This window comes from Oncorhynchus gorbuscha, linkage group LG15 (genome assembly GCF_021184085.1).
Source record: "Oncorhynchus gorbuscha isolate QuinsamMale2020 ecotype Even-year linkage group LG15, OgorEven_v1.0, whole genome shotgun sequence".
Taxonomy (NCBI): Eukaryota; Metazoa; Chordata; class Actinopteri; order Salmoniformes; family Salmonidae; genus Oncorhynchus; species Oncorhynchus gorbuscha.
Window position 1 is genome coordinate 67977423 of NC_060187.1, and position 72089 is coordinate 68049511.

The following is a 72089-nucleotide window of genomic DNA, read 5'->3' on the forward strand; positions in this document are numbered from 1 at the left end:
AGGCTAAATTTATTTTATTGATGTATTATATTAAGTTAAAATAAAAGTGTTCATTCAGTATTGTTGTAATTGTCATTATTACAAATAAATAAATACAAATATCAAATCTGCCGATTAATCGGTATTGGCTTTTTCTGGTCCTCCAATAATCAGTATCGTCGTTATAATCATAATCGGTCAACCTCTAGTCCAAGCACCCCCGCCTGGTCAATCTGGATGCACACTCAATCTCCAGAATTCAGCCCGTGCCCTTGGTTATCTCTGCTTTCACCTGAGGATTTACACACTGCAATCCATGGGTCATTTCCTGACAACATACTCTTATGGCAAGATCACTAATTTGTGACATTTGAATAACAGCCTCCCCTCTGTACTCCCATCGGTCTCCCAGTTACCAGTTACTAAGCCATGTGGCACGAGTCCTCAAACTGATATCCCAACAATGCTACTAAAATAACCCGTGCTACTACTAACATGGCCCATGCCTATTGCCTCCTTCAATTACGGTCCCTACAGCGACTGATGTGGGAATAACTCCTGCATGTAATCTGTCTGTTCTGTTACGAGAATTATGTTCTCATGTTCATTAACCAATTCAATTCAACTACTCAGTCTGCAATATCAGGATTTGTAGGATACTGATAGAAATTAAAACAGAGGCCCAGCTAAAATAGTCAAATGTTTATTCACGGGAACGTTCTAAAGTCAAGAATACAAAACAATTAATTTTATACTGGCTTCTCACGCAAACATTCACCCCACCATACGCACACATTAGCACACAATGTCCCGCTACGCACACACATTCACACTAACCAGCCGACAATGATAAGGGGATTCCGTGAGACTTACTCCCCCTCCTCCATCATGATAGGGAGACTGGGAAGTACTCTCAGTGGCCCCAGCCAAGTTCGGCTCTGAATCATGCTCAGACAGTCTGTCTGTTATTCAAATGAGGTTTATAGACATATTGTACAGACTATGGTCATACATAATTCTAATCAATTTCATACTCATACGATTATACGGCTTCAGGGTTCAGAGTGGATTATTCTAGTCATTCATATAAATTCCATCAACATGTTCGCTTGCTGTTAGAAATTGGGAAAGATATTAATTAGTTGGAAGAATATCCAACCCAACAAAAGAATCACAGTTTCTTGAAAGTTTACCATAGTGTCTGAAATGCCACCACTATCTCTTCTATTCTCACCATAACCTTAATGTATGAGCTCCCACAGATCTCCCCTGCAGTCACGTTCCCTCCCACTTAACAACTCCATGCAAACATTGTCTCAAACACCTCACCTCCTGCTACAGACACATTTGCACATACACTACCATCTAACCCATAACACACTTGTCACTACTCCTAATGTACTTCTTCAGTTATAAACATACTAAAACATCCTCAAATCAATTAGTGAATATATATCAGTCCCTTCTTTGGAACAATGATCACTCATGTTCCACAAAACCTAAAAACATATTGACTTGAAAAGGAAAGAGAAATAAAGTACATGTTTAATAATTTCACACCACCCATTAATGTATTTAACATTCAAATTCTGATTACACGGTAAAACAAAAGAGAACAACAAAGCTTGGATCAACCATGAAAGTTATCATCCAGTGATTTCACTAACAAACAACCTCCCTGTCGGAGGACACTTACAGATAAGGTTTCTGGAGCCTCCCTCGGCCAAATACATTTTAGCATCGCCCCCACCTCTCACCGTTTTGTAGCAACTCTCTCTCGCTGTATCCAAATCATAACTAAAATATTTGATCAATTATCCAACCCAAATTTAAAATTACAGTCCTTAGTGCTTACTTTGAGTATAGGACTCGAATTCCAGCTTCTAAACAGAGCACTCGTCACCCCTGTTAGAATGTACTATTAGAAATGAAACCTTTTATTGCCGGTAATAACTCTTCTCATTATAGCCCCCCTTTGTCCCTGTTATCCTGTCAAGAATGGCCTGGTAATGAAAGATCAGTATCTCAACGGATCCTTAGTCTAAATTGTTCACAGTGTGTAGACCACCCCCGTACATCTTCCAGGATTTATCATTCTAGCCTGTCTTTTTCAGATATCCTTTACAGTTCATCTTCCCAACGGCACATGTAACTCTTGCCAACATCCAAATAGATACATCCGTTTCTCCCACGTACACAAGTTTCTCACCTGAGCTGTTCTCAGCACTCTGGTTTATGGCTCGGACTCAGATAGAAGTGTTAAAAAGTCACTGTCGCATTGCACGCCATCGTTGCTCTTTCTTCAGCCGGTTAGGGAGGGTTGACACATACTGTTTGTGGTCAAATTATTCCTACCATGCATTAAGACACGATCTGACGTCACCTTCCATGATAACCTCAAAAAAGCACAGATCAGAACAACAGTTTAGTTCAACTCAATTATGTTTCAGGAAATCCAGACAAGCATTGACAATATGAAGAATTATTACATTAACCTTTTCTTAATAACATTATCTCTACGACAAATGTCAAAGAGCATAAACTACTGTTATTGCTAAAATCATTTTCAACATTAGTCCATACTCCCTTATTCTACTGGCGACCTCTTTGAAGAGTTACCAGATCATGAAGTTAGCACCATAACCCCTCGCATAATCCCACACTCAAGTATCCCAATCTGGTGACATTTGTAACGAAACTTAAACACAAAATGAAATCAGCAATTCCTGACATTTAATCCTCGTAAAAATTCCCTGTCTTAGGTCAGATAGGATCACCACTTTATTTTAAGAATATGAAATGTCAGAAAATAGTAGAGAGAATGATTTAAATTCAGATATTTCTTTCATCACATTCCCAGTGGGTCAGAAGTTTACACACATTCAATAGGTATTTGGTAGCATTGTCTTTAAATTGTTTAACTTGGGACAAACGTTTCAGGTAGCCTTACACAAGCTTCCCACAATAAGTTGGGTGAATTTAGGCCCATTCCTCCTGACAGAGCTGGTGTAACTGGTCAGGTGTGTAGGCCTCCTTGCTCGCACACGCTTTTTCAGTTCTGCCCACAAATTGTCTATAGGATTGAGGTCAGGGCTTTGTGATGGCCACTCCAATACCTTGACTTTGTTGTCCTTGCCTCATTTTGCCACAAATTTGAAAGTATGCTTGGGGTCATCGTCCATTTGGAAGACCCATTTGCGACCAAGCTTTAACTTCCTGACTGATGTCTTGAGATGTTGCTTCAATATATCCCCACGATTGTCCTGCCTCATGATGACCTCTATTTTGTGAAGTGCACCAGTCCCTCCTGCACCAAAGCACAACATGATGCTGCTACTCTCGTGCTTCACGGTTGGGATAGTGTTCTTCGGCTTGCCTACCTTCCCCTTTGTCCTCCAAACATAACAATGGTCATTATGGCCAAATAGTTATATTTTTGTTTCATCAGACCAGAGGACATTTCTCCAAAAATTACAATCTTTGTCCCATTGTGCAGTTGCAAACCAGTCTGCCTTTGTTATGGCGGTTTTTGACCAGTGGCTTCTTCCTTGCTGAGCGCCCTTTCAGGTTATGTCAAGATATGACTCTTTTTACTGTGGATATAGATACTTTTGTACCCGTTTCCTCCAGTATCTTCACAAGGTCCTTTGCTGTTGTTCTGGGATGGATTTGCACTTTTCGCACCAAAGTACGTTCACATCTAGGAGACAGAACGCAACTTCTTCCTGAGCGGTATGACGGCTGCGTGATCCCATGGTGTTTATACTTGCGTACTATTGTTTGTACAGGTGAACGTGGTACATTTAGGCGTTTGAAAATTGCTCCCAAGGATGAACCAGACTTGTGGAGGTCTACAATTTTTTTTCTGAGGTCTTGGCTGATTTCTTTTGATTTTCCCATGATGTCAAGCAAAGACGCACTTAGTTTGAAGTTAGGCCTGGAAATAAATCCACAGGTGCACCTCCAGTTGACTCAAATTATGTCAATTAGCCTATCAAAAGCTTTTAAAGCCATGACATCATTTTCTGGAATTTTCCAAGCTGTTTAAAGGCAGTCAACTTAGTGTATGTAAACTTCTGAACTCATCTCTCATGGCTCCCCCTCCCCATAGGGCATAAACCAACCCCTCTCCGTATTGATACTGCTACTACACGTAAATCAAACAATGTTCAAATATCTTATTTTTCCATTTTGTTTTTCAACTCATTAGCTTCTAGAACTCTCGTCTTACAAAAACTCACTGAAACTGGGCCTTTTGTCCCTTTTACAGACTTCACAGGGGAATACCACCACTAGAGACTTATCCTAATACGGAACCTACCCTCCGCTGAATTGAAATGTTTCAGCAAAGGCAGCATTACTAGCTCCAGAGCATTGACGCGATAGAACAAACCTCCTTAACGATATGCCTCGATGTAGGTGCAATTGTACGAAATACCAAAGCATTCACTCAAGTTTAAGTTAGACAGTCTTTTTTTATGTTAGTTGTCAAAAAGGGGATTTCGATTCTTCTTGATATCCTGTCTCCACCCACTGCAAAGTCAAATCCCATATCCAAACCTCGCGAGATGTTATCTGCGTTTTCTCCACACTCCCTGATGATGTGACCATAACGATAACATAAGAGGATATAAAATGAGGTCCCAGAATTTGTACAATGATTTGATTGTATAACTTATGGCGACAAAAGTATGTAAAATGAATCCTTCTCTCTTTTATTATGTTTATCTTGCATAGACCACTAGTTACAATTCACATATATATATACATGCAAACTAGTTTGTTTTTCAGGACAAGCTATATACACATATCACAAATTGCATGTAAAATGTTTATAAGAAAACATTTGCACATACTGCATTTCTCCTCACAACTCCATATTACCTTTGGCATTTCATTAATCCTAGCTTGCACCCTTCTGATAGGGGGTTAGGGGACATTACTTTTGCATTAATCATGCTCAATCTCTAAATAAATGGAATCTACGGATTTCACATGACTGGGAATACAGATATGCATCTGTTGGTCACAGACACCTTAAAATAAATAAAAGAGCACGCTTTTCCAGCGTGCCAGTGGCCATCAATGGTGAGCATTTGCCCAATGAAGTTGGTTACAATGGCGAACTGCAGTCAGGTCAAGACCCTGGTGAGGTTGATGAGCACGCAGATGAGCTTCCCTGAGATGGTTTCTGACAGTTTATGTAGAAATGATTTGCTTCTGCAAACCCACATTTTCATCAGCTGTCCGGGTGGCTGGTCTTAGACGATCCCACAGGTGAAGAAGCCGGATGTGGAGGTCCTGGGCTGGATTGGTTACACATGGTCTGCGTTTGTGAGGCCGGTTGGACGTACTGACGAGGGGAGAGTGAAACAAATGCTCAAGTAGGACTGCTTTCCTACAGCCATATACAATAATACATTGATCTCTGCCAGAAAAAGATAAATGGAAATAAAATGCGGAAACAAAACAAATCTGTAGTGGTGACATGATCAAATACAACGACATCCACAGTTTTCACACATTCATCTCATATGTCAACATTGATTGCATTGGTCTCTCAAGCAAGACCCTTCCCCCGGGGACAAAGCTCCACACATGCCCCACCCCGGCATTGAAGATGTTAATAAATTATCTCCCCACAGGTGGAACAGTAGGCTACTCTGGCAAATTTCAATTTGAATTTCAATTTCAAGTCTGTCCATCAAATTGTGCAGCGTTGTACGATCATTGAGAGGCAAATGAACAGTTGTATGTTGCTAATAATCATATTGTTTTACTGCAATGCAATGTGTAGACAAGACTGCATGTTAGGCTACATAGGTTTTCACAGAGGGAGTGTGTGTAGTGCTGCTGGAGCACACATCAGCCAAGCTTAAACATATGATCCCTCAAGGAAGGCCCCAGCGTGATCTGAACTCACAACCCCTGGTTTACAAGACCAGTGTTCTAACCACTGAGCTATGGAGCCATGACTGAATGTATAAAACCCAGTAACTCGTCACAAAAATGTAAAAATAAATATAGATAATGTTAAAAATGTAATTTCTGTTCTGTTGACACGAGACATAAGCTTCTACAACAACATAATTCTGGGGAGCAGAATTGAACACAAATCGGGATTGTACTGACCTGGATTAAAACATGTGAACATTTAGTCAAGGCCCCAGCGAGAATTGAACTCGCGACCCCTGGTTTACAAGACCAGTGCTCTAACCACTGAGCTATGGAGCCTTACCTACTCACGCCTTGAGACAACAGACCATTTACATATTACAACGGATCTTGCCATTTCACAGACAGAAGGCCACACCTCATGCCACTAACTCCACCACACAGTTGTTAGTGCAGTCTGGCCTAACCAGCTAAATAGGTTGTTAGCATATGAAGCAAAATCAACTACTCCAGGCTTTTGGGTGTCTGCTGGTTTTCAGTCTTTCTGTTACATCATGATCTACATGAGATTTAGACCAGAAAAACATAATACACATTTTTACATGCCAATTGGACCTGTGCGCACACACACACACACACACACACACACACACACACACACACACACACACACACACACACACACACACACACACACACACACACACACACACACACACACACACACACACACACACACACACACACACACACACACACACACACACACACACACACACACACACACACAGTGGCACTGCCAGGACTTGCCACTAGAGAGCAGCAACAGACCATAAAATGCTTTGCCATTGCCAGAGAACAGCCTACAAATGATCACTGCATTTTATTGTCTGTTGCTGCGCTCTAGTGGCGTGTCCTTGCAGTGCCACAGAGAGTGTTTATCAGTCACATGCGCAGGGTTGCAGATGTAAATGCAGGGTACAGTGAATATCTTAAACTCCTACAGTGCAGGTCAAAGGGAAGTGAATGAAACAATAGCAACATAATACAAATTACATGTTTACAACTAACATGATAAATGTCCATTGGGTGGGGCAGGTTAAATGTCAGATGAGGTGGTGGGGGGGGGGGGGGGAGCATCAATGTATAAACTTGATCTCCACTATAAAAAGCATCTAGACATTATCTCCCATTTCTTTTAGACTAGCATTTAGTTCTCAACAGCAGAGATTTGTATAAACTGGTCTGTCTCTCCGGCCTTTTCAATATTGAATTGCGATCTCCACCGTCTCATTTAAAGTGAATGTGTCGGAACGAGACAGACAGCAAATTGAGCTGGTTGTCATACAGTAGCATCATACAAAACCTTTTTTCAGTTGGCTGGTTAAATCGATACTTTGTTGCCAAAACTAAAATGGATAAGTGGAACATTTTTAAGTTAAGAATACAAACTGGGCTTTGCGTTGCTTCGAGGGCTGGCTAGTAGAGAAGAAAAAGGTCGTTCACTTCAAAACTGTCACTAAGGAAGAGTTTACCATTGTTCTCTGACAGTTTTATGGAAATGTACGAAATGGGAAGGGGAAGGAGTACAGCATAAGTGGCTATCTGGCACTCCGGAGTGGGCTCAACGGCTATCTAAATGACTCAACCACCAGTCGCAGCTAGTGCCTTATGAAGGACACTGCATTTACCACCTCGAATCATGTATTTCTGGCCAACATCAAACAACTAAGGCAAGGCAAATATATCACAAACAGCCACCCTCCCATCACTGATAAGGACATAGCCCAGCTCCAAAACTGCCAGGCTCTGAATCCCGGTACACCAAGGGGTCTGGTCCAGAAAGTGTGGCTCGACCTCCAGTTACATCTGGGTCAAAGACGAAAAGAGGGGAACAGACAACTAAAGCCCAACTCATTCCTCGTAAAAACAGACGAGAACAGTCTAAGGTATGTTGTTCATAGCCTGTTTGTTTTATTTCTAAGTTGCACTCGTAATAGGCTACTGGAATGCAATATTATAACACCGCATTCTCTCTCTCAGATACGCAACTCTAGCATATAAACAAGGCCATAAAGAATCGTCTGGACCCAAGGGAGAGGAACAGAGAGTCCGTGAGGGGATTCATGTTCGAGCAGCCAGGGAACCAACTATGCCCGGTGGCATGACTGGATAAATATCTACTGAAATGCCTGGAGAACAGCCTTGCACCCAAGGAGGGGTGTGTATCGGGGACTCGATCTGGTACACGTCAGTGCCGAAGGGCGTGAACTATCTGGCAGCACTTCTACCCAAGATCTGCAGGGCAGCGGGAACAACTACATACACAAATCACAGCATCAGGACCACGACAGTCCAGAAACTGGCCAATGCTGGTTTAGATGCGACGGAGAGTATGTCAGTTAGTGGGCATCGGTACAGAACAGAAAGACTGGGTCGCGTCCATACATACAGAACAAAAACAATGACTGGGTCTCTAGCAACCCTAGATTTGTGTAGGGACTATATATTGTGGAATGATTAAATAGTACGAATAAATTAATCAAAATATAGTTTACTGAACATATGTCGATCATTATTTGAATATGTTGTTAACCCGTTGTATAAAAGTGATAATGTCCTCGAAGCCAGTCTTCGGCAGATATATTGGAACAGTTTTGAAGTCAACAACTTTTTTCTTCTCTGCAAGCCAGCCCTCGAAGCAACGCACAGCCCAGTTTGTATTCTTAACTGTGTGTTTTTTTTCTTCCCGTTTCGGCTTTTCTCTAGGTCATTCAATTCAGTATCCCCCAAATATGCATGCCTGTGTATTATTGACTCTGGCGCACCCCGACTGGAGGGGAGACTCTGGTGCACCCCGACTGGAGGGGAGACTCTGGCGCACCCCGACTGGAGGGGAGACTCTGGCGCACCCCGACTGGAGGGGAGACTCTGGCGCACCCCGACTGGAGGGGAGACTCTGGCGCACCCCGACTGGAGGGGAGACTCTGGCGCACCCCGACTGGAGGGGAGACTCTGGCGCACCCCGACTGGAGGGGAGACTCTGGCGCACCCCGACTGGAGGGGAGACTCTGGCGCACCCCGACTGGAGGGGAGACTCTGGCGCACCCCGACTGGAGGGGAGACTCTGGCGCACCCCGACTGGAGGGGAGACTCTGGCGCACCCCGACTGGAGGGGAGACTCTGGCGCACCCCGACTGGAGGGGAGACTCTGGCGCACCCCGACTGGAGGGGAGACTCTGGCGCACCCCGACTGGAGGGGAGACTCTGGCGCACCCCGACTGGAGGGGAGACTCTGGCGCACCCCGACTGGAGGGGAGACTCTGGCGCACCCCGACTGGAGGGGAGACTCTGGCGCACCCCGACTGGAGGGGAGACTCTGGCGCACCCCGACTGGAGGGGAGACTCTGGCGCACCCCGACTGGAGGGGAGACTCTGGCGCACCCCGACTGGAGGGGAGACTCTGGCGCACCCCGACTGGAGGGGAGACTCTGGCGCACCCCGACTGGAGGGGAGACTCTGGCGCACCCCGACTGGAGGGGAGACTCTGGCGCACCCCGACTGGAGGGGAGACTCTGGCGCACCCCGACTGGAGGGGAGACTCTGGCGCACCCCGACTGGAGGGGAGACTCTGGCGCACCCCGACTGGAGGGGAGACTCTGGCGCACCCCGACTGGAGGGGAGACTCTGGCGCACCCCGACTGGAGGGGAGACTCTGGCGCACCCCGACTGGCGCACCCCGACTGCAGGGGAGACTCTGGCGCACCCCGACTGGAGGGGAGACTCTGGCGCACCCCGACTGGAGGGGAGACTCTGGTGGACCCGGACTGCGGCCCGTCGTGTGAGGTTCCGGTCTGCGGCCCGTCGTACGCTCTGGACTGGGAACTGCTGCCGGACGCTCTGGACTGGGAACTGCTGCCGGACGCTCTGGACTGGGCACTGCTGCCGGACGCTCTGGACTGGGCACTGCTGCCGGACGCTCTGGACTGGGCACTGCTGCCGGACGCTCTGGACTGGGCACTGCTGCCGGACGCTCTGGACTGGGCACTGCTGCCGGACGCTCTGGACTGGGCACTGCTGCCGGACGCTCTGGACTGGGAACTGTTGCCGGACGCTCTGGACTGGTGAGGCGCACTGTAGGCCTGGTGCGTGGTGCCGGTATTGGTGGTACTGGGCCGAGGACACGCACCTCAGGACGAGTGCGGGGAGGAGAAACAGGGCGTACTGAACTGCTGAGGCGCACTGGTGGCCAGGTGCGTGGTGCCGGCACTGGGCCGAGGACACACACCTCAGGGTGAGTGCGGGGAGGAGGAACAGGGCGTACTGGACTGCCGAGGCGCACTATAGGCCTGGTGCTGGTACTGGTGGTACCGGGTTGTGGACACGCACCTCAGGGCGAGTGTGAGGAGGAGGAACAGGATGTACTGGGCTGTGGAGGCGTACTGGAGGTCTGGTGTGTGGTGTTGGCACTGGTGGTACTGGATAGACCAGACCGTGAAGACGCACTGGAGGTCTGGGGTGCAGGCACAGGACGCACTGGGCTGTGCAGACATACGGGAGACACAGTGCGCAACGCCGGCGCAGGATATCCTGGCCCGAGGAGACCCACCGGAGAGCAGGGCTGTTACCATATGCCCTGGCTGGATCCTCACCCTAGCCCGGCAGATGCGGGGAGCTGAGATGTAGCGCACCGGGCTAAACACACATACTGGAGACACTGTGCATTCTACCGCATAACAGTACTACACCCTCTCTCCACAGTAAGCATGGGGAGTTGGCACAAGTTTCCTACCTGGCCTTGCCACACTCCCCGTGTGCCCCCTCCACCCAATACATTTTTGGGGCTGCCTCTCGGGCTTCCAGCCTCACTGCCTCTTCATACCGCCGCCTCTCCGCTTTGACTGCCCACAGCTCTGCCTTGTGGCGGCGATATTCCCCCGGCTGCGTCCAGGGTCCTTCTCCATCCAGTATCTCCTTCCAAGTCCAATAGTCCTGATTGCGCTGCTCCTCCTGCTGCTGCCAGTTACCACACTGCTTGGTCCTTATATTTAATGGGAATACTTAAACATCAAACAAAAACAACAAACCGACAAAAGGAACGAAGACGCAACAGTCCCGTAACGTAAACACTGGAACAGGAACAATCACCCACAAAATACCCAAAGAATATGGCTGCCTAAATATGGTTCCCAATCAGAGACAACGATAGACAGCTGCCTCTAATTGAGAACCAATCTAGGCAACCATAGACTTACAAAAACCCCTAGATAGGTCACACCCCCATAAACATACAAAAACCCTAGACATGTCAAACACATACATGACCCACGTCACACCTTGACCTAACTAAAATAACAAAGAAAACAAAGAATACTAAAGTCAGGGTGTGACAACAAAACTCTGCTGTTGAGAACTAAATACTAGTCTAAAAGAAATGGGAGATAATGTCTAGATGCTTTTTATAGTGGAGATCAAGTTTATACATTGATGCTCCCCCCCCCCCCACCACCTCATCTGACATTTAACCTGCCCCCACCCAATGGACATTTATCATGTTAGTTGTAAACATGTAATTTGTATTATGTTGCTATTGTTTCATTCACTTCCCTTTGACCTGCACTGTAGGAGTTTAAGATATTCACTGTACCCTGCATTTACATCTGCAACCCTGCGCATGTGACTGATAAACACTCTCTGTTGCACTGCAAGGACACGCCACTAGAGCGCAGCAACAGACAATAAAATGCAGTGATCATTTGTAGGCTGTTCTCTGGCAATGGCAAAGCATTTTATGGTCTGTTGCTGCTCTCTAGTGTCAAGTCCTGGCAGTGCCACAGTGTGTGTGTGTGTGTGTGTGTGTGTGTGTGTGTGTGTGTGTGTGTGTGTGTGTGTGTGTGTGTGTGTGTGTGTGTGTGTGTGTGTGTGTGTGTGTGTGTGTGTGTGTGTGTGTGTGTGTGTGTGTGTGTGTGTGTGTGTGTGTGTGTGTGTGTGTGTGTGTGTGTGTGTGTGTTTTATTGCACAGGTCCAATTGGCATTTAAAAATGTGTATTATGTTTTTCTGGTCTAAATCTCATGTAGATCATGATGTAACAGAAAGACTGAAAACCAGCAGACACTCAAGCCTGGAGTAGTTGATTTTTCTTCATATGCCTACTACCTGTTTAGCTGGTTGGGCGAGACTGCACTAACAGCTGTGTGGTGGAGTGAGTGGCATGAGGTGCGGCCTTCTGCCTGTGAATTGGCAAGATCCGTGGTAATATGTAAATGGCCTGTTGTCTCAAAGTGTGAGCAGGTAATTCTCCATAGCTCAGTGGTTAGAGCACTGGTCTTGTAAACCAGGGGTCGTGAGTTCAATTCTCGCTGGGGCCTTCACTAAAGGGTCACATGTTTTAATCCAGGTCAGTACAATCCAGGTCAGTACAATTGTGTTCAATTCTGCTCCCCATAATTTTGTTGTTGTAGTAGCTTATGTCTCGTGTCAACAGAACAGAAATGACTGCCTCCATGACAACCTGTGTAGCCTAACATGCAGTCTTGTCTACACATTGCATTGGAGTAAAACAATGTGATTATTAGCAACATACAACTGTTCATTTTCCTCTCAATGATCATTCAACGCCGCACAATTTGATGGACAGACAGAACATCATTTACATTTGCCAGAGTAGCCTACTGTTCCACCTGTGGGCATATAACAAACAGATATTTTATTAACATCTTCAATGCCTGGATCGGGAGCCGGGGTGGGGCATGTGTGGAGCTTTGTCCCCGGGGGAAGGGTCTTGCTTGAGAGACCAATGCAATCAATGTTGACATATGAGATGAATGTGTGAAAACTGTGGATGTCGTTGTATTTGATCATGTCACCACTACAGATTTGTTTTGTTTCCGCATTTTATTTCCATTTATCTTTTTCTGGCAGAGATCAATGTATTATTGTATATGGCTGTAGGAAAACAGTCCTACTTGAGCATTTGTTTCACTCTCCCCTCGTCAGTACGTCCAACCGGCCTCACAAACGCAGACCATGTGTAACCAATCCAGCCCAGGACCTCCACATCCGGCTTCTTCACCTGTGGGATCGTCTAAGACCAGCCACCCGGACAGCTGATGAAAATGTGGGTTTGCAGAAGCAAATAATTTCTACATAAACTGTCAGAAACCATCTCAGGGAAGCTCATCTGCGTGCTCATCATCCTCACCAGGGTCTTGACCTGACTGCAGTTCGCCATTGTAACCAACTTCATTGGGCAAATGCTCACCGTTGATGGCCACTGGCACACTGGAAAAGCGTGCTCTTTTATTTATTTTAAGGTGTCTGTGACCAACAGATGCATATCTGTATTCCCAGTCATGTGAAATCCGTAGATTCCATTTATTTAGAGATTGAGCATGATTAATGCTAAAGTAATGTCCCCTAACCCCCTATCAGAAGGGTGCAAGCTAGGATTAATGAAATGCCAAAGGTAATATGGAGTTGTGAGGAGAAATGCAGTATTTGAAATGCAGTATGTGCAAATGTTTTCTTATATAAACATTTTACATGCAATTTGCGATATGTTTATATAGCTTGTCCTGAAAAACAAAGTAGTTCGCATGTGAGTGAATTGTAACTAGTGGTCTATGCAAGATAAACATAATACAAGAGAGAAGGATTCACTTTTGTCGCCATAAATTATAATCGTTGTACAAATTCGGGGACCTCATTTTATATCATCTTATGTTATCGTTATGGTCACATCATCAGGGAGTGTGGAGAAAACGCCGATAACATCTCGCGAGGTTTGGATATGGGATTTGACTTTGCAGTGGGTGGAGACAAGATAGCAAGTTGAATCGAAATCGCCTTTTTGACAGCTAACAAAAAAAATACTGTGTAACTTTAAACTTGAATGAATGCGTTGGTATTTCGTATAGTTGCATCTACATTGAGGCATATCGTTAAGGAGGTTCATTCTATCACGTCAATCCTCTGGAAGGTTTCTGCGGAGAGTATGCTCTGGTGCTTGTAATGCTGCCTTAGCTGAAACGTTTCAGCTGCAGTGAAGAAAAGAAAATACCTTTCCGTTTTATCGAAACTCCCCGGTAAGAATAATAAAGACGTTTTATTATCGGTGCATGTCATGTTTTCAATGTGGTGTTTGAAAACTTTTAGTTTTAGGACAAAGTTTCGAATTCAAAAGCACTGTGGCTCTTGGCGAATTATCTTGACGCTACTGTATCCTGACACTACTCATGCATTCTGCTCATGAGCATGACACAATTCATTTTAATGCAAGAGTGTAAGGTTAACAGTTTGCCTGGACAAATTACGTTATGGTTTCAAATATGAACAGGACCTGTTGTATCTAAGTAGCTCATGGAGTCTTTATGAATATCAATCAAGTTTATTCCTACAATGGCTAGGCTATACTTGTTCAATCATAACTATGGTAATCTGAACCCCGACATTTTTATCAATCGCGATTGTTCATGAACAAACACAGTTTTGTCGAGGCCTAAACAAGACTGAAGTAGTAAACACTAATTTGTCCTTGCTTTAAATCTGTCATTACTAGGGTTATGTGTGTTCATTCAGGATGACTTAAATGGTAACTTCTAACACAGTTTGGTCAGGTAGTATTGTTTGGGATTGAATGTTTTTCCTTCAAATCAATCATCCTGGAGAGATTTAGCTAGACTAGGACAATCACAAACCAAGTAATTAATCCCTTAGATTTTCAACAATTACCTAAATCCATGTTGCCTGAGGATGACTTTTATGAAAATCCCACCAACTAAAATTGAAAACCAGCATTATAACTCGAGGTTTTCATCATTTTTTAATCTACCTTTATTTACATGAGATTTTATTTGATCTCTTATAAACAATACAACCCATACACACGACTACATCCAACAAACATTACACCTGCCCAGACCCACTTGAATCCCCCTTTTGAATACACATAGTTCCACTAATAGGCCTAGCCAACAATATGAATGATTCCATTTGTTTTAAAGTAGGCTATCATGACTTCTTCTGCAATATGGACCTCTTTCACCAGTTGCTCTTGGTCTCAGATGAGTGGGTGCTGCTATAGCCTACATATCATGATGTAGTGGGGGAGCATGGTAGTGTCAAACAGCCAACCTGTTCTAAATATGAATGCCTAATTTTCATTGCCTTGGCACTTCCGTTAGGAAGGTCATCTATAATGAATGAATGGGAGCTCAGCTGACAGCCTGAGTGCAATATGGCCATGTAAAAAAAGGCTAACATTTAAGTTCCTTGCTCAGAACAAATGAAAGCGGGTGGTTCAATATTCCCAGTTAAGAAGTATTAGGTTGTAGTTATAGGAATTATGACGCGTCGACTATTTCTCTCTATACCATTTGTATTTCATATTCCTTTGACTATTGGATGTTCTAATAGGCACTTTAGTATTGCCAGCCTAATCTCAGGAGTTGATAGGCTTGAAGTCATTAACAAATGCTCTGCTTCAAGCATTGCTAAGAGTTGCTAGCAAACGCAGTAAAGTTTGAATTAATGCTTACTACCCTGCTGCTGTCTACCACCACTCAGTCAGACTGCTCTATCAAATATCAAATCATAGACTTAATTATAATATAATAAACACAGAAATACGAGCCTTTGGTCATTAATATGGTCAAATCTGGAAACTATCATTTTGAAAACAAAACGTTTATTCTTTCAGTGAAATACGGAACGGTGCCGTATTTTATCGAACGGGTGGTAACCCTAAATCTAAATATTGCTGCTACATTGCACAACCTTCAATGTTATGTCATAATTATGTAAAGTTCTGGCAAATTAGTTCCCAACGAACTAGGCGACCCAAACTGTTGCATATACCATGAATCTGTGTGCAATGAACGCAAGAGAAGTGACACAATTTCCCTAGTTAATATTGCCTGCTAACATGAATTTATTTTAACTAAATATGCTGGTTTTAAAAAATCTACTTCTGAGTATTGATTTTAAGAAAGGCATTGATGTTTATGGTTAGGGACATTCGTGCAACGATTGTGCTTTTGTTAAATCATCACCCGTTTGGCGAAGTAGGCTGAGATTTGATAACTTAACAGGCATCGCATTGATTATATGCAATGCAGGACAAGCTAGTTAACCTAGTAATATTATCAACCATGTGTTAGTTAACTAGTGATTATGTGAAGATTGATTGTTTTTTTATAGGTTAAGTTTAATGCTAGCTAGCAACTTACCTTGGCTCCTTGCTGCACTTGCGTAACAGGTGGTCAGCCAGCCACGCATCTTTCTCGTGGAATGCAATGTAAATAATTATAGTATTATTAAAATTATAATAATTATAATAATCGATTGTTATAAAAACTTGAAATCGGCCCTAATTAATCGGCCATGTCGATTTAATCGGTTGACCTCTAAAATAAACGAAGTATTGTTAACTTTAAGGAAACTGGAAGATTTTTTTTAAGGAGATTTTTTTCAAGGAGAATAATCTAGGTTGTGGTTTATTTTAGAATGATTGAAAACCTTAGACTACAGTGGCTTTAACTGTATCTGGGTTGTTGTGGCAGGCTGACAGTGTGTCCCCAGCAGTGAGAAAGAGAGAGGGAGAGTATGGTACAGCCTCTGTTGTGCATTGGGCTGTAGCTCTAGCTAACATGAGCACTAGGAGGCTTGATCCAACCTGACATGCCACAATTGGGCCCGGAATAAAAATGACAAGCCTGGAGGACACAGGCAATAAAGCAGCTGAAAAGAGAGGCCTATTAAGTGGTTCTTTGTGAGAGTGGAGAGGTGAGCAAGTTGTCCTTCAAAAGGATGAGGATGCAGAGCAGGGAGGGAATCTCCAAGGTGATCCTGAAGGGACAAGCCAGCGACAGGAAGTGAGGAGAAATGCCAGAGTAAGATACTAACAGCACTGTTTGCCTATCGTGGAGCGGGAGCCTTATTAAAATGCATTAGAATCTCCAGGCTGCTCCGCTCTATGCTACTTCTCCCATCCCCATCATCAGGGTGCTTATCGTCTCCAAGGCAAACGGCAATACAAAACACTAGGGAGCCGTGCAAGGCCTGTCAGCCAAGTCCTGATAGAAGAGACCTGGCATTCTCGGCCTTAGTTGCTACAGCTTTGATGTCATCAGAGAGAGGCTTAATAACATTCGCCTTGGTTACTGCTGCTACTGCTCACCCTTTTGTAACCAAACCCATATAGGAGCAGTTTGGAAACACTACTGTCTCCTGCTCCCATCACTACAAATGTCAGAGGTGTGATCATGTATAGATGAAAGAGATTGGTGACTATGTGAAAAGGATATAGTGATTTCCATCTAAAAGAACCCATGAGCAGCAACATGTGAAGTTCATAGGAGCATGTCAAATTTAAGATGAGTCTTTTTTTATTAAGGGATATATAATTGTTTTTACAATTTTCCATCTTAAAATGTAGGAATAAGCAAAGATGGAAAAGGGGTCTTTAAAAAAAAAACATCTACCAGAAATAGTTTAAATGTATTAGAAATACATAACACTCATATTGAAGTAAAAGACCCTTTGCCAACAAATATCAACACTTTATATTTCGTTTTGGATATGTTTGTCTGCCTTCTGTACGTTGTTGAACAATTGCCTTGTGCCTTAATATTCTGTTAGCAATAACCCACATATCTTTAAGATATTTTCTAATTGCTCTCCCTCATTAGGATGGGAGGATAATGAACGTTCAGAAGTAACAAATAAAGGTAGATCTATTAATTAGTCAGTGTTTTATTGATATCAATTTTGTTTATTAATTATTGTGATGATAACTTGATCGCTAACTGTATTTCTGCAGTTTATTGGCTACAATGGGGGAAATCATAATAGTCACAAACCACAGTTGGGTTCACAAGTTTGGACAGCAAAGTAGAGTACAGAAAAGTATAGCACAGGGCAGTACTGTTCAGTAAATAACTAGAGTATAGTTCAGTAGAGCACACTAGAGTACTGTACCTGAATGCACTCTGCTGTGCTGTACGCTGCTGAGCTCTACTGTGGAATTGCTCAGATGCTGAATTGTCTTTACTATTTCAAAGACCTTTTCAGCTTCCGTGAAACAAGGGCTCTTTTTCAATTGTCTTTCCTTGATCAGGACAATCAGGACAATTGAGAAAGAGCCTAGGGATTACTAGGTCACCCAGGGACATCTGAAAAAGACAGAACTACTCCAGGCTTTTTGTCTTCTCAGAGAGACAAAAGTAGAAAGCTATTTGTACTGTAAAAGCATAGAGAGAAGTCAGGTGAAACATCAGGCTAGAAATGTGTTGTCCAGTCTGGCTTGTTTAACAGTTTTTCTACTCACAGCATATTTACTTACTGTACCGCCTGCCTGCTGCCTTCTAAGGGACTATTTACTTTTCTTAATGCCTGTTTCATTATTTATAAGCAGCATTCAGTATAACAAAGATTTTGGGAGGATTAGGGGAAAGTGCATGTGGGCGAGGTGGTTGACTGAGAAGCGTGGTGGGTTGGGAGCTCTAGGGAGACTGAATACTGATGGAAGTGGAGCTGGAGCGGTAACATTAAGCCAGACAGAAATATAATTTAAATGTGAAGCATTCCCAGTTGTAGCCCGGGTTCATGCATGCATATGATTATGATGGGAACTATGCTGACCTTTCTCCAATTGGATCATGTTACTCTTAAGGCAACATTTACTTCCTCACACAGAACATGTCAAGCAAAAAGCGCTCTGTTTACTCTTCATTCAGATTGTGTTATTCCCCATACCCTAACTTCTATTGCTATGCGAGGACATCAGTTTTCAAACAATCTAGGCTGTCAGTCTATTTAGGCCTAATCATTTGTTTAGTAGAAGTGTAGTTCTATACTATATATTTTTTAAATGATTTAGTCTAGGGGTTTTCAAACTTTTCTTGCCCAGAGACCCCCGGCCAGGGGGTCCCAGTGAATGATAATGGCAAGTAGAAGTAATCAACATTGTAGAAGTGAAGAGATTTGGTAGACATTTGTTTTGACATCCCCACAGTTCACTGGAAGAGGAACTGTAAGCTAACATAGTCTATTAGCTCGAAAGGTATCTTGGCGGCGTAGAGAATTTTGCTGTTGTAAGGCACATTTTCTGTAATTCTACACGTTTCCATTGAGCTGAGAACATTTTGAAGTTTTGAAGCTAATTTCCAGACATTCTACACAGTTTTGCATGGAGCTTAGACAATTTTGCCGTTTTAAAGCTAATTTCCTGCAATTCTATGCATTTTGCAATGGCAACTGCTGTGTTCCTCTGCAGTAAATCAATGGGCATGTGCCCAGAATGCCCAGTTTCTTTTCTCCTTGGCTGTATAGCTTTTTTTATTGTTAGTTCTCAAAGATGGTATTCTTCATTACACAATGGAATAACCTCAACCAATTTCTAAAGACTGGTGACATCCAGTGGAAGCGGTAGAAACTGCAAGCACGTCCCTTAGAAATCTGGAGTCCCAATGAAAACCCATTGAAAAGAGTGACACCCCCCCAAAAAAAAAAAAAAATCTTAATGGTTTGTCCTCGGGGTTTCGCCTGATACATAAGTTCTGTTATACTCACAGACATGATTCGAACAGTTTTCTATTCAAATCTACTAATAATATGCATATCGTATCTTCTGGGGATGAGTTGCAGGAAACTTCATCCAAAATTCCAAATGCTGCCCCCTATCCTAGAGAAGTTAAGTTTGCTGATGACACAACAGTGGTAGGCCTGATCACCGACAACGATGAGACAGCCTATAGGGACGAGGTCAGAGAACTGACTGTGTGGTGCAAGGGCAACAACCTCTTCCTCAACGTGATCAAGACAATGGAGATGATTGTGGACTACAGGGAAAGGAGGACCGCGCATGCCCCCATTCTCATCGATGGGGATGTAGTGAAGCAACAAACTAACATGGTCCAAGCACACCAAGACCGTCATGAAGAGGGCACGACAAAACCTATTCCCCCTCATGATACTGAAAAGATTTGGCATGGGTCCTCAGTTCCTCAAAAGGTTTTACAGCTGCACCATCGAGAGCATCCTGACTGGTTGCATCACTGCTTGGAATGGCAACTGCTCGGCCTCTGACCGCAAAGCACTACAGAGGGTAGTGCATATGACCCAGTACATCACCCGTGCCCTGCTTTTTGACACATTGACTCTGTCCCGGTACCACCGTGTATAGCCCCGCTATTGTTATCTACTGCTACTCTTACATTTTTTGTTATTCTTATATTTTTTACATTTTAAAACTGCTTGTTGGTTAAGGGCTTGTAAGTAAGCATTTCACTGTAAGGTCAACACCTGTTGTATTCCGCACATGTGACAAATACAATTTGATTTGATTTATTTTGGAGGTTCCCCATTTTTCTCAGCAGATCCTCTCAATGTCTCTCAGGTTGGATAGGGAGTGTTGCAGCACAGCTATTTTCAGGTCTCATTCAGCTCGAGACCCTGGGTCTCGACCCCGTCCTGTGCTACTGGATCCTGGACTTTCTGACGGGCCGCCCCCCAGGTGGTGTGGCAAGGAAACATCTCCACCCCGCTGATCCTCAACACTGGGGCCCCACAAGGGTGCGTTCTCAGCCCTCTCCTGTACTCCCTGTTCACCCATGACTGCGTGGCCATGCACGCGTCCAACTGAGACGACACTACAGTGGTAGGCTTGATTACCAACAATGACGAGATGGCCTACAGGGAGGAGTTGAGGGCTCTCAGAGTGTGGTGTCAGGAAAATATCCTCACACTCAACGTCAACAAAGGAGATGATCGTGGACTTCAGGAAACAGGGAGCACCCCCCATTTTTACATCGATGGAACAGTAGTGGAGAAGGTGTCCGTGATGTGTAGGCCGAGGAACTTAAAACTTTCCAAACTGAAATGGTCCAACCACACAGACAGCATGGTGAAGAATGCACAACAGCACCTCTTGAATCTCAGGAGGCTGAAGAAATTTGGCTTGTCCCCAAAAACACTTTTTTACAGCATCCTGTCGCAGCCTGGTACGGCAACAGCTCCGCCCACAACCGTAAGGCTCTCCAGAGGGTAGTGAGTCTGCACAACGCATCACCGGGGGCAAATGACCTGCCCTCCAGTACACCTACACCACCGATGTCAGAGATAGGCCAAACAATTATCAAGGACAACAACCACCCGAGCCACTGCCTGTTCACCCCACTATCATCCAGATGGCGAGGTCAGTACAGGTGCATCAAAGGACCGAGAGACTGAAAAACCGCTTCTATCGCAAGGCCATCATACTGTTAAACAGCCATCACTAACATTGAGCCACTTTAATAATTAAAAATTGGATGCAAATAATGTATCACTAGTCACTTTAAACAATGCCACTTGATATAATGTTTACTTACCCTACATTATTAATCTCATATGTATATACTGTACTCTATACCATCTACTGCATCTTGCCTATGCCGCACGGCCATCGCTCATCCATATATTTATATCTACATATTAATTCCTTTACACTTGTGTGTGTATAAGGTAGTTGTTGTGAAATTGTTAGTTTACTTGTTAGATATTACTGCACAGTCAGAACTAGAAGCACAAGCATTTCGCTACACTCTAATTAACATCTGCTAACCATGTGTATGTGACCAATAAAATTTGATTTGATTTGAAGCCGGTTGGAAGTACTGCCAAATTCTGTAAAATGGAGTTGGAGGCAGCTTATGGTAAAGAAATTAACATTAAATTATCTGGCAACCTAACAAAAGCTCTGGTGGACATTCCTTCAGTCAGCATGTCAATTGTAAGCTACCTCAAAACATGAGACGAGACATCTGTGGTATTGTGTCATGTGACAACTGCACATTTTAAATTGGCATTTTATTGTCCCCAGCACAAGGTGCACATGTGTAATGATAATGCTGTTTAATCAGCTTCTTAATAGGCTACACCTGTAAGGTGGATGGTTTATCTTGGTAAAGGAAAAATGCTCACTTACACTGTGCTGTCTAACCTCCAAACGAGCTTCAATACCATACAACACTCCTTCTGTGGCCTCCAACTGCTCTTAAACGCTAGTAAAACCAAATGCATGCTTTTCAACCGTTTGCTGCCTGTACCCGCACGCCCGACTAGCATCACCACCCTGGATGGTTCCGACCTAGAATATGTGGACATCTTTAAGTACCTAGGTGTCTGGCTAGACTGTAAACTCTCATTCCAGACTCCTATCAAACATCTCCAATCCAAAATCAAATCTAGAGTCTTCACTCACGCCGGCAAACTTACCCTAGTAAAACTGACTATCCTACCGATCCTCGACTTCGGCGACGTCATCTACAAAATAGCTTCCAATACTCTACTCAGCAAACTGAATGCAGTTTATCACAGTGCCATCCGTTTTGTTACTAAAGCACCTTATACCACCCACCACTGCGACCTGTATGCTCTCGTCGGCTGGCCCTCGATACATATTCGTCGCCAGACCCACTGGCTCCAGGTCATCTACAAGTCCATGCTAGGGAAAGCTCCGCCTTATCTCAGTTCACTGGTCACGATGGCAACACCCACCCGTAGCACGCGCTCCAGCAGGTGTATCTCACTGATCATCCCTAAAGCCAACACAAATTGCAAAAATTGCTGACTTTTATCTCCCTCCCTCTTTTATCTCCCTCACCAACTTTAAGCATCTGCTAACTGAGCAGCTAACTGATCGCTGCAGCTGTAAATAGTCCATCGTTATATAGCCCAACCAATTTACCTACCTCATCCCCATACTGTTTGTATTTATTTACTTTTATGCCCTTTTGCATACCAGTATCTCTACCTGCACATGACCATCTGATCATTTATCACTCCAGTGTTAATCTGCAAATTGTAATTAATAATAATAATAATAATATATGCCATTTAGCAGACGCTTTTATCCAAAGCGACTTACAGTCATGTGTGCATTATCCTACCTCCTCATGCCTTTTGCACACAATGTATATAGACTCTTTTTTTTCTATTGTGTTGTTGACTTGTTTATTGTTTACTCCATGTGTAACTCTGTTGTCTGTTCACACTGCTATGCTTTATCTTGGCCAGGTCGCAGTTGTAAATGAGAACTTGTTCTCAACTAGCCTACCTGGTTAAATAAAGGTGAAATAAAAAAATAAAATGTGAACAAACTTTGAGAAAAATTAGCTTTTTGTGCTTATGGAAGATTTTGGGGATTTTTTATTTCAGCTCAGGAAACATGGGACCAACACTACATGTTGCATTTTATATTTTTGTTCAGTGTACATTTGACTGGACATGCTTATCAGTCTTATTTAATTTAGTGGAATTAAATTGGCGTGTGTTCAGTATATTCGTTATGTATCTTATCACACTCGTACAGCATACATATACAGAGCCTTTGAGTGGAAAATCTGTCAGACAGCGCGAGCGCTGCTGCTACAGCATCTCAAACAGCAAATGCTTAGGCAACGAAAGGCAGGCTTCATCAGTGTGTAACACACCACTTTGCAATGAGCTGAAGACCGTATGCATTTAACATATATACTTAATTGTTTGAAACCTGAAAGTTTTAATACATATTATGACGTGCAGGTCTTACCTTGCTTCAAAGTATCCTAGCCAAAATCCGACCATATCCATGGATGCAATTATTTTAGATCAACTTTCTTTCATTGTCCATAGCCAAAGGCACAACCCTAGTCATATTAGCAGCCCATGCTAGTTGTTGCATATTACATCTCCCCTCTTTTCACATTTCTGATGGATATTTGAATCTCTGTCATAGGAAACCGCTTAGATGTGCAGAGTGCTTTTGACAGGTTTTTACTGCTAATTGCATTCTGGAACAAACATTCACACTATTAGGCTATTTCTTTCTCAACAAGCTGACCAATAGAATAGGTCAACTGTCCTACTATGGGACATAGTAGATTGACATAGGCTAGTGATTTTGCTGTTCGTTACTTGTCTTGTTGGCTGAGGAAAAGTAAATGTAGTATTTTGGTATTTTATTAGGATCCTCATTAGCTGGTGCAAAAGCAGCAGCTACTCTTCCTGGGGTCCACAAAAAACATGAAACAATACAGAATGACATAATACAGAACCTCAATAAACAAGGACAGAACTACATAATGTTTTTTAGAAGGCACATGTAGCCTACATATCAATGCATACACACAAACTATCTAGGTCATAGGGGAGAGGCGTTGTGCCGCAAGGTGTTGCTTTATCTGCTTTTTGAAACCAGGTTTGCTGTTTATTTAAACTATTTGAGATGGAAGGAAGTTCCATGCAATACAGGCTCTATATAATACTGTATGCTTTCTTGAATTTGGGGACTGTGAAAAGACCCCTGGTGGCATGTGTGGTGGGCTAAGTGTGTGTGCCAGAGCTCTGTGTAAATTGACTATGCAAACAATTTGCGATTGCATATGGGTCTGGTAAATTTCTCAAATTTCCGGTAGATCTAAATGCTGCTGGTCAAAATGTCAAGGTGCCACATTCTGCTAACGCAAACCCTGCCATTGTGGTATTCTGTTGCAGCTAGTGAGATTAATAAAATAATTTTTCACATAAAATCACCCAAAAGACCCCTCCCCTCATTTTGAAAACCCCTGATTTAGTCATATACACTAGATTAGATATAGCCTACTTTGTCTATTGTTCACAAAAACACTTTACACTTTACATCAGAACATGTATTTAGCTACATTTCATGGACTTCAAGGCCGTCTCTTAGTAGTGTGTGTACCGCAATATTATCTGGAGCACCAAAATGTAGGCTAATTGAAGTCATTGTGCCCGAATGGTTTTGACAGTGAACGGTGGTGCAACAAATCTTATATAGAATATTTTTCTAGTTCTATGTTCCTAGTAACAGGATGACCAAGCTTTTTGAACTTGTTCTGTCATTTCTGCATGCTGGTCACGGTTCTTAGAAAGTTCAGATTTACTGTCAAATTGTGCAGACTTTCCATAATGCTTTGTAATCATTTTAAATTGAGACAGTGTTCTGTTTTGTCCTGAGTGCTAGCATCTCCAAATACATCCTAAGAAGCAGTACGGCTGGTTGGGTTGTGTATCGGAGGACGCATGACTTTCAACCTTCGTCTCTCCCGAGCCCGTACGGGAGTTGTAGCGATGAGACAAGATAGTAGCTACTACAACAATTGGATACCACGAAAAGGGGGTAAAATTCAACAACAACAAAAAAACTAAAGAAAATGCTATTACACAACAGGGTATTTTAATATGGAAAGCATCATGGGGCGCCTCTGTACAGGGATGCAAACAAGACATCTTTTGGCAAATTCGCCGTTTTGAATCCAAAATATGCGACCTATGTGATTCTTGTCAATCCGATGAGAAACGTTTTGGGGTGGGGGGGCTTCGGATGACTACTGGCTGTATGCGAACGAGTGATGCGCGTTTCGAGCAATACTGGCTGTATATAAGGTTCAGCCAATCATTCACATAACAACAGAGTGCAGCACACGACTGAAGAGAGAAGAGACAACCAATGTGCTAGTTACAGCATCAGTGCGCACTCTAGAAAGACAGCGGAGAGTGGAATGGCAGTTTGCCAGTTAATTTACAGCAGGGTGTCCCTGGCCTTGAACATAACGAAGAGGTAGGTGAGAAACCTGACCACGAAGATGGGGGTGAGGAAGCGTACTTCATGAGCTGTAACCCGAAAAATGACTGGCATTTGGAAAGTTTGAGGTGAGGGAGAAAGTGTGGTGGAACAAGTAATGGTAACTTTGCTTAAAAATTCTATCTTGCTAGATGGATCGAATTCTCCGTTAGCTGGCCAGAGAAATGTTGAGCAACATTAGCCAACAAATAAATTAGTTTATGGTGTGAAAATTAACTAGCTAATAAAGTTAGACCGCTAACGTTACAACATCAGATAAGCTAACATTAGTAACCTAACCAATTCGCTATGGAATTACAGCGACCCTCACGGACAGCTGTGTGTTATGTGTTAGGCTATTGGTTGGCTGTGTTGTATTTACCAGTACCCAGTGTTCGTGGGGTCCGACATGCCAATCGACCTGCTATCTGCCAACCACAGGAATGCCTCAAATGTTCTGATGCTGGGCATCCTGGTGGTTGGCGGAGTGGCGTGGAGGGAGGATGGAGCATTGGGTTTTAAGACCGGGTTTAGCCATTGTTCTCTCTCTTACGTCTGGCGGTCACAAGAGAAGGTCACGGTTGTTTTATAGGGTATCCTTCATTTATTTGGCGTGGGCTACGGCTACGGTTAATAAACCGAAAATTCGGAAACTCAGTCCTCTGTCTGGACCCTTGTTCCTTTATGATCTAGTCAGGTCATTACAGTATTAACTCGCGTACGACTCCTTGTGCAGAAAAGCTTGCGTGAACGCACTCAAAAAATAATTATTTAATTATCAGACAAAGTGGATGATGCTACCTCTAGAAATATTACTGCTTATACAAATTCGTACTCCTAAAAATGTGCCTTTTTAGAAGTGAACAAGTCTTTCTCATTATTGTCCACCTCCCCACATAAGTGGCACAATTTGGCTCAGGTCATCTAGCAAAACATAATGTCAAGTAGTCTACATCTTTACATGTATTTTTCTGAGATAACAGGGAACAAGGGAATAGTGTAGGTTTCTTGTAACATAATTATTTAAATACATGTGTTTTAGTGGCCGTCTAGTCAGATGTTGGATCACAGATAACCTTGAAAGATCCATATACATTTTTATTTTTTATCTACAATTTATATTAAATTAGAAATTGAACATACCGGTGTTTTGGAGAAGAGTGACTGCTATTTCTTCTCTTATGTTGTTAACATCTTTGTTCATATTTTAAAAGACAATCGACTCCACCTTCAGAACACATACAGCAAACTGGGGAAAAAATTTGATGGGCATTTCAGTTTCTCAACAAAATTATGTTACACTTAGAATTCTAATTCGCAAGTATACAACGACACAGCTATAATATAATTTGACAGTTCTGTTTTGCCTTTTAGTCAGTATACTTTCAACAGGTTAATTGTATATTACTTATACTCTCATACGTACTTTCAAGGCAAAGACATCACAAGATGTAACATCTTGTTAGCATGGGTGAGGAAGGGTATCACACGCCCACCTGGAGATATTACACCCCTTCTCTCGGGAATAGTCTGAACATACACTGCTCAAAAAAATAAAAGGAACACTTAAACAACACAATGTAACTCCAAGTCAATCACACTTCTGTGAAATCAAACAGTCCACTTAGGAAGCAACACTGATTGACAAATTTCACATGCTGTTGTGCAAATATTATAGGCAATTAACAAGACACCCCCAATAAAGGAGTGGTTCTGCAGGTGGTGACCACAGACCACTTCTCAGTTCCTATGCTTCCTGGCTGATGTGTTGGTCACTTTTGAATGCTGGCGGTGCTTTCACTCTAGTGGTAGCATGAGACTGAGTCTACAACCCACACAAGTGGCTCAGGTAGTGCAGCTCATCCAGGATGGCACATCAATGCGAGCTGTGGCAAGAAGGTTTTCTGTGTCTGTCAGCGTAGTGTCCAGAGCATGGGGGCACTACCAGGAGACAGGCCAGTACATCAGGAGACGTGGAGGAGGCCGTAGGAGGGCAACAACCCAGCAGCAGGACCGCTACCTCCACCTTTGTGCAAGGAGGAGCAGGTGGAGCACTGCCAGAGCCCTGCAAAATGACTTCCAGCAGGCCACAAATGTGCATGTGTCTGCTCAAACGGTCAGAAACAGACTCCATGAGGGTGGTATGAGGGCCCGATGTCCACAGGTGGGTGTTGTGCTTACAGCCCAACACCGTGCAGGACGTTTGGCATTTGCCAGAGAACACCAAGATTAGCAAATTCGCCACTGGCGCCCTGTGCTCTTCACAGATGAAAGCAGGTTCACACTGAGCACATGTGACAGACATGACAGAGTCTGGAGACGCTGTGGAGAACGTTCTGCTGCCTGCAACATCCTCCAGAATGACCGGTTTGGCGGTGGGTCAGTCATGGTGTGGGGTGGCATTTCTTTGGGGGGGCCACACAGCCCTCCATGTGCTCGCCAGAGGTAGCCTGACTGCCATTAGGTACCCAGATGAGATCCTTAGACCCCTTGTGAGACCATATACTGGTGCGGTTGGCCCTGTGTTCCTCCTAATGCAAGACAATGCTAGACCTCATGTGGCTGGAGTGTGTCAGCAGTTCCTGCAAGAGGAAGGCATTGATGCTATGGACTGGCCCGCCCGTTCCCCAGACCTGAATCCAATTGAGCACATCTGGGACATCATGTCTCGCTCCATCCACCAACGCCACGTTGCACCACAGACTGTCCAGGAGTTGGCGGATGCTTTAGTCCAGGTCTGGGAGGAGATCCCTCAGGAGACCATCCACCACCACATCAGGAGCATGCCCAGGCATTGTAGGGAGGTCATACAGGCACGTGGAGGCCACACACACACTACTGAGCCTCATTTTGACTTGTTTTAAGGACATTCCATCAAAGTTGGACCAGCCTGTAGTGTGGTTTTCCACTTTAATTTTGAGTGTGACTCCAAATCCAGACCTCCATGGGTTGATAAATTTGATTTCCATTGATCATTTTTGTGTGATTTTGTTGTCAGCACATTCAACTCTGTAAAGAAAAAAGTATTTAATAAGAATATTTCATTCAGATCTAGGATGTGTTATTTTAGTGTTCCCTTTATTTTTTTGAGCAGTGTATATGTTAATAAAAGTACAGCATTTTGGAACACTTTATTGATTACAATATAGAGATTAATAAGAGGGGAATCTGAGAAGGTAGGGATTCCAGCAGGGTGTGAGTTGAAGTAGTCAAATCTGGAGCTGACAAGGGCTGGAATGTAAATGACATGTGATCATCTGGGATTATTTAACATCTGAGAACGGGCAGGCATTCCCTCGGATGAAGAGCATCTCAGTCTTCCTGATTATGTGCTGTCATCCAGGTGAAAATGTCACCTGTATATCTGATGTAGGATAAAAGATAAGTTGAGTGTCCTGTGCATATGTATATGTACTGTGCATGTGTGTGTATATCTTGGTGTGTGTGTGTGTGTGTATATATATATATATATATATTTTTATTTTCTTTCTATTATCATTATTGTGTTTGAGGGTTGGGGGGAGGTTGATGGGGATGGTGGAGGTGCTGGGAGTGTCCTATTGAGGGCGAAGGGACCTATTGGGGAGAGGATTCTTCATGGAGGCACATTGTCAGTTTTTTTTATTATATTATTATACATTTATACTTTTTTTAAAATTATTTTTTATTTATTATAACATTTGACTGTGATTATGGATATGCACTCATGTTGACTTATATATTTGAACTATATTTGAACTTTTTTGCGCAGAGTACAAATTGTATTATTATTATTTTATTATTACTACTGTACCTACATTCTTATTCTTAAAAACTAAAGCAGAAAAAGTTTAAAACAATGTAGGACAATCCATAAGAGTGAAAAGCATGATGGGATGGGGGATTGATAGAGAGAAGATGGCTCTGAAAACTATTTCTGAAATGTATTTTATTTTACCTTTATTTTACTAGGCAAGTCAGTTAAGAGCAAATTCTTATTTTCAATGACGGCCTAGGAACAGTGCGTTAACTGCCTGTTCAGGGGCAGAACGACAGATTTGTACCTTGTCAGCTCGGGGATTTGAACTTGCAACCTTTCGGTTATTAATCCAAAACTCTAACCACTAGGCTACCCTGCTGCCCCAAATAACCACTTCCTTTTGTGACTAGAGTCTAATAATTCCTGTGGCACACATCAGAGGGCATGATGGGTCACAAAAAAGGATTCTGAAGTGTCCCAGGCCTTGCAGTCCCAATTAATAATTAATGTATGTGTGTTATATTAAACATCGAGAAGGGAGTAAAATGTAGGCAAGAAATAAACATTTCAGAACAACTACTAGTTAAATAAGACATGGGAGAGATGACACATTTTGGCAGTGATTTATTTATAGACTAACACACTGGAAACAAATAGCCAAACTGAAAACTGCAGGCATTACTAGTGCCTCCCCCGCGATCAAACCGACATATGAAATGAAACACAGCCGAACGTGATCAGAAATCTCAACTAGCAAGAAAGTCACAGCAATGAAGAATTGAGTGTGTGTGTGTGCATGTGAAGGGGGGGGGCTTTTCAGAATGAGAGAATTAGGTGAAAATGAGGCGTTGCTTGTTAAACAAGTGGATTCAGGGATCAAGTGTAGCTGGAGCTGGGCTTGGCTTAAGCTGGATGCCTCTATAGAGGTGAAAGGAGCACCACACACGTTCCCGAGTGAGTGAGTGAGTGAGTGAGTGAGTGAGTGAGTGAGTGAGTGAGTGAGTGAGTGAGTGAGTGAGTGAGTGAGTGAGTGAGTGAGTGAGTGAGTGAGTGAGTGAGTGAGTGAGTGAGTGAGTGAGTGAGCGAGTGTTACTTGTTTTACTCAGTGAACATTATCTTTGCACACATGTAGCCTTGTGCACTTGATCGATCTCTACTATAGTGGGCTATTATTTTGAGCAAAAATAGAATGCCTGTTTGTTTCATTCTAGTTCTACTTTAAGATGTTGTTTTCCCAAGTGCAACTTGTTTTACTCAGTGAACATTCTATTATAAAGGCTGTCATGGCTAACTGCAATATTAGTGTATTGTTTTTTTTCTCAAGACTTGAGTGTCATTGCAGTAAAGTCTAGGCAACAAATAACATTGGGTGAGTGAGTGAGTGAGTGAGTGAGTGAGTGAGTGAGTGAGTGAGTGAGTGAGTGAGTGAGTGAGTGAGTGAGTGAGTGAGTGAGTGAGTGAGTGAGTGAGTGAGTGAGTGAGTGAGTGAGTGAGTGAGTGAGTGAGTGAGTGAGCGAGCGTTACTTGTTTTACTCAGTGAACATTATCTTTGCACACATGTAGCCTTGTGCACTTGATCGATCTCTACTATAGTGGGCTATTATTTTGAGCAAAAATAGAATGCCTGTTTGTTTCATTCTAGTTCTACTTTAAGATGTTGTTTTCCCAAGTGCAATATTTAGATGTGTGTGGTCACAAGCCTTCTATTATAAAGGCTGTCATGGCTAACTGCAATATTAGTGTATTGTTTTTTTTTCTCAAGACTTGAGTGTCATTGCAGTAAAGTCTAGGCAACAAATAACATTGGATTGCTTTTTTACATTTTTTTGCTATGAGTTAGGTTCACATTAACCACTTTTTATTTTACACACACAGAATGAGCATGTAGGTCATATTCTTTTGTTGTTTAATTAGTTAAAGTCTGCATTTCCCCCTAGCAGTGCAAAAAAAGAGAAGCCTTTTATGGCCCTCACCCGATTGCATCCCTGCTCTGTAGGGAGAACACTGGAGAGCTGAGTAGTGGAGTTTGATTCACATTTTCACTCACAAAAACGTTCAATCTCAAGCCTAAAACCTCATAGGCTCGGTGCAGTGTTAGCTGAAGATGGTGCCATGGAATTGCCTGCTAATTTATCACAGAGGCAGGCTTGACCTTTGGAATGCCCTTCAGTACTTGGCACAGTGGAATTGCAATAGGCCCTGCACGCATCCCTGTGGGCCGCCTGTGTGCATCGAGGAGAATTAACACTCACCACTGGCACTGGCACCATTGCCCTTGTCCTCATGGATTGGAGGGAAATGCTGCTTTAGGTCTTCATGCTGTGACATTTAAGCAGCAGAAAAATGCCTTGAGCACTATTAACCTATTAGTAAAATGAAGTGGTATTGTCTGAATGGCATACCAACTTGTAGGAATTCGTTAAATGGGTAGGCTAAAAGGGAAAGCCGAGGGATTTGGAATAGCTGAGGGGTTTGTGGTATCTGCCTATACAGGTACATTTAAAATCTTAGAAGTAATTTCTGGACCTAAATCCCATGTAGGGGGCTTGGTCAAACTTCAGAAGAACCATGTAGGTAAATGAATTTGTTTAGGGACAGCCAGAGGTCACTTCCCAAATGGCACCTTATTCCCTTTGTAGTGCACAACTTCTGATCAGGTCACATCAAAAGTAGTGCACTGTAAAGGGGATAGAGTGCCATTTGGGACAACCTTGTCCTCCTGATGACACCCAGGTCATGAAGCCTATAGGTCCAATTGTCAAGGTCACCAGCGGTGTCTAATTATGGGCTTTAGCCCCCTGTCAGTACAATATGGATCAGTGGGCAAAGGTGAGTTAACCAAACCTGTCTCCTCTGCCAGTGCCCTTGGCGAATGGTGTTCCAAGTCAAACATTTGAGGAGAGGAGAAAAAAGGAGGCCCGGGTATGGATGGGATTCACTCAGTTTAACTTCAAATGTAGTGCAGTTCACATGAGTATTATGAGTACCAATACGTCTGCATTGCTATCATATTGTATCTATAGATGGAGATAAGGGCTTCCCCAAGACTTTTCTCACCTGACTTAGTATCATGCTCTTTTGGTAAACTAAATCTCAAGTCGTAATGAAAACAAGTGGAAAAAGCTCTTGTGTAACTGATCTTTTTCCTGTAACTTAGCTAAAACTGCAAGGTATTACCACAAATACTGAGCCTACTACTACCACTGACATATTGTAGCCTAGGTATTTGGATGTCAAAATAGCCTGAGGACTTTTTAGCCTGTCTCTTATTGCAGCATATGAGAGCAGATATGGAAAGAGAGAATGAGAGCAGCAAGAGCGAGAGTGAAAGAGAGAGCAGGGAGGGAGAGATGGAGCCATTATGTCTTTGTTCAATCCGGCTTCTTCCTCCAGGGCCCTTGGCTTGGCTGGCTGTTGGAGGAGAGAGAGTCCGGGGCTTTAGGAGAGTGTAAGGCTGGCTGTGTCCAATGGGCCCTGGTCAAAAGTATTGCACTAAATAGAAAATAGGGTGCCATTTGGGATTTAGACAGAGTCAGGCCAGAGATACTGGAGTTCATTATGAGCTCAGTCTGGAGAGGAGAGAGACAGGAAGACCGTGGGGGGATGGCTACTCTCTGGGGATGCTAGTGGCAAAGGAGGATTCTCAAGGAGTTTTTAGGATGGAGCGATTTGACCCAAGGAAAAAATTAAGAAATCAGAGGTGCATGTGTGTCTGTGCAAATATGTGTTGGAAGTGGCAGTGACCGTTCATTATGTTTGATATCTGCTGTATGAATCTTGTACTCCATAATGTCTGCTGCTCAAAGAATTAGAGGCATTGAGGTAGAGCTAGTTATTTATTATAGGGCTAGTTATTTATTATTAAGTTATTTTACTTAACCTGGGATTGAAGGACAGATGGGCATGGCTCCAAGGTAGGCTTGGGTGGTATCCAGATTGTCCTACCTTCAAACCAACCTTGAGCCATCCTGGGATCTTCGGTAATACCTGCACCGGACACAAGGGGCGCTATTTTCAAACCCCACTTAGCCTCTAATCCCAAGGTTAGCAATGCTAACAAGTACATGGAAAATACCATAGAGATTGCTAGTCAAATGCAAACTAGCGCATGCAATTATTTTATATAGTCTCTGATAAACTGTTTGCAGGACATATATCACAGCTCATAAAGTTTATAAAAGTAACGAAAAGAATGCTACACAGTTTTCTGCATGCACAAAATGAATATTGGATGGCATGGTAGGTTTATTTATCAAAATAGTTTAACCTGCTTTTTTGTAATGATCACTGATCTGGCTTTCAAAGCTAAATATGAAAATGCCCTTTTTGTTACAAATTTGACCAGAATAATGTAGAATGCACATCCACTAATAACCCATTTCTGGTAGCAGGCATTATAGAACATTAATACTGGTTTCATAAAACATCTCTCAAGCACAAGCCTACGTGCTAGTGAGTAGCCAGTGAATCTTTATATTTAAAGTCTGCCAACTTGGATCTACAGTGCATTCAGAAAGTATTCAGACCCCTTGATCTTTTCCACATTTTGTTACGGTACCGCCTTATTCCAAAATGTATTTAAAAATAAATAATTCCTCATTAACCTACACACAATAATACCCCATAATGACATGGGAAATAAAATAAACTGCAATATGACTTTTCCATACACTACCGTTCAAAGTTTGGGGTCACTTAGAAATGTCCTTGTTTTTAAAAGAAAAGCTAAACATTTTATCCATTAAAATTACTTAAAATTGATCAGAAATACAGTGTAGACATTGTTAATGTTGTAAATGACTATTGTAGCTGGATACGGCAGATTCTTTTTTTTTTGTAATGGAATATCTACAGTTGACGTCGGGAGTTTACATACACTTAGGTTGGAGTCATTAACTCCTTTTTCAACCACTCCACAAATGTCTTGTTAACAAACTATAGTTTTGGCAAGTCAGTTAGGACATCTACTTTGTGCATGACACAAGTCATTTTTCCAACAATTGTTTACAGACAGATTATTTCACTTAACATTCGATGTATCACAATTCCAGTGGGTCAGAAGTTTACATACACTAAGTTGACTGTGCCTTTAAACAGTTTGAAAAATGAAAAAGGTCGACAAATTAATCGGAATGGCCAATTAATTAGGGCCGATTTCAGGTTTTCATAACAATCGGTAATCGGCATTTTTGGACACCGATTGTGGACTCTTTTTTTTAACCTTAACCTATTTAGGCAAGTTAGTTAAGAACACATTCTTATTTTCAATGACTGCCTAGGAACGGTGGGTTAACTGCCTTGTTCAGGGGCAGAACGACAGATTTTTACCTTGTCGGAGGAGCCTGCGTGACAGGCTGACTACCTGTTACGTGAGTGCAGCAAGAAGCCAAGGTAAGTTGCTAGCTAGCATTAAACTTATCTAATAAAAATAATCAACCTTAATAGAATCACAAATTAACTACACATGGTTGATATTACTAGTTTATCTAGCTTGTCCTGCGTTGCATATAATCGATGCGGTGCCTGTTAATTTATCATCGAATCACAGCCTACTTCTCCAAACAGGTGATGATTTACCCAGCGCATTCTCGAAAAAGCACTGTCGTTGCACCAATGTGTACCTAACCATAAACATCAATGCCTTTCTTTAAAATCAACAAGTATATATTTTTAAACCTGCATATTTAGTTAATATTGCCCGCTAACATGACTTTCTTTTAACTAGGGAAATTGTGTCACTTCTCTAGCGTTCTGAGCAAGCAGTCAGGGTATATGCAGCAGTTTGTGCTGCCAGGCTCGTTGTGAACTGTGTGAAGTCCATGTATTCCTAACAAGGACCATAATTAATTTGCCAGAATTGTACATAATTATGACATAACATTGAAGGTTGTACAATGTAACAGCAATATTTAGACTTAGGGATGCCACCGGTTAGATAAAATACGGAATTGTTCTGTATTTCACTGAAAGAATAAACGTTATGTTTTTCGAAATGGTAGTTTCTGGATTTGACCATATTAATGACCAAAGGCTCGTATTTCTGTGTGTATTATATTATAATTAAGTCTATGATTTGATAGAGCCGTCTGACTGAGTGGTGGTAGGCAGCAGCAGGCTCGTAAGCATTCATTCAAAAAGCACTTTCGTGCGTTTGCCAGCAGCTCTTCATTGTGCTTCAAGCATTGAGCTGTTTATGACTTCAAGCCTATCAACTCCCGAGATTAGGCTTGTGTAACCGATGTGAAATGGCTAGCTAGTCAGCGGGGTGCGCGCTAATAGCGCTTCGATCCGTAACGGCACTCGCTCTGAGACCTTGAAGTAGTTTTCCCCTTCCCCGCTCAGGAAGGAGACACGTTCTGTCTCCTAGAGATGAACGTACTTTGTTGTGAAAAGTGCAAATCAATTCCAGAACAACAGCAAAGGACCTTGTGAAGATGCTGGAGGAAACAGGTACAAAAGTATCTATATCCACAGTAAAACGAGTCCTATGTCGACTGACTCTGAAAGGCCGCTTAGCAAGGAAGAAGCCACTGCTCCAAAACCAGCATCAAAAATCCAGACTACGGTTTGCAACTGCACATTGGGACAAAGATCGTACTTTTTGGAGAAATGTCCTCTGGTCTGATGAAACAAAAATAGAACTGTTTGGCTATAATGACCATTGTTATGTTTGGAGGAAAACACCATCCCAACCGTGAAGCATGGGGGTGGCATCATCATGTTGTGGGGGTGCTTTACTGCAGAAGGGACTGGTGCACTTCACAAAATAGATAGCATCATGAGGCAGGAAAACTATGTGGATATATTGAAGCAACATCTCGAGACATCGGTCACGAAGTTAAAGCTTGGTCACAAATGGGTCTTCCAAATGGACAATGACCCCAAGCATACTTCCAAATTTGTGGCAAAATGGCTTAAGGACAACAGTCAAGGTATTGTAGTGGCCATCACAAAGCCCTGACTTCAATCCTATAGAACATTTGTGGGCAGAACGGAAAAAGTGTGTGCGAGTAAGGAGGCCTACATCCTGACTCCGTTACACCAGCTCTGTCACGAGGAATGGGCCAAAATTCACCCAACTTATTGTGGGAAGCTTGTGGAAGGCTACCCGAAACATTTGACCCAAGTTAAACAATTTAAAGACAATGCTACCAAATACTAATTGAGTGTATGTAAACTTCTGACCCACTGGGAATGTGTTGAAAGAAATAAAAGATGAAATAAATAATTCTCTCTACTATTTTTGTGACATTTCACATTCTTAAAATAAAGTGGTCATCCTAACTGACCTAAGACAGGGAATTGTTACTAGGATTACATTGTGAAAAACTGAGTTTAAATGTATTTGGCTAAGGTGTATTTAAATTTCGGACTTCAACTGTACGTAGGCGTACAGAGGTCCATTATCAGCAACCATCACTCCTGTGTTCCAATGGCACATTGTGTTAGCTAATCCAACTGGTATAATTTTAAAAAGCTAATTGAGCATTAGAAAACCCTTTTGCAATTGATAGCACAGCTAAACTTTTGTCCTGATTTAAAGCAGCAATAAAACTATCCTCCTTTCGACTAGTTGAGTACCTGGAGCATCAGCATTTGTGGGTTCGATTACAGGCTCCAAATGGCCAGAAACAAAGCATTTTCTTCTGAAACTGGTCAGTCTATTCTTGTTCTGAGAAATGAAGGCTATTCCATGCGAGAAATTGCCAAGAAACTGAAGATCTCGTACAACGCCGTGTACTACTCCATTCACAGAACAGCACAAACTGGCCCTAACCAGAATAGAAAGAGGAGTGGGAGGCCCCGGTGCACAACTGAGCAAGAAGACAAGTACACTAGAGTGTCTAGTTTGAGATACAGACGCCTCACAAGTCCTCAACTGGCAGCTTCATTAAGTAGTACCCGCAAAACACCAGTCTCAACGTCAACAGTGAAGGGACGACTCCGGGATGCTGGCCTTCTAGGCAGAGTCCGTGGCTATTATCAAATACTCTGGAATACGGCAAATACAGTATACCGACCAAGTCTACAGCAGCCCAAAGTTGAAGGTTAGGGAGATCGTCCGTAGATGCCAATGACTACACTAACTCTCTTGACTCTTATTTTTGAGTATTGCTATGTTATGGTGATATAAAGCAGTGAACACCCTCAACTTTTTTATACTGGAATAATTATATTATTTTAATCTCAACCACTATTATGGAAAGTGATATTTATAGTATCTCAGGCAGAGGCTAACCTATAGAAACATTTGTTCTTGTAGCAGTTAACCTTTAGATGACTATTTACCCCCATAGTCTGGATGCAATTGCTTGGGATCCCAAATGGCAATGTATTCCCAAGATAGTGCACTACTTTTTACTGCAGCCCTATAGATCCTGGACTGATCAAAAGTAGTGCACTATATAGGGAATAGCATTTAGGATGCAGATAGTCTGTCTCACCACATGACTCACTTGTTCTCTCAATATGCAGATTAGTGTATGTAAACGGGATGTGGATACCATTTGCATGTCTCTGTGTCCAGTTTGAAGGAGGTTAAGAGGTAGTATTGCGAGCCTATGTTAACTAGTGTTGTTAGTTCCCATAGACTTCCAGTCATTGCCTTAACGCTAGATAGCCATTGAGCTAACGCTAGTGAGAAACTTCCTTCAAACTGCACGCAGAGACACAAAAATGGTATCCATGAGTTCATCTGACTCTGGCGAAGTAGGTAAAGGGCTTCATTGGCAAAATCCCGGAGTATCCATTTATTTGGGACACAGACAAAGGCTTCTCCAAGGGAAAGGGGCTCTGAGCCATGCTTTGATCCTTAAAATTGAAATTGTTCTACCTGTATGCAGACCTTCATCAATAGCACTGTAAATAATCGGCTTGCGCTTTGTTTGATATTATTTATATGATTACTTTGAGTTTGAATGTAATTTGAATTTGGAAAGTCTGAAATATATTATGTTCAGTTGGAAACATGATATCAGTAATATGCTAAAAATAATCTCCCTCCCTCCCCCTCTCTCTCTCCTCTCCAGGTGTATCGGCGCCTGGCTAGCGGGAGTCGAAGCATGCATGTGAGGTCAGAGATCAAATTGGACGTGGAGCTGTGATGCGTGCGGCGAGCTGCAGGATGAACGTGGCGACGATACTGAACGGCCTGCTGGTGTCGGTGGTGGCAGCACTGCTCTGGAAGTACGTGAGGCTAAGCGAGCACGCTGCAGTACTGGAGGAGGAGCTGCAGCTGACCCGCCAGTCCCAGGAGTTGACCCAGGCCCGGATAGACTACCACGCTGCTCTGCTGGCACTCCAGGAGTATGGCACCCGTATGGTCTGCACCGGCAAGATGCACACTGATCGCATCTGCCGCTTTGACTACCTGTGCTACTGCACCGAGGCCGAAGAGTTTGTCTTCTTCCACAGCAACTCCTCCTTCATGTTGCCCAACCTGGGGCCCCGGCGATTCCAGCCAGCCCTGCTGGACCTGTCCTCTGTAGAGGATCACAACACCCAGTACTTCAACTTCCTGGAGCTGCCCGCAGCTGCCCTCAAGTTCATGCCCAAGCCTGTGTTCATCCCTGACGTCACCCTCATCCTCAACCGGTTCAATCCGGATAATCTGATGCACGTGTTCCACGATGACCTGCTTCCCATCTTCTACACCATGCGGCAGTACTCGGACCTGGACGATGAGGCCCGTCTGGTCTTCATGGAGGGCTGGGGTGAGGGCGCACACTTTGACCTCTACCGCCTGCTGAGCAGCAAGCAGCCACTTCTCAAAGAACAGCTGAGGAACTTTGGCAAACTTATGTGCTTCACAAAGTCCTACGTGGGCTTGTCCAAGATGACCACATGGTACCAGTACGGCTTTGTCCAGCCACAGGGCCCCAAAGCCAACATCCTGGTCTCTGGGAACGAGATCCGGCAGTTTGCCTCATCGCTGATGGAGAAGCTCAATATCACCACGCGAGGAGGAGAGGAGAGCGCAGCGGAGGAAAAGGACGAATACATCGTAGTGTTCAGTCGCTCCATCAACAGACTCATCCTGAATGAAGCGGAGCTGATCCTGGCGCTAGCGCAGGAGTTCCAGATGAGAGCGGTGACGGTGTCTCTGGAGGAGCAGACCTTCCCCAGTATCATCAAGGTCATCAGCGGGGCCTCCATATTGGTCAGCATGCACGGGGCCCAGCTGGTCTCCTCTCTCTTCCTCTCCCGGGGGGCCGTCGTAGTGGAGCTCTTCCCCTATGCGGTCAACCCAGAGCAGTACACCCCTTACAAAACCCTGGCGTCTCTACCAGGCATGGACCTGCATTATGTGGCCTGGAGGAACATGGTGGAGGAGAACTCTGTGGCCTACCCAGAGAGGCCCTGGGAGCAGGGAGGTATAGCCCACCTGGATAAGGAAGACCAGGAGCACATCCTGGCCAGTAAGGAAGTGCCCAGACACCTGTGTTGCCGCAACCCGGAGTGGCTCTATCGCATCTACCAGGACACCATAGTGGACATCCCTTCTTTACTAGAGGCTCTCAGAGCGACAGTGAAAATCAGGCCCAACCTGAAGAAGGCCAAGCCTGCCAGCACGGTCCACCCAGGCCAGGTCAGAGAGCCCCAGTGCCAGACGTCGGTCCAGGCCACCAACGAGGCCATGCTGACTGTGTCGTGGCAAATCCCCTGGAACCTGAAGTACCTGAAAGTCAGGGAGGTGAAGTACGAAGTGTGGATCCAGGAGCAAGGAGAGAACACGTACATGCCTTATATTCTCCCCCACCAGAACTATACCTTCTCTGAAAACATCAAACCCTTTACGACGTACCTGGTGTGGGTGCGCTGCATCTTTAACAAAAACCTCCTGGGGCCCTTTGCAAATGTACTCACGTGCAGGACATAATTTGAGTTGATATTTACAGTTTCAAGAATGTGACTGCTTGTTCCAGATGATCAGATATTGGGGCTTTGGATTATTGAAGGTGATGCTAGAAAGTTCTGTATAATTTCAGCCAGTAGTTTTGAAAGTAGCGCTCACGAGACTAAATGGGTCCCGGAAAATGTTGCACAATTGTATACAACGTCATTCATTTTGTATGACATGTTACGTCCTGCACGATAAATGTATGTTTCCTGGAATTCGTATGATATGTTATGAATTTGCAAGTGCTTTAAGATCCCGTTCAATCTCTTTTTAAAAAGAACTTCTGTGATTGAGGATTGTCTCCGATTTGAGGATAGTTGATATGATGTCATCTGTATCTAGGATGAGCGACTGTGCTGTTTGATGAGACAACCATGTCCTCACACAGAGGAGAGTGAAATGCAGTAGAAATTCAATGGAATTTAGCATGGGACCAGGGAATACATGAGTCACGATTTAAGGATGCATTGTCTGTACCTGCAGAAAGTGCTATACAACATGTATTTTTGAGATATAGGAATTTCTTTAATATACTTATTTATGAGCAAAAATGTATAGTATAAATTCATGTATGTTTTTTTATTAGTCTTAAACACTGAACCTATCTATCTATACCTGTACTTATTTGAGTGTGTAATGTAGGTTTTCAGCAAAGCCCAGGTGGGACTTTAGGATGACTTGGTCTTGGTTTCATACTTGATTGGTTTGTGATTTGTTATACAGTTATCTGATAAATCACACCTTTGTGGCTTAGCCTACCCTCCTGCACAAAGTTGTAGCTTTGTCACGTTGTCTTTCTAATTGGCAATTTACATAATTGCAGAATGTTGCCAAAACCTTAAAGGGATACTGTGAGATTCTGGCAATTGTCTACTTACCCAGAGTCAAATGAACTCGTGGGTACCATATTTATGCCTCTGCGTGCAGTATGAAGGAAGTTAGGATTGGCTCGCGAAATTACTTCTATCTAGCATTAGCACAATGACTGGAAGTCTATGGGCATCTGCTAGCTGGGTATCTGCTTCAGGCCTGCGAAATTCCAGTCCTCGGGGACCTGATTGGTGTCACACTTTTCCCCGATCCCTAGCAAACACCTGATTTAAACTAATTGCGTTTTTAACTGAAGCTCATGATTAGTTAACTATTGGTGTCAGGTGTGTTAGCTGGGGCAAAAGTGTGACACCAATCAGGCCCCCAAGGACTGGAGTTGCCCAGACCTGCTTGCTGCAGGTACCCATACACTTCCAGTCATTGTGCTAACACTAGTAGCGCTAGCAACTTCCTTCAAACCACACGCAGAGACAGAAAAGGGGTATCTATGAGATCATCTGACCCTGAGGAAGTAGATAAAGGGCTTCATTGCCAAAATCCCAAAGTATTCCTTTAAGAGAAACCAAAGTGAATTTGAAAATATGGTCACCAGTCTACAGTACCATTAAGTGTGTGTTATTAGTTGTGATTTGGATTATCTTGTGCTTCATTGAGGCTTTAATATTTGCCATTTACCGTTTTGAACTATTGTGACCCATGGATAATAAATTCTTCCCCTTCTAGATTATTTGAGATATTAATTCAAGGCAGATAAAACTTTCGAACTGTGGGTCCAGGAAAATATGTTGCCAGTTTTCTAAAGATGTGGACTAAAACATGCATTATTCATTCAAATGTAGCAGTCTTTTAAGAACAGGGTTCCTCTAAATGAAAATTAAGAGAATCTATTATCATGTATTTATGTGAAAGGTTCTGTTGCTGTGTGGTCACTAGATATGCGAGGGGTAGTTCTATTTCTTTCAGAAAAACTGGAGTTTCTTCAATCAGTTTCTTTGTCATTGCCCTGTGTGTCAAATGATAAATACAAAAAGGTTCATATCACTTCAGTGTCCCCATTACAGCAATTCTGAGTTCAATTGTCCTATTTGTTGTTATTCAGTCCACACAGTTGCAGAATATGATCAGAATTCCTTACTTACTATTAATGGGTACCATTTCTGATTGTGATCATTTACATTTTGCACAGGTTATATGCATGCATAAACTTGACTATAATTAGCCTGCTATGCTTTTAATTTGAAAGGGTGGTAATGACTGCTCTGCCCCAAATCAAGCTGGAGGAGTAACCCATTCTATGGCTCATCAGTGCTGCTAACCATGCGTGATGCAGGGTTTGTATCCCAAATGGCACCCTCTTCCCTTTATAGTGTACTACTTTTGACCAAGACCGATAAAGGTGACCAGAGCCTAAAAATAGTGCTGATTTTGGGACTCAACCCAAGTCTATATGATAGTGTGCAATGCTGCCTGTTACTTTTCATTGCCTTGTGGTCCTTGTAGCTTCCCAGTATGTACCAAGCCCCCAGAGTAAGAGTGCTGATGTAGGATCAGGTCTTGCTGCTGCCCTCCTGTCCTACTAAGCGTATATACATTGCCTTCAGAAAGTATTTACACCCTTTGATTTTTTCCCCACATTTTGTTGTTACAAAGTGGGATTAAAATGGTTGAAAAAATGTACAATTAAATGAATCTACAAATAATCTGTAATGTCAAAGTGGAAGAAAAATACTAACATTTGTAAAAAATAAAAAAACACTAATACAGTATATCTTTATTACATAAGTATTCAACCCACTTAGTCAACACATGTTAGAATCACCTTTGCCAGCGACTACAGCTGTGAGTCTTTCTGGGCAAGTCTCTAAGAGCTGTGAGTCTTTCTGGGCAAGTCTCTAACAGCTGCTCACACCTGGATTGTGCAACATTTGCCCCTTATTATTTTCAAAATTCTTCAAGCTCTGTCAAATTGGTTGTTGATCATTGCTAGCAAACTATTTTCAGGTCTTGCCATAGATTTTCAAGCAGATTTAAGTCAAAACTGTAACTCGGCTACTCAGGAACATTCACTGTTTTGTGAATGACACAAATATTAATTTCCACAAAGTTTGCTGCTTCAGTGTCTTTAGATATTTTTGCCAGATGTTACTATGGAATACTGAAGTATAATTACAAGCATTTCATGAGTGTCGAAGGCTTTTATTGACAATTACTTGAAGTTGATGCAAAAAGTCAATATTTGCAGTGTTGACCCTTCTTTTTCAAGACTTCTGCAATCCGCCCTGGCATGCTGTCAATTAACTTCTGGGCCACATCCTGACTGACGGCAGCCCATTCTTGCATAATCAATGCTTGGAGTTTGTCAGAATTTGTGGGTTTTTGTTTGTCTACCCGCCTCTTGAGGATTGACCACAAGTTCTCAATGGGATTAAGGTCTGGGGAGTTTCCTGGCCATGGACCCAAAATATCGATGTTTTGTTCCCTGAGGCACTTAGTTATCACTTTTGCCTTATGGCAAGGTGCTCCAACATGCTGGAAAAGGCATTGTTTCCTTACCAAACTGTTCCTGGATGGTTGAGAGAAGTTGCTCTCGGAGGATGTGTTGGTAACATTCTTTATTTATAAAATTGTGAGTGAGCCCACTCCCTTGGCTGAGAAGCAACCCCACACATGTATTGTCTTATGATGCTTTACTGTTGACACAGGACTGATGGTAGCGCTCACCTTGTATTCTCCGGACAAGCTTTTTTCCGGATGCCCCAAACAATCGGAAAGGAGAAAGTTACTTTACCCCAGTCCTCAGCAGTCCAATCCCTGTAACTTTTGCAGAATATCAGTCTGTCCCTGATGTTTTTCCTGGAGAGATGTGGCTTCTTTGCTGCCCTTCTTGACACCAGGCCATCCTCCAAAAGTCTTCACCTCACTGTGTGTGCAGATGCACTCACAGCTGCCTGCTGCCATTCCTGAGCAAGCTCTGTACTGGTGGTACCCCGATCCCACAGCTGAATCAACTTTAGGAGACGGTCCTGGTGCTTGCTGGACTTTCTTGGGCGCACAGAAGCCTTCTTCACAACAATTGAACCGCTCTCCCTGAAGTTTTTGATGATCCGACAAATGGTTGATTTAGGTGCAATCTTACTGGCAGCGGTATCCTTGCCTGTGAAGCCCTTTTTGTGCCAATCAATGATGATGGTAACCATGCTTGACAGAGGAAGAACTGATTCCAAGCACCACCCTCCTTTTGAAGCTTCCAGTCTGTTATTCGAACTCAATCAGCATGACAGAGTGATCTCCAGCCTTGTCCTCGTCAACACTCACACCTGTGTTAATGAGAGAATCACTGACATGATTTTAGCTAGTCCTTTTGTGGCAGGGTTGAAATGCAGTGGAAATGTTTTTTGGGGATTCAGTTCATTTGCATGGCAAAGAGGGACTTTGCAATTAATTGCAATTCATCTGATCACTCTTCCTAACATTCTGGAGTATATGCAAATTGCCATCATACAAACTGAGGTAGCAGACTTTGTGAAAATTAATGTGTTATTCTCAACTTTTGGCCACGACTGTAGATTTGGACTTGTGTTTTAGGTTTGTGTCCAAATGAAATGTGAATTAATCTTCCAGTGTCTGGTGGAAAGTAGACTGAACCAAGTTTTCCTCTAGAATTTTGCCTGTGCCTAGCTCCATTCCATTTATATTTTACCCTGAAAAACTCCCCAGTCTTTAGCGATTACAAGCATAACATGATGCAGTCACCGCTATGCTTGAAAATATGGAGAGTGGTACTCAGTAATGTGTTGTATTGGGTTTTCCCCAAATGTAACACCTTGTATTTAGGACAAAAAGTGAATTGCTTTGCCACATTGTTTCAGTATTCCTTTAGTGCCTTGTTGCAAACAATGCATGTTTTGGAATATTTTAATTATGTACAGGCTTCCTTCTTTTCACTCTGTCAATTAGGTTAGTATTGTGGAGTAACTACAATGTTGTTGATCCATCCTCAGTTTTCACCTCCCACAGCTTCTCAAAGGGATATTCAATGTCTGTTTATTTTATTTATATATATTTTTAACATATTTAGGCTTGCCATATAAAAAGGGGTTGAATACTTATTGACTCAATACATTTCAGCTTTACACTTTTAATTATATAGAACAAAAATATAAACATAACATGCGACAATTAACAATTTTACTGATACACAGTTTATAAGGAAATCAGACAACTTAAATAAATTAGGCCCTAATCTATGGATTTCACATGACTGGGCAGGGGCACAGCCATGGGTGGGCCTGAGAGGGCATAGACCCACCCACTTGGGAGCCAGGCTCAGGCAATCAGAATTTTAAAAAATTATACAGAAGGGCTTTATCACAGACAGAAATACTCCTCAGTTTCATTAGCTGTTTGGGTGGCTGGTCTCAGACAATCCCGTAGGTGAAGAAGCCGGATGTGGAGGTCCTGGGCTGGCATGGTTACATGTGATCGATCTGTGGTTGTGAGGCCGGTTGGCCATACTGCCAAATTGAAAAATGAAATTATGTTAGAGGTGGCTTATGGTAGAGAATTTAATGTTAATTTATCTGTCAACAGTTCTGGTGGACATTCCTGTAGTCAGAATGCTAATTGCACGCTCCCTCAACATGAAACCTCTGTGGCATTGTGTTGTGTGACAACTGCACATTTTAGTGGCCTTTTATTGTCCCCAGCACAAGGTACACCTGTGCAATGATCATGCAGTTTAATCAGGTTCTTGATATGCTACACCTGTCAGGTGGATGGATTATCTTGGTAAAGGTTAAATGCTCACTAACAGGAACTTAAAATATATTTGTGCTCAAAATTGGAAAGAACATTTCTGGGATCTTTTATTTAAGCTCATGAAACATGGAACCAACACATTACATGTTGCGTTTATATTTTTGTTCAGTATAATTTTGAAATGCTTTGAAAATCATTATTACACAACCATATGTGGAAAAAGTCAAGGGGTGTGAATACTATCTGAAGGCACTGTATTGTGATCGAAAAGGTTAAACTGTCCTAAATCAGCACTCCTTCTCTGAGACACTTGACATGCGGACCCAGATCTTTCTGTCCCGGGGTTGAGTTTTCAGCAGAGGTCACAGGTTTGAAACTAGTTTGACGGGTTTTGAGGCAACTGAGAGTGGTGACATGAATCTGTGAATCAATAGAATTGGATTGGGTTTTTCTCTTCCCCTAAAACAGCACAAGTGTGCCAATTCATGGACTTTGCAATGCGTGTATTGGTGTAACAATTTAATGGACATTAGTGGTGTCATAATAATCAAGGGATTTAAATGTAGTGCTTTTACTGGCTAGTATGTGAACATCGTACCCATTGTGCTGTACCCATTGAGGTATCTTACCAATTAACTGAATTCCTCATTAACTGGAATTGATCCCTTTTTGATTGAGATGTTTCGGTTTGAAAGTCAACTTGAACTGTTAAAAAAAAAGTTCTCAAATGCAGTTCTGTCAGTGTTGGGATTCAAGAGAATATTTTGAACTGTTGTTCAATGTAATGTAGTATTTTGTGTGTTTGTAATGTTTGTTAGTTTGTGTATACCACCTCCAGTAAATAAATTATATTTGCTAAGACTGAAGTGTGTCAGAAACTAGTGTACATGTATTATGTTTACTATAATGATCAAAAAATAAGCGCATTGAGTAATTGTGAGTAATTGAATAAACTTTTTTTTTTATACAGTACCAGTCAAAAGTTTGGGCACCTACTCATTCAAGGTTTTTTTTTTTTTACTGTTTTCTACATTGTAGAATAATAGTGAAGACATCAAAACGATTAAATAACACATACAGAATCATGTAGTAACCAAAAAAGGTGTTAAACAAATAAAAATATATTTGAGATTTGAGGTTCTTCAAAGTAGCCATCCTTTGCCTGGATGACAGCTTTGTACACTCTTGGCATTCTCTCAACCAGCTTCATGAGGTAGTCACCTGGAATGCAATTCAATTAACAGGTGTGCCTTGGAAAGATATTCCACAAATTAACTTTTAACTTTTTAATGTGTTTGACCCAATCAGTTGTATTGTGACAGGGTGGTATACAGAAGATAGCCCTATTTGGTAAAAGACCAAGTCCATATTATGGCAAGAACAGCTCAGATAAGCAAAGTGAAACGACAGTCCATCATTACTTTAAGAGATGAAGGTCAGTCAATCCAGAAAAAGTGCAGTCACAAAAACCATCAAGCGCTATGATGAAACTGGCTCTCATGAGGACCGCCACAGGACAAGAAGACCCAGAGTTACCTCTGCTGCATAGGATAAGTTCATTACAGTTACCAGCCTCAGAAATTGCAGGCCGAATAAATGCTTCACAGAGTTCAAGTAACAGACACATCTCAACATCTAACTGTTCAGAGGAGACTTCCTAGATAAATTGCTGCAAAGAAACCACTACTGAAGGACACCAATAAGAAGAAAAGACTTGCTTGGTCCAAGAAACACGATAAATGGACATTTGACCAATAAATCTGTCATTTGGTCTGATGAGTCCAAATTTGAGATTTTTGGTTTGACCAAGAAGGAAAGTGATGGAGTGCTGCATCACATGACTTGGCCTCCACAATCACCCGACCTCAAACCAATTGAGATGGTTCGGGATGAGTTGGACCGAAGAGTGAAGGAAAAGCAGCCAACGAGTGCTCAGAATATGTGGGAACTCCTTCAAGACTGTTGGACAATTATTCCAGGTGAAGCTGGTTGAGAGAATGCCAAGCGTGTGCAAAGCTGTCATCAAGGCAAAAGGTGGCTACTTTGAAGAATCTAAAATATGTATAACACTTTTGGTTACTACACAATTCCATATGTGTTATTTCATAGTTTTGATGTCTTCAATATTATTCTACAATGTAGAAAATAGTAAAAATAAAGAAAATTCTTGAATGTGTAGGTGTGTCCAAACTTTTGTCTGGTACTGTATATTTTGTCCTTTTTCATAGCTCTGGCAAACATCTCATGAGAATAATAATTCTAAGCAATGACATTCATATTACATATGTAATCAATATAATTTTTGATTGAGAAGTAAATTGCACACACGAAAAAGAAGAGTGACCTAGATAACTTCTATAACTGATACTCCTAGACTGAGTCAAACTCAAAGCAGTATTTACCTGCTTATTTTTAGGTTCTAAATAAGGGCATTACCTTGGTTCATTTTTTGGGGCTCTAATGATATCTTAGGCCATACATACAGGTTTTTTAGTTACACATGGCCCCCAGAAAAAACTGTACTGCATCAAAATGTAATTATAACAAACATCTGAGACAGAAAGTGAGAGCATGCACTCTTGGTCTCATCATCATACATTGTCCTTTGAAAAGTGCATTTCCCTTGGAAGATAAGTTGCCTCCTGGCATCCCTCATTCTCTTCCCTCCCATTCTTCCCTCTTCTCCACGGGGCTATTTTCTGCCAGCTTAGCCTGGGAGATGAGATGCGCTCTGACAAGCCCAGATGGCCAGCACTGGCGTATGGGGGTAAGTGACAGTGACCTGCCCCCAGAGTGGAGGAGTGGCAGGGGGGAGCAGGGTGGCAGAGCGTAGCAGAATGAATGTGCGTCCCAAATTGCACCCCTTTCTCTATAAAGTGAACTACTTTTGACCATAGGGCTCTGCTCAATAGTAGTGCACTATGTAGGAAATAGGGTGCCATTTCGGACTCATCTTCTGAGTGAATGGCTGTAATGGAGGAAGAATGAGAAGAACTCTCACAGTGGCTATGAAGAACATTCAGCGCTAGAAGTTTGGAGTTTGTCACCTTACCCAGTGTAAAAGCAAGCTGGAGAGACAGAACATATAGTGTGACTATATGATTTGTGGGATGATGGTCATCATACAAATTTTAGGACTCTTCTACTCCCTCCACATGACGCGAAGCAGCAAGCGAGCCTGATGTGATGGTAGCCGAAGTGGGGATACACCTTCTGGAAAGCCATTTATCCATGCAGACTTGGTGTCAGTCTAAATATAAGGGTGTCAGCTGCATTGTCTCTAATCAGCTGGTCACAAAGGACTAGCCTGGGTGTAGAAATATATATGTATATTTTTGTTTGCTCAAGGTCCCACCAGTGAGCCCCACACAAGTCAAGCCACTCAATGTGCAAAATACGTTATTTAGGGAAGTCAGAAGTTGGCAGGTAGCAGCTACTGAACTGCTCGTATAGGCCTGTGTGTCTGACTGCAGAGGGAATGGATGTGTCTTTCTTATTTGTATTCAGACGGGGTTAAACAGTGGCTCTTTTTCCTCCAAAAGAGAGCAGTAACTCACCAGTCGTTTTTTTATACTTGCAGAAATGACCCAACGCTGAAACAAGGGGAGAAGGTTAATCTGCCGGCTTTTGAAGTCAGGGTTATGTCTCATTGACTATACACAAAAGGGAAAGCTACTCAAGGCTGCTTTGAACTCAAAATAATGCAGCTTTTCCATCTCTCTGTGATTTATCTTTGAACTGCTTAGTAAAGGGTTAATGTCATGTTTTGTCATATATTGTCTTGTCCTTGTGCTTTCCCTTCTGTTCGTTTCCCCCTGCTGGTCTTATTAGGTTCTTTCCCTCTTTCTATCCCTCTCTCTCTCCCTCCCTCTCTCCCTCTCTCTCTCTCTCTCTATCGTTCCGTTCCTGCTCCCAGCTGTTCCTCATTCTCCTAACTACCTCATTTACTCTTTCACACCTGTCCCCTATTTTGCCCTCTGATTAGAGTCCCTATTTCTCCCTCTGTTTTCCGCTTCTGTCCTTGTCGGATCATTGTTTGATGTGTGCTGTGCTGTGTTCTTGTTCCGTCGTGTTTTTGCCTTCTTCAGATGCTGCGTGTGAGCAGGTGTCTATGTCAGCTACGGCCTGTGCCTTCCCGACGCGACCTGCAGTCTGTGGTCGCGTCTCCAGTCGTTCCTCTCTACTGACGAGAGGATTTCAGTTTTCCTGTTTGTATTTTCCTGAGATAATTTCCAGGATTATCGTTTTTGTTAAAGACTGGAATAAAGACTCTGTTTCTGTTAAGTCGCTTTTGGGTCCTCATTCACCAGCATAACAGTTAAGGAGACTTTGGGTATTTTTTTAGTTCATGTGCAAACCATGTTCAGGACTTGATATTGAAAGCTTGAGTTGGTTTTCATTTCCACACCTGATATTTTCCCACAGCACACCTGAGAAGTTTCAAAAACATGCACGTTGACATGTTCATTTGCAGAACACCTGAGACCAGCCTGAAGAAGGTGCTGTAAATTATGCTATGGCAATGCACCTTTCATCATTACAGCAACATACCTGAGAGAGGAGCCGTAAAGATTCTCTCATTATTATCACAGACAGTCTCCGACTTGAGAGAGCCTTGAGTACATTTCCTCACAAAGTATTCATATCCCTTGACTTATTCCACATTTTGTTGTGTCAAAATTGATTAAATTGATTGTTTTTCTCACCCATCTACACAAGATTCCCCATAATGACAAAGTAAAAACATGTTTTAGAAATGTTTGAACATTTATTGGAAATTAAATACAGAAATATCTCATTCACGTATGTATTCACAGCACCGAGTCAATACTTATGTTAGAATCACCTTTGGCAGCGATTACAGCTGGGAGTCTTTCTGGGTAAGTTTCTAAGATCTTTACACACCTTTATTGTTCAATGGTGGCACATTATTATTTTAAAATTCTCCAAGCTCTGTCAAGTTGGTTGGTGATCATTGCTAGACAGACATTTCCAAGTCTTGCCATAGATTTTCAAGACGATTTAAGTCAAAACTGTAACTAGGCCACTCAGGAACATTCAATGTTGTCTTCGTAAGCAACTAGGTTATTGTCCTGCTGAAAGGTTAATTTTTCTCCCAGTGTCTGGTGGAAAGCAGACTGAACCATGTTTTCCTCTAGGATTTTGCCTGTCCTCAGCTCTATTCCATTTATTATTTTCCTAAAAAAACTTCCAAGTCCTTGTCAATGGCAAGCATACCCGTAACATGATGCAGCCACCACCATGCATGAAAATATAAAGAGTGGTACTCAGTGATTTGTTGTGTTGGATTTGCCCCAAACATGCTTTGTATTCAGGACATTAAGTTAATTTATTTGCCACAAACAGGATGCATGTTTAGGAATATTTTTCATTCTGTACAAGCTTCCTTTTTTAAATTCTGTCATTTAGGTTAGTATTGTGGAGTAACTACAATGTTGTTGATCCATCATCAGTTGTCTCTTATCACAGCCATTAAACTCTGTAACTATTTTAAACCCTGAGAGGTTTCCTTCTTCTCGGGCAACTGAGTTAGGAATGACGCATGTCTCTTTGTAGTGACTAGGTGTATTGATACCCCATCCAAAGTGTAATTAATAACTTCCCCATACTCAAAGTGATATTCAATGTCTGCTTTTATATTTTTACCAATAGCTGCACTTCTATGTGAATCATTTGAAAACCTCCCTGGTCTTTGTGGTTGAATCTGTGTTTGAAATCCACTGCTCGACTGAGGGACCTTACAGATAATTGTATGTGTGGGGTAAAGAGATGAGGTAGTCATTCAAAAATCATGTTAAACACTATAATTGCTCACAGAGTGAGTCCATGCAACTTATTATGCGACTTGTTAAGCACATTTTTATTCCTGAACTTATTTAGGCTCGCCATAATAAAAGGGATTGAATACTTACTGACTCAAGACATTTCAGCTTTCATTTGAATGAATTTGCAAACATTTCTAAAAACATTATTCCACTTTAACATTGTGGCCAGTGACACAACATATCAATTGAATCAATTTTAAATTCAGGCTGTAACACAAGAAAATGTGGGAAAAGTCAAGGGGTGTGAACTTTCTGAAGTCACTGTACCTGGAATAATAGAAAGGAATGAGTTTTTTCCTTTCCCTTTTCTTGTTGTTCTTTCATTTCCTTTCCCTTTCCATTCCTTTCCCTTTCCATTCCTTTCCCTTTCCATTCCTTTCCCTTTCCATTCCTTTCCATTCCTTTCCTTTCCCTTTCTATTCCTTTCCTTTCCCTTTCCATTCCTTTTCCTTTCCATTCCTTTCCCTTCCATTCCTTTCCCTTTCCAATCCTTTCCCTTTCCATTCCTTTCCATTCCTTTCCCTTTCCATTCCTTTCCCTTTCCATTCCTTTCCATTCCTTTCCCTTTCCATTCCTTTCCCTTCCATTCCTTTCCCTTTCCAATCCTTTCCCTTTCCATTCCTTTCCATTCCTTTCCCTTTCCATTCCTTTCCCTTTCCATTCCTTTCCCTTCCTTTCCCTTTCCATTCCTTTCCATTCCTTTCCATTCCTTTCCCTTTCCATTCCTTTCCCTTTCCATTCCTTTCCATTCCTTTCCCTTTCCATTCCTTTCCCTTCCGTTCCTTTCCCTTTCCATTCCTTGCCATTCCTTTCCCTTCCTTTCCTTTCCCTTTCCATTCCTTTCCATTCCTTTCCCTTTCCATTCCTTTCCCTTCCTTTCCTTTCCCTTTCCATTCCTTTCCATTCCTTTCCATTCCTTTCCATTCCTTTCCCTTCCTTTCCATTCCTTTCCCTTTCCATTCCTTTCCATTCCTTTCCCTTCCTTTCCTTTCCCTTTCCATTCCTTTCCATTCCTTTCCCTTCCTTTCCATTCCTTTCCCTTTCCATTCCTTTCCATTCCTTTCCCTTCCTTTCCATTCCTTTCCCTTTCCATTCCTTTCCCTTTCCATTCCTTTCCCTTTCCATTCCTTTCCCTTCCTTTCCCTTTCCATTCCTTTCCATTCCTTTCCATTCCTTTCCATTCCTTTCCCTTTCCATTCCTTTCCCTTTCCATTCCTTTTCATTCCTTTCCCTTTCCATTCCTTTCCCTTCCTTTCCTTTCCCTTTCCTTTCCTTTCCTTTCCTTTCCTTTCCTTTCCTTTCCTTTCCTTTCCCTTCCATTCCTTTCCCTTTCCATTCCTTTCCATTCCTTTCCATTCATTTCCATTCCTTTCCCTTTCCATTCCTTTCCCTTCCTTTCATTTCCCTTCCCTTCCTTTCCTTTCCCTTTCCATTCCTTTCCTTTCCCTTTCCATTCCCTTCCTTTCCTTTCGTTCCCTCTGTTCCAGCATGACCTTTTCCTTATCTCTCCATCCTCACCTCCAAGCCGAGGGAACAAGCCCAAAGACGTCATCATCAATACGACGTGGTGGTGTGCCGTTACTAAATACCCCAATGCAAAGAGAGAGAGTGGAGTCTGTGAGTGAGATACAAAGCAAAGACCATTGGAAAAAACAAAGAGCCAGAAAATAGTATTCCACAAACAGGTAGAACATCACAAATGGATTCCAAGGGCAAAGAGGGATGAGTTTGCCAGTGCTACAAAAATGGGTTTAAAATGTTAATTGTTGGTCACGCTTTACATTGCATTGTTGGTATTAGGGTTCACTGGTCACGATGGCAACACCCATCCGTAGCACGCGCTCCAGCAGGTGTATCTCATTGATCATCCCTAAAGCCAACACCTAATTTGGCCGCCTTTCGTTCCAGTACTCTGCTGCCTGTGACTGGAACGAATTGCAAAAATCGCTGAAGTTGGAGACTTTTATCTCCCTCACCAACTTCAAACATCAGCTATCTGAGCAGCTAACCGATCGCTGCAGCTGTACATAGTCTATTGGTAAATAGCCCACCCATTTTCACCTACCTCATCCCCATACTGTTTTATTTATTTACTTTTCTGCTCTTTTGCACACCAATATCTCTACCTGTACATGACCATCTGATCATTTATCACTCCAGTGTTAATCTGCAAAATTGTAATTATTCGCCTACCTCATGCCTTTTGCACACATTGTATATAGACTCCCCCTTTTTTTCTACTGTGTTATTGACTTGTTAATTGTTTACTCCATGTGTAACTCTGTGTTGTCTGTTCACACTGCTATGCTTTATCTTGGCCAGGTCGCAGTTGCAAATGAGAACTTGTTCTCAACTAGCCTACCTGGTTAAATAAAGGTGAAAGAAAAAAATATGAAAAAAATTACTGTTATTACTGTGTTATTTTTTATTTGATTTATTTGACCTTTATTTAACGAGGCAAGTCAGTTAAGAACAAATTCTTATTTTCAATGAAGGCCTAGTAACAGTGGGTTAACTGCCTGTTCGGGGGCAGAACGACAGATTTGTACCTTGTCAGCTCGGGGATATGAACTTGCAACCTTTCAGTTACTAGTCCAACGCTCTAACCACTAGGATTAGTGTGTACTTATTTATATAAATACAGTGAAACAAGTATTGTATTATATTTACTCATTGTTACAGTGTATTCACACAAAGAGGGTGTTAAGGCTTGGGTTGGTGTTAACGGTTAAGGGTTAGGGTTAGGGTGGTGGTTGAGGCTAGTGTTAGGGTTAGGGTTTAGGGTTGTGGTTGAGGCTAGTGTTAGGGTTGTGATTGAGACTAGGGTTAGTGTTGAACTGGGATGTGGACATGAAGCTAGGGTTAGGGTTGTGGTTGAGGATCGGTTTAGGGTTGAACTGGGATGTGGACATGAAGCTAGGGTTAGGGTTGTGGTTGAGGAACGGTTTATGGTTGAACTGGGATGTGGACATGAAGCTCGGTTTAGGGTTGTGGTTGAGGATCGGTTTAGGGTTGAACTGGGATGTGGACATGAAGCTAGGGTTAGGGTTGTGGTTGAGGATCGGTTTAGCGTTGAACTGGGATGTGGACATGAAGCCTCAACCCTAACCTTATGTACAGTTTAGCAATAACTATCATGACCTAGGCCTAGATTAAATCCATAGTGCGAAATATTAGAGTAAAGCGTGATTGATTTTTAAAGGCAATATTCCCGTGTTTGCGGATACTGCATTCACGGTAAAAGCTGCATATGTCGGCTCAGTTGGAAATGACCTATAAATGGCAACCGCTACAACATCTAGCGTCTAGCCCTCAGCATTATGAGCTTTTGTTGCAAGGTGCCCCATAATATTATATGGTGCTCAGCTGACATAGTCCCAACACTATTGGGTGCAGTCAGTGTAATTTAGTAACAGGAAACTAGCTCTGCCAGTGCACTGGTTAATATCCTCCAAACGCTTCCAAACTGGCAAATCTACCGGAACAGTTCATACTTTCCAGAGGGGAGTTGGAGTGAGCAGAATGAGAGTGTGCTGTAGGTTGTGAAAATAACATTCTGTTCTCCAGTGTGAATTTCTGTCCTGTTGAATATCCTCTTTTTCCAGTTTCATTGGTCCATCAACTATTGATTTCAACCCCTTTCACCATTCCATGATATACTTTTGATTGAGGTTTACAAACCCACCATTGCAACCTGTACGCTCTCGTTGGCTGGCCCTCGCTTCATACTCATCGCCAAACCCACTGGCTCCATGTCATCTACAAGACCCTGCTAGGTAAAGTCCCCCCTTATCTCAGCTCGCTGGTCACCATAGCATCTCCCACCTGTAGCACACGCTCCAGCAGGTATATCTCTCTAGTCACCCCCAAAACCAATTCTTTCTTTGGCCGCCTCTCCTTCCAGTTCTCTGCTGCCAATGACTGGAACAAACTACAAAAATCTCTGAAACTGGAAACACTTATCTCCCTCACTAGCTTTAAGCACCAACTGTCAGAGCAGCTCACAGATTACTGCACCTGTACATAGCCCACCTATAATTTAGCCCAAGCAACTACCTCTTTCCCTACTGTATTTAATTAATTAATTAATTTTGTTCCTTTGCACCCCATTATTTTTATTTCTACTTTGCACATTCTTCCATTGCAAATCTACCATTCCAGTGTTTTACTTGCTATATTGTATTTACTTTGCCACCATGGCCTTTTTTTGCCTTTACCTCCCTTATCTCACCTCATTTGCTCACATCGTATATAGACTTGTTTATACTGTATTATTGACTGTATGTTTGTTTTACTCCATGTGTAACTCTGTGTCGTTGTATGTGTCGAACTGCTTTGCTTTATCTTGGCCAGGTCGCAATTGTAAATAAGAACTTGTTCTCAACTTGCCTACCTGGTTAAATAAAGGTGAAATAAAAACACCTATTTTGCTTTAAGCCCTTTTCCATGTAGCCTATTTGGAATTGCCTCACATAGTGATTTCATGTGAATATGGAAGTCTGCTTTTACTTGACAAAGTCCTAGACTGGTGTTTGGTGTGAGGTTATATTAGTTAGGATTCTCCGTTTTATGGCTTTGCTAAGTGTTGCTTTGCCTGGAAGAATTTCTCTTGATGGGCCTGCCAGTCAGCAGACACAATTACAAAGAGAACAAAGGCTTAGCTCTCTGAGAGATGTATAATTACGTCAAAGCATCTCTCGCTCTCGCTCTCTCTCTCTCGATCTCTGTCTCTCAATCTCTGTCTCTCGATCTCTCTCGATCTCTCTCGTTCTCTCTCTCTATCGTTCTATCTTTCTGCGTAATCACAATATTTGTTTATGACAGTTGCTCTCCTAGTTATGATTAATTGAAAGGTTTCCATGAAAATAATTACACGCTCAGGAAACACGTTGGAGACTTCTGTTGTGAGGACTAAGCTTGAAGCCACAGTGCATTACATTTGGTTGGAGGCTGTGCCTTTATTTCTGCTATGTCTGATGGTGTGGTTATTCTCCCCTAAAATACTAAATGTTAGTTTTGGTAAATAGATCCACTAAAATGCAACTTTTGTGGAAAGGCTTATACATACCCATTGGCAAACAGATCAGAAAAATAAGACATGACGGAAGAGATTGAAAATAATAAAAGAGGACAATAAATAATGATTGCCAGTTGAAGATCAGAGATGAGAAGTGTTCATTGCTTTTTTTTAAACCATTAAAATGTTGCTCTTATCTAAGGCCAAATGACAAAGTGGCCCAATGGCAGAGGATGAGTCAGGTTGAAGAGGGAGGGACAGGTGGCTCAGGGCCATGTTTATCTGCAACGATTAACTTTAACATTTACATGCAAATGAACTGGTAAGTGGCAAGTCCTCCGTGCATCAACACTGAGTTAGCCCGCTGAGCTGAAGCCTAGGCATTAGCTCACGGGAGCTAATGCGAGTCCTCAAATCTCATGCAAGGTTAATCATCAGGCAAGCATGGTTCTGGACCACTTCTTACACAAGCACTCTGCTAGGGTTTATTTGTGGTACATTAACGTCTGTCAAGAACATTTAAAAGCTGAAGATGACAGCAAATGTGTAAACATCCTTTTATTCATGTCTGGGTAGCAGTAATAAGAGCATGCAGGGAATGGACTACCAATTAAGGGAAGATTTCAGGGGGAACGCAGAGATTATAAAATGAGCTGAGCCTAAAGCTTTGCACTGTTGGAATAATCATGATTTAATATAATAATAATAATATATGCCATTTAGCAGACGCTTTTATCCAAAGCGACTTACAGTCATGTGTGCATACATTCTACGATAACAACATTAGACCATTAGACCATAACAACATTAGACCATAACAACATTAGACCATTAGACCATAACAGCATTAGACCATTAGATCATAACAACATTAGATCATAACAACATTAGACCATTAGATCATAACAACATTAGACCATAACAACATTAGACCATTAGACCATAACAACATTAGACAATTAGATCATAACAACATTAGATCGTAACAACATTAGATCATAACAGCATTAGACCATTAGATCATAACAGCATTAGACCATAACAACATTAGACCATAACAACATTAGACCATTAGACCATAACAACATTAGACCATAACAACATTAGACCATTAGACCATAACAACATTAGACCATAACAACATTAGATCATAACAACATTAGACCATTAGACCATAACAACATTAGATCATAACAACATTAGACCATAACAACATTAGACCATAACAACATTAGACCATAACAACATTAGACCATAACAACATTAGACCATAACAACATTAGACCATAACAACATTAGACCATAACAACATTAGACCATAACAACATAACAACATTAGACCATAACAACATTCGACCATTAGACCATAACAACATTAGACAATTAGATCATAACAACATTAGACAATTAGATCATAACAACATTAGATCGTAACAACATTAGATCATAACAACATTAGACCATTAGATCATAACAGCATTAGACCATTAGACCATAACAACATTAGACCATAACAACATTAGACCATAACAACATTAGACCATAACAACATTAGACCATAACAACATTAGATCATAACAACATTAGACCATTAGATCATAACAACATTAGACCATTAGACCATAACAACATTAGACCATTAGACCATAACAACATTAGACCATTAGATCATAACAACATTAGACCATTAGACCATAACAACATTAGAACATAACAACATTAGACCATAACAACATTAGACCATAACAACATTAGACCATTAGACCATTAGATCATAACAACATTAGACCATAACAACATTAGACCATTAGACCATAACAACATTAGAACATAACAACATTAGACCATAACAACATTAGACCATAACAACATTAGACCATTAGACCATTAGATCATAACAACATTAGACCATAACAACATTAGACCATTAGACCATAACAACATTAGAACATAACAACATTAGACCATTAGACCATAACAACATTAGACCATAACAACATTAGACCATTAGACCATAACAACATTAGACCATTAGACCATAACAACATTAGATCATAACAACATTAGAACATAACATTAGACCATAACAACATTAGACCATAACAACATTAGACCATTAGATCATAACAACATTAGACCATAACAACATTAGACCATTAGACCATAACAACATTAGACCATTAGACCATAACAACATTAGACCATTAGACCATAACAACATTAGACCATTAGACCATAACAACATTAGACCATTAGATCATAACAACATTAGACCATAACAACATTAGACCATTAGACCATAACAACATTAGAACATAACAACATTAGACCATAACAACATTAGACCATAACAACATTAGACCATTAGACCATAACATTAGACCATAACAACATTAGACCATTAGACCATAACAACATTAGAACATAACAACATTAGAACATAACAACATTAGACCATTAGACCATAACAACATTAGACCATAACAACATTAGTTGTTTATAGTATAGTATAGTATAGTAGTTTATTTATAGTAGAAGCACTGACAAAAATCCTTTCTGTATATTTACATCAAACTGACAAGAAAATATGATAACACTCCTCTTATCGTGATTCATTAAAAAAGTGCACAACTTTATTTAACAACAAAAGACAGATCTAATGGTTATCATTCAGATTCAGGCGTTTCCTCTCATGTTGGAACGATATGGAATCAACGTGAATGTGATTTCAGGGAGCAACCTCAATCACTATTCCTCAATATCTGTGATCCAATTAAATCTTTCCACATGGATTGGGAGTATCACTGTCTGAAGCTTTTCATCTTTTTTTTGGAGGAAGAGACTACTTAAATCTGTAGATATGAAGTAACTTCAAGCACTAAACATTTTCTTTAGCACATAGTATGCAAGAAAGTTGCCATAAATGTTTTACCAATGATCAGGTTAGCTCTTATAATAAGAGCACAACTGTGAACTGACTGACTGCTAAGCCATTGGACTGTAGATGGATACCACCATCCATGGGACGGTCAAGAATGGCACAAGCAAGGTAGTAAATCCTAATTGCTCCAGGGGAACTGTTCAATGGTGACCCTGGCTGTGACCCCAATCCCTGCGGTGTCTCAGGGGGGAGTTGGGATATGCAAGAAACATATTTCCATGACACACCACCAACTGGACACAGACATCAATTCAAAGTCTACTCCACGTTGGTTCAATGTAATTTACTTGAAATGCCGTGGAAACAACATTGATTCAACCAGTGTGTGCCCAGTGGGTTGTGTGTAACAGGACAAATATAAGCACCCTCAAAAAGATTATTATTACATTTTTTTCCAACTGCTTACACAAAACTGTCTCCTTTTTTTCAAATCTCCACACACAATTCCCAAAACTGCACACACAAAATGCCTCACATCTCCTTCAAAGTGTAACACTGCATCCAAAATGCCATAAACACATGTCAGAATGAAGCATTTGAATCAAATGGCCAACACTGCTTTCATAATAGTACATTTTTGGCAGTCCCCCCCCCCCTATGTTTTCTCTTGCCAAACATCGAGGGAAGTATCTCCTAGCATGGCGTATCCAACCTTGGACAGGGGCAACCTCTCTGTCTCCACATGCGTCCCCCATTGCCTGGAGAAGCGGCATGCGGGCATAGGGTTGGTGATCATACACTTTCCAGTGCCAGACTGAGAAGAATTCCTCTATGGGATTTAGAAAAGGTGAATATGGGGGTAGGTACAAAACTACAAATTGTGGATGGGTGGCAAACCAGTTTGGGACCAGAACAGCCTGGTGAAAACTAACATTGTCCCATAAAACCACAAATCTAGCAGGCTCCTGATCTGGATCAGGGACAAGCATTGTGTAAATTGCATCCAGAAAAGTGAGCATATGGCCGGTGTTGTACGGACCCAGTGTGGCATTGTGATGGAGGACCCTGTTTTGAGTGATGGCAGCACACATGGTTATATTACCCCATGCTGTCCAGGGACATTGGTAATTGCCCTCTGTCCTATTACATTTCTTCCGCGGCGCCTGGTTTTGGTGAGGTTGAAGCCAACCTCATCCACATAAATAAATTCATGGCGAATTACATGGGCATCCAGCTCCAATACTCTCTGTAACAGACAAAAGGATATACAGATGAGTAAATATGGTATGTCTGAAGTACTGGAAGTAGTGTTGCATACATACCTCTACAAAGTCATGTTGCATATTCTTGACTCTGTCAGAGTTTCTCTCAAATGGCACCTTGTAAAGTTGTTTCATCGTCACTCGGTGCCGTTGGAGGATGCGTTGTATGGTCGACAGGCTTACAGCATTGATTTTGTTAAATATGGTGTCATTATTCAAGATATGCTCTCTTATCTCTCGAATCCTAATTGCATTGTTGGCCAAAACCACATTTATAATTGCACATCTGTAAACAAGTGTCCTCGTCCTCCATGATGTCTTTGCCTTTCCACTCTGTAAAGAATTCAAACACAGTATGTGTTCAGCATAGGAACTGTAAACAATGTACAAAAAAATGTAGTACAGCATGATAACCAACCTCATTCATTCAATGCAGTGCAGTAAATGGATGGCTTAGAGTTACAAATGTTTATGCAATACTATGCAGTCATACGTATTTTACAGTACATTACCGTAATGCTAAAATAGTCATTAGATAGTTGCATACCTGTTCTCATTTCTGAAGGTTTAAATTATGGAGGCCACTGTAAATCGACTCAAGTTGGGCTGGACTCTCAGTCCAGCCTCTCTCATGGTCAAACCGTGTGTTGCCCTAATCTCATCAGAGATGGCTCTCCTTCCTTCCCTTCTTTGCCCTCGTCCTCTTCTTCCTCTTCCTACTCCTCTTGCTCTCTGTCCATTGTTGGCATCCATTGTTCAAAACAGGTATTCTGACCTTTGACCTATTTATAGGCCTATATTACAGTAAAGCAGTGATTGGTTAGTGATCAGTTAAGCTATTAGTGTTTGCACATGTGAGGAGTGTGTGTGACCTGGTGAATAAGTGTAGCATTTTGATTGGTTGTGTTTGGAAAAGGAAAGCAAGTCACTTCCTGTTAGATTTTTGTGTTTTAGGTAGAGAATTGTGTGTAGTGTTTAAAAAAAGTGTTTTATGCAATTGACAAGTGAGTCAAAGGCTGAGAAATGGCTTATGGTTTTGGATATTTGGTGTGTAGTTTAGCACTTTGAGTGAAAGGTTTCAAAAATCGTGTGACATGAAAAGATTTTGTGTGTAAGCAGTTGAAAAAAACTGTATTATTATTATTGTAAATAGTGCCCTTGTTTTGACCAGGGCCCAGATCAAATGTAGTGCACTATGAAGGAAACACTTTAGTTACCCATTCAATTTGGCTGGCTGTTCTATTGAATAGTTTTCTATTTTTAATAGAATGGGTAGCATGGATAAAATCAAATCAAATCCAATTTTATTTGTCACATACACATGGTTAGCAGATGTTAATGCGAGTGTAGCGAAATGCTTGTGCTTCTAGTTCCGACAATGCAGTAATAACCAACAAGTAATCTAACTAACAATTCCAAAACTACTGTCTTATACACAGTGTAAGGGGATAAAGAATATGTACATAAGGATATATGAATGAGTGATGGTACAGAGCAGCATAGGCAAGATACAGTAGATGGTATCGAGTACAGTATATACATATGAGATGAGTATGTAAACAAAGTGGCATAGTTAAAGTGGCTAGTGATACATGTATTACATAAGGATGCAGTCGATGATATAGAGTACAGTATATACGTATGCATATGAGATGAATAATGTAGGGTAAGTAACATTATATAAGGTAGCATTGTTTAAAGTGGCTAGTGATATATTTACATCATTTCCCATCAATTCCCATTATTAAAGTGGCTGGAGTTGAGTCAGTGTTGGCAGCAGCCACTCAATGTTAGTGGTGGCTGTTTAACAGTCTGATGGCCTTGAGATAGAAGCTGTTTTTCAGTCTCTCGGTCCCAGCTTTGATGCACCTGTACTGACCTCGCCTTCTGGATGATAGCGGGGTGAACAGGCAGTGGCTCGGGTGGTTGATGTCCTTGATGATCTTTATGGCCTTCCTGTAACATTGGGTGGTGTAGGTGTCCTGGAGGGCAGGTAGTTTGTGCAGACTTCACTACCCTCTGGAGAGCCTTACGGTTGAGGGCGGAGCAGTTGCCGTACCAGGCGGTGATACAGCCCGCCAGGATGCTCTCGATTGTGCATCTGTAGAAGTTTGTGAGTGCTTTTGGTGACAAGCCGAATTTCTTCAGCCTCCTGAGGTTGAAGAGGCGCTGCTGCGCCTTCTTCACAATGCTGTCTGTGTGAGTGGACCAATTCAGTTTGTCTGTGATGTGTATGCCGAGGAACTTAAAACTTGCTACCCTCTCCACTACTGTTCCATTGATGTGGATAGGGGGGTGTTCCCTCTGCTGTTTCCTGAAGTCCACAATCATCTCCTTAGTTTTGTTGACGTTGAGTGTGAGGTTATTTTCCTGACACCACACTCCGAGGGCCCTCACCTCCTCCCTGTAGGCCGTCTCGTCGTTGTTGGTAATCAAGCCTACTACTGTTGTATCGTCCGCAAACTTGATGATTGAGTTGGAGGCGTGCGTGGCCACGCAGTCGTGGGTGAACAGGGAGTACAGGACAGGGCTCAGAACGCACCCTTGTGGGGCCCCAGTGTTGAGGATCAGCGGGGAGGAGATGTTGTTGCCTACCCTCACCACCTGGGGGCGGCCCGTCAGGAAGTCCAGTACCCTGTTGCACAGGGCGGGGTCGAGACCCAGGGTCTCGAGCTTGATGACGAGCTTGGAGGGTACTATGGTGTTGAATGCCGAGCTGTAGTCGATGAACAGCATTCTCACATAGGTATTCCTCTTGTCCAGATGGGTTAGGGCAGTGTGCAGTGTGGTTGAGATTGCATCGTCTATGGACCTATTTGGGCGGTAAGCAAATTGGAGTGGGTCTAGGGTGTCAGGTAGGGTGGAGGTGATATGGTCCTTGACTAGTCTCTCAAAGCACTTCATGATGACGGAAGTGAGTGAGCTGTAATAGCCTCCAAAGTGAGAGAATATAGATTGAACACAATCAAATAATGCAATTTGTGACTCATCTCTTTTAGAGACAGTTTATAATTGTTTTTGTTTGCTCAGCCTCTTTGTACCTTACAAAGTAGTTTTCCATCTTATTGTGAGATTTTCTTCTCTGAACAACCTGTATTCTGCATTGGCTATGTAACGATGACTATTCCCCCTGCAGTAACAGTAACAAAGAAATGGATTAGCGATACACTACTGCTCCACACACAGATGGTCAGTCTGTCATGATGAATAACATTGTAGCTGGGAGATGATTTTCTCCACGTGTAATGTTGAGTTTTAGTAGCATGCTAGCCCTGACCTGTCTCCTGTTACTTCAATTATGCATGGAGAGTACTGTGCTGTGCGCCTCCCTTAAGAATGTGTAATGCGTGTTCAGTGGCGGTTCTAACTCTCTGGGCTCATTTTTATTCAAACATTTGGAACAACACAAATAAATAACATTTAAAACTATATCACATTTAAAACTATATAAATATAAAAACATATATATAAAAATAACACTAATAAATATCAAAAAGAAGTAACAAAGACAAATAGAAACACATTTGTGTTGATTTGGCACTCGAGCAGCAATACATCACCCAGCCCCCAACACTGTCAACCAAGAGTCAATACATCACCCAGCCCCCAACACTGTCAACCAAGAGTCAATACATCACCCAGCCCCCAACACTGTCAACCAAGAGTCAATACATCACCCAGCCCCCAACACTGTCAACCAAGAGTCAATACATCACCCAGCCCCCAACACTGTCAACCCAGAGTCAATACATCACCCAGCCCCCAACACTGTCAACCAAGAGTCAATACATCACCCAGCCCCCAACACTGTCAACCAAGAGTCAATACATCACCCAGCCCCCAACACTGTCAACCAAGAGTCAATACATCACCCAGCCCCCAACACTGTCAACCCAGAGTCAATACATCACCCAGCCCCCAACACTGTCAACCAAGAGTCAATACATCACCCAGCCCCCAACACTGTCAACCAAGAGTCAATACATCACCCAGCCCCCAACACTGTCAACCAAGAGTCAATACATTACCCAGCCCCCAACACTGTCAACCAAGAGTCAATACATCACCCAGCCCCCAACACTGTCAACCAAGAGTCAATACATTACCCAGCCCCCAACACTGTCAACCAAGAGTCAATACATCACCCAGCCCCCAACACTGTCAACCAAGAGTCAATACATTACCCAGCCCCCAACACTGTCAACCAAGAGTCAATACATCACCCAGCCCCCAACACTGTCAACCAAGAGTCAATACATCACCCAGCCCCCAACACTGTCAACCAAGAGTCAATACATCACCCAGCCCCCAACACTGTCAACCAAGAGTCTAAACCAATTCACCTTGGTGGTGTGCAGTCTGCTTTTATATTATTCTGAATGATTTCACACGAACCAGAAAATAATGCAACAACATGTCTGTGAAACTATATATTCACAGTATTATGAATGAATTGTGGTTTATTTGGTATCATTTCGTAGTGTGACTGATTTTACTAATTGCATTAGAACTGTACAAAGTTGGTACTCTATTTGATAAATTCCCCCGTTCCCACTACCTCTGGCTTCCAGTGGTAGGGGGACCTCAGGAGACCCGAGGTCAACCTACCCCTGCCCCCCTCCCCATCTCGTACTTCTGAGTGGGAGGCAGTATCCTGTCAGCTCACAGGCAGTAGCCTGCCTAGCTCACAAACTAGAATCAGGGCGCCCACTCCGGTTAATTGACCCACAGTCCCACACGGTGACATGATATCATTGACGTGACGTGCAAATGAGTGATAGAAAACAGATCGTGCAAATGTCAACATTCCTAATTTTTGGGTGCAGGCGCCCTGTGCCGCCCCCAGCAAGATGCCAACCTGTCGCCTATACCTAAATCTGCAACCGTGCGTGTTTGTCTGACATAGCGGGTTTGACAAGACACCAGACCAGAGAGTCTTTTACTCACGACACATCCACCATGATGAGAACTCACCTAGCTATGCATTACAATAATACGTCTAAGTCCGTATCCTTAATGGCACCCTATTTCCTATGTAGGGCCTACAGGAAATTGGGTGCTATTTAGGGCACAGCCCTGTTTAACATCTGTGTACTGCAGATTCTCAGGGTTAAGGTGCCAACCATTATCTGATCATAGGGAGATACTGTATGAAGGATCTAATATTTTTTCTTCATCTTTTCTTTCCTGCCCTACCATCTCTACCATCTCTACCATCTCTACCATCTCTACCATCCCTACCATCCCTACCATCTCTACCATCCCTACCATCCCTACCATCTCTACCATCTCTACCATCCCTACCATCCCTACCATCCCTACCATCTCTACCATCTCTACCATCCCTACCATCTCTACCATCTCTACCATCCCTATCATCTCTACCATCTCTATCATCTCTACCATCCCTACCATCTCTACCATCCCTACCATCTCTACCATCCCTACCATCTCTACCATCCCTACCATCCCTACCATCTCTACCATCCCTACCATCCCTACCATCCCTACCATCTCTACCATCTCTACCATCCCTACCATCTCTACCATCTCTACCATCCCTATCATCTCTACCATCTCTATCATCTCTACCATCTCTACCATCCCTACCATCCCTACCATCCCTACCATCTCTACCATCCCTACCATCTCTACCATCCCTATCATCTCTACCATCTCTACCATCTCTACCATCTCTACCATCCCTACCATCTCTACCATCCCTACCATCTCTATCATCTCTACCATCTCTACCATCCCTACCATCCCTATCATCTCTACCATCCCTACCATCCCTACCATCTCTACCATCCCTACCATCTCTACCATCCCTACCATCCCTACCTACTCTACCATCTCTACCATCCCTACCTCCTCTACCATCTCTACCATCCCTACCCTGATTGGAGTAAACCAACAGACAACAATACTTCTACTGTTACTTACAGTTATTTTCGCTCATATCTATGGTACCTGTAGTTAAATAATTATACATACAGCATATTCCTAATTTCCTCTTTTTCAAGTGCTCTTCTGTCTTTCACCCACAGTGACCAATCCACCATTCATTCTAATCTTAACTCCATCTTTCCGGATCTAATTGTCTTAACAGTGGGTAATATTTTAAGACCACGTGAGTTCTGAATTTGTTGACCAGATTGGTCTCTCTCCCTCTCTTTCTCTGACATTGTTTCTGACAACAGCATGGGTCAATAAATGAAAAACAAGAAGAAGTCATCTTACCAAATACAACTACAGTGCTAATAATAACCATATTTTAGCTAACATGGTGAGAAAAGATGGAAAGCCACTGAAGGAGCGAAGAAGATGAAACACAATAGTTCAATATTTACAAAATGTAGACCGAACACTGTGTTTAAAAGAAAGCCCTAATGATCAAATATGGCAACTAGGATATTAGTGGAGAAAGTGTGAAAAATAGAACAGTAATTAAAGTGCTTTGATGTTGTGCCACATGGACTAGCAACACAGTGGATTAGAGTGATTTGAGGTATTAAAGCTGGAGATGAAACATGGTCTGTGTCCCAAATGGCACCTTATTCCCTATATAATGTATTATTTGTTGGTCAAAAGTAGTGCAATATAAAGGAAATAGGGGGTCATTTGGAACGCACAGGGATAAGAAGAACAGTACACTCCGTCCGTACGTCAATAACAGTCAATTGTATTCACTCAGTAGTACAGAATGAAACGTCATGTTCTTGAAATGCAGGAAGGGTTTGTTATTCATATAACATTGATAACATGATCACTTCTCAATCACTGTTGGGTACAGTAACTAAATGTGTGATTGTTGTGTGGCGCAAATATAATTGTTCATTCATAACAGTCAACAATATGAAAATATGAAAACATGTAAATCATACCATCTGTGCCTGACCCAGGGGAGAACGGCTGCCCCCTCTTATTGAAGCCATGGAAGTTCAAGGCAGAAAACAGGATCCCCCATTATAGTGAATGGACAAATGTCAATCTTCATGGTCAATCTTTGTGTAAATAAAATAAAAATCTATGACAATTATGGTACTAATAATTGCTTCTATTACACCATATGTATGTCCTTAAACCGATTATTTTAAAATCACACACATAAGAAGTTATAAGGAAAATGTTGTAGCTAATGGCAGCCTGCAGTATCCCGGTCATCCTTCAACTTAAATTACTCAATGAGAGAGGCAGCACTAAACTTGTCTGCAACGTCCCTTCTTGGAGCATCTCAAACTGTGCATGTTATGTCTCCATTAATATCCATCTTAACCGACTTCATTTGGCTTCAGTTCGCCATTGAGTCTTCATAAAGGAATGAATGGCGTCACATGATCGATGGCTTAGTCCATTATATACAGTCATTGGCATAACTCCAAGGAAGCGCTTTATTGCGAAGAGATTTATAAACATATTCATACTTGCAGACACAAGTGAATTCCTGCCCAAACAAACTCGTTGTTTCCCTTTAAATCATATACAGTAAAGTGTACAAAGGATCAATTGTCAAGGAGCCCAATTTGGTTTGGTAATTTTGCTTTTTCAAAAGAGGGTTAAAGGTACAAAAACAAAATAAAAGCATACAAAGATAACCCCGAGCGATTCCCACCTCAGTCCCCATCAGATATGTGAGTAAAGCAGAGTTGGAGCTGAGCGTGCCCAATTTGACTGTAGCGTGGAGAGAGGCTGGAGCTTTGGCCTTCTCACCCGCTCCAAGTTTGATCCAGTAGCATTCCAGTAGCGCTCACTTCAGGAGCTGAGGGCAAACCCGGCCCAGCATGCATTTGTAGTCTACTTGTATGCTGCTATAGCCCCTTGCCTTAGCTACTGTCATAGAGTTCGCTTCATATTTTCATAAAGAAATGAATAAAAACACACAGGTGCTAAATCAAGGTGACTTACAAGATGAGGACCAAGAGCAAAAGGGGGAGTGCGATGATTTAGTGTCCACAACTAAAGAAGAGAGTAGACTAGAGTGCGATTGAGATTCCACAATGATTCTTTAGTTGTGGACACTAAATCATCATTGTGCAATCTCAATCGCACTCCACACTGCCCTTTCCCACCTGGATAAAAGGAACATATGTGAGAATTCTGTTCATTGACTAAAGCTCACCATTCAAAACACCATCGTGCCCACAAAGCTCATCACTAACCTAAGAACCCTGGGACTAAACACCCCCCTCTGCAACTGGATCCTGGACTCCCTGACTGGCCGCCCCAATATGATAAGGGCAACAACACATATGCCATGCTGATCCTCAATATGGGGCCCCTCAGGGGTGCAAGCTTAGTCCACTCCTGTACTCCCTGTTCACCCATAACTGTGTGGGCAAGCACGACTCCAACACCATCATTTAGTTGGCTGACGACACAACAGTGGTAGGCCTGATCACCGACAACCACGAGACAGCCTATCCTTGGTGTCCACGTTGCCAACAAACTATCATGGTCCAAACACACCAAGCCAGTCATGAAGAGGGCACGACAACACCTTTTCCCCCTCAGGAGACTGAAAAGATTTGGCATGTGGCCACAGACCCTCAAAAAGTTCTACAGGTGCACCATCGAGAGCATCCTGACCTGTTGCATCACCGCCTGGTATGGCAACTGCTCAGCATCCAACTGTAAGGCGCTGCAGAGAGTAGTGAGTACGGCCCAGTACATCACTGGGGCCAAGCTTCCTGCCATCCAGGACCTATATACTAGGCGGTGTCAGAGGAAGGACCAAAAAATTGTCGAAGACTCCAGTCACCCAAATTGTAGACTGTTCACTCTGCTACTTCACGACAAGTCTAGGTCCAAAAGGCTCCTTAACAGCTTCTACCCCCAAGCCATAAGGCTGCTGAATAATTAATCAAATGGCCACCCGTACTATTTAGATTGACACTCCCCTTTGTTTTTACACTGTTTATTACCTATTATCTATGCATAAAATCTGAAAAGACACGTATCCCAAAGGCATGATACATGCACATGCAAAAAGAAACGAACAAGGTGGGTAGATAACTAAGTGTGTCACTGTAGCAAAGTATTTATAAACTAAAGATCAGATCTCTTAAACATTTTGTTCATTTTCATTCTATTATCTACACAATAGGCCATATTTGATTTTGGCCCAATAGGCCTGGCATATTCCTACGTTCAAGGAGCTTTTGTTTTGATTAGGTTATTTTGCCTAAAAACCTTTAGAAAAATAAATACAAACTCTGCATCTCTGCATAGTCTGGCAAGAGTGGCCAAAAGGGTGTTTAGCATCCCCAGTGGCTCTGCAAGTGTGGAGAGGATATTCTCCACTGCGGGCCGGCTCTCCAGGCACCATCGCATGAGCCTGAAGCCACAGAGTGGCCAAACTCATGTTTATAAAAATGAATTCTAAAAATGAACTCAAGGGCACTGCTCCATGAGCGGGATTTCCAACCGCTCAACTCCCCTCACATACTCTGGTCCCCATCCATCCACCCGCCCTCATCCTCTCTTCCTGGCTGGAAACCATGCTTCCCACCCCAACCTCCACCCGAAGAAAGCATGCCTCCAACCACTTCCCATCCCACCCAGTAACCGGGGTTGCTTATTGCACTCACCCCCAAAACTACCAGAGACCCCCTCCCTGTACCACCCCTTCCCCATGGGCCTGAATGCAAAGAAAGTAACATTGGTTTGTATATGTGGGGCATTAGCTGAGATTGTTCTTTCGAGAATCAAGTATATTGGTCCAGGCCTCAATTGTTGCTTGACAATCATCATTCATTCTCGCTGGTGATAATTCTAATGTTATAACTTCTAATACCAGCAGCATACCACCCTGCATACCACTGCTGGCTTTCTTCTGAAGCTAAACAGGGTTGGTCCTGGTCAGTTCCTGGATGGGAGACCAGATGCTGCTGGAAGTGGTGTTGGAGGGCCAGTAGGAGGCACTCTTTCCTCTGGTCCAAAAAAATATCCCAACGCCCCTTGGCAGTGATTTGGGACACGGCCCTTTGTAGGGGGCCTTCTTTCGGATGGGACGTTAAATGTGTGTCCTGACTCTCTGAGGTCATTAAAGATCCCACAGCACGTATTGTAAGAGTAGGGGTATTAACACTGGTGTCCTGGCTAAATTCCCAATCTGGCCCTCAAACCATCACGGTCAGCTAATAATCCCCTGTTTACAATTGGCTCATTCATCCCCCCTCTCTCCCCTGTATCTATTCCCCAGGTTGTTGCTGCAAATGAGAATGTGTTCTCAGTCAACTTACCTGGTAAAATAAAGGATAAATTTAAAAAAGTAACTGAATCCACTGGTTAAATGGGAAAGAGTGAGGTGGTTGCCATTTTAGAGCCAACTATTTTTCGCAGCAGTGCTGCCTACCAGCAGTAATCTTCTGGGATGGATTGAGAGACTCAAAGGACTATCATCGTTAAGTAACAATAGATGGAAAGCATTGAATGTTGTAACCTTGTCCCAGAAGCATTTAACTGCAGGGAACTCCCACATCACATGAAGGAATGTTCCTACCTAATTTAGGTGACACAGTGAATAGTTGGGAGATGGGGCAAATTTAATTGTAAAATGTTTACTTGGTGTTAAATACAGCCTGTGAATAAATTTAAAATGTATAAATTGATGGTTCGGATTATGGAATGCGAAGGTCATATATTCTGTTCCAGTTAAAGGGTTGTTAAGATTCAATTAGATCTGTGGACCACACTGTTTTCATGACTAGCTCAGAATATGAGCTTTCCAAAAGTTGTCTATATATTATAAATAGTCTTTTTGGGAGATTATTTATTTATAAATCCCATCATTGGCTGTTTCGGTAGTTGGGTTTCCCAAGAGACACCATAGGCCAGCATAGCTGACTGAAATTATAAATATTATAGAAAAAGAAGTTGCTTGGTAATGTGTATGTATCTCTCACATTTTGGAATGTTCTCAAACCACTACATCGATAATGGTACGGATTCCACATTTGGATCATTGTGGTAATGCAAAAGGGCATCCTCCAGATCGCAAGGAATTATTAAGGAATATTGAAGTATGAGCAAGCCATTTTGATTCCCAGTTACATTGGTTTTCAATTTTAGGTCAAATAGACATTGTGTGAACAATAACAGGACCAAAGCTTAGTATAAATGGTTTATTTATCCCTATACTCAGCCAGGGGGCAGGAGAATCATGTCGAAACCAATTAAGGACGGGGATAAATTCTCAAGCCTGAAAATACTACATTTGACATTCTGAAACGGATAGTTCTCCTACGTCTTCCCTGTTTGTAAATGTGTACATTTTATCCGGGATAGTTTACCTTGTCATATATCTTTTAAAGCCACACTATGAATTTTATCCCAATAGCCAGAAGAAGGAGCCATGGGAAGCATTGAACTATAT

General features: G+C 42.3%; 1 protein-coding gene and 2 non-coding genes across 3 annotated transcripts; 2 read left to right on the forward strand and 1 right to left on the reverse strand.

Annotated features, from left to right (window-relative positions):
• Positions 1-6140: 6140 nt before the first annotated feature.
• trnat-ugu lies at positions 6141-6213 on the reverse strand. Its single transcript has one exon. It is a non-coding gene; the product is annotated as a tRNA-Thr (tRNA).
• A 5957-nt stretch (positions 6214-12170) lies between these two features.
• On the forward strand, positions 12171-12251 carry trnat-ugu. Its single transcript has one exon. It is a non-coding gene; the product is annotated as a tRNA-Thr (tRNA).
• A 1440-nt stretch (positions 12252-13691) lies between these two features.
• On the forward strand, positions 13692-42024 carry LOC123996546 (protein O-linked-mannose beta-1,4-N-acetylglucosaminyltransferase 2-like). The gene is made up of 2 exons (XM_046299966.1): positions 13692-13959; positions 38247-42024. Exon 2 carries the CDS (start codon positions 38321-38323, stop codon positions 40094-40096), a length of 1776 nt encoding a protein of 591 aa, XP_046155922.1. The 5' UTR covers positions 13692-13959; positions 38247-38320; the 3' UTR covers positions 40097-42024.
• The last annotated feature ends 30065 nt before the right edge of the window (positions 42025-72089 follow it).

Excerpts from the sequence above, each read along its gene's own strand:
- LOC123996546 (XM_046299966.1), top strand. The coding sequence starts at position 38,321 with ATGCGTGCGGCGAGCTGCAGGATGAACGTGGCGACGATACTGAACGGC.